Raw genomic sequence first — 72089 nt, forward strand, 5'->3', positions numbered from 1 at the left:
CAAGTACTTGAAAGAGCCTTCTCCACCTCACACTGCCATTAGTCACCAGTAACCTTATTACTTCATTAGTTTGAAGTAAGAGATTGTTGAAAACTGCACTTCCATTACTTACTCTTGTCTTCGTTGTTGTATTACAGTTTGACATTATGATATTAACTCATTGTGTAATCGGCATTTCTATTTTTATATTTATATTATCATGACTACCTTCATCACCTTCGCTATCTTTATCATTTATTCTTTCCTTATCATGAGTAACAAATATGAATTTAAACTATAATATGAATACTTTAACTTTATATGGTGACATAAAAGTGGATCAAGTTTTTGTATGTATCCAAAATGGTCTATATGTATACGGATGAGATTGGGTACCTCATCCTGGTGACATTATTAGATGTGGCCCATTTTGTATGTTGATACAAATGGTGTGATCCACAAATCATTCATGTAGAGACATGTAAGTGGAGGCATCCTATGCAATGAGTTTGCATAAGACAAGGACCTCAAAATAGTCATTTTTCTTTATAATGACTGTTTACTGTTAAAATTGACTATTTCAAACTAAAATGACCTAGGGTAACTCGATCTTAATCCTGATCTAACTACGAACTCCTGTTTATTTGGGATTATTCTTTGATTTGCATAGATGAGAGTAGTCCAACAACACTGCTCAATAAGCCTCCCATTTTGGGGATAAGACCGGATAGATAGCTGGAGACATAGCGATGCAAGATGGAATCCACTCCTACCCGACTTAGGGTTAGCAAATAGGTTATTCTCTTAAGTGTTGATGCTTAATCTTAAACAACGGGGCCCTACCCTCTCTTGGTAGAGAGGGTCATGATTTATAAGTTGTACTATAAATCAATTATTCAATAGGATCAAGATGTATTTACAAGAGTAAAACGGTAATTTGACCCAGCTGTAAATATGAACGACCTGTGAAGGATCGACTTACTGATTATGGTTAAAATGGACAGAAATACATCTGCAGTGAGGAGAGTGCGACTATCGAACTATAGTGGTATGTCTTGATAGTTAACAAATAGTAATTAATTCGGTTTAAAGAGTTTAACCAATTAATTGCAAATCGTTGGAACTCATAATCTGTAGGTCCATAAGGTCCCTTTACTAGCTCATAAATTGGATTAGTAAATTGAGTATTTTAGATGTAATTTGAAATTAGGGGTTCAGAATTTGAAATGTTCAAATTCAATTAGGGTTTCAATTAATTGTATTCGATACAATTGAAATGTTTATTTTTATTGAAATTAAACGAAGTTGGAGAATTAATTAATGTTTAAATCATGATTTAAATATTTATTACATGAAATTGAATTCATTGTAGTGGAATTGGTGTTTTATTAATTTAATATTAAGATATTAAATTAACAAAATAATTAAAAGATTTAATTAAATTAGTTTTATTTAAAATTAATTAATTGAAATAATTTTATAAAACTAATAAAAATAAATTAGTTTATTTGTTAAATTAAATTGATTTTAGAAATCAATTTTTTGTTAAATTAAATAAAGAAAGTTGAAAATGGAATTTTTCAAAATGTTGGAAATACCCACTTTAGGTGTCAACCACCTTATTCACCAAAATTCACTCAATGTTTCATTAATTTCATGAAGTAGGTGCTGGCCTTCATGCAAGCACTCTGATTGCATGGTAAAGGCTCTATAAATTGAAGCTTTAGGCTGAAGGAATGAGAGGCATGCTGAGATACTTCCCAATATTCTGCAGAAATTGAAACTCGTATATAAACCTTCCTGAAATCCATCTAAATTCAGGTTAATTTAGTGTTTCCACCATATAATCTTTATTAGAGTTTAGTGGAGAAGATCTTGTGGTAGTCTACTTGAAGTTTGAAGTACCAATTCGTGATACTCTACTAAATTTGAGGAGGATTCATCAAAGGTAATGTATTACTCAAACCCTCTCATGAAATAGTTTTGGAAAGCATGTTTTAAACTAAAATTAAGTGTAATTAGAGTGCTTATTGATTCTGATTTCTTCTGTTGTACGTTAGCATACATTATCACTTCACTCTTTAATAAATAAAGAAAATGTTGGTGAAAACTCTTAAATAAATGAAAGACCAAGTTGTTTGAGAATCCCACATTGCTAACTTTTTAAAGAGTACCCATGTTTAGTTGTGGCCTTTTATAAACCATTAATTTTTAATATACACTATTAATTTTTTAATTTTTTAATAGTTTTGGCCTTTTATAAATCCCACCTTTAGTTGTGGGTTTGAGCCCCAAGGGGTACCCATGTTTTAGAGGGGTGAGGAGATAGGCAAAGGTGGGTTTGGTGGACATCTCACATATGAACCTACACTATAAATATGATGCATCCTTAAGAAGATCGTCAAGGGTGGAAATATTCTTTTCGACCCTATGCATCAGTCTTTAAAAAATTTCTTCAATCTTTAGTCTGCCCGTGTGCTTCTCTTGCGCACGTTCAGTGGTTGCGCTTTTTATTCTCCCCATCAATTTTGGGCAACTGTTGGCCTCTAATTCTACGTTTTTTTAGCAATTTACATCTTCAATGGTGTAAGTCTTTCGATCAGTTCCAGTGCAGCTCCGATCTAGATAGATTTGATTTTTCTAGGCTGGTTTATCCTAGGGACGGCGTGGCCTTAGTTGAACTGTTTGCACAAGGGGCAAGGCCATGAAACATCTTAAAGAGAGCGAGCTCCGCGACTCAGCTTGTAACTGGTTTTTGTTTTGTAGGTTAATTTCCGATGGCATCATTGTTTGTTCGCAATTGTTTTCTATCTACCGAAGGTAGTTGTTCTAACAGAAAATACTTCAAAGTAGATTATGCATAGCGTAGGACAAGATACATGACATTTAGCAAGATAAGTTACAAAATATTTTGCCAATAATAAATCAGTTAATCATTCTACGATAAAAATTTTTATCTTTGAAAACTAAAAACAAAATATTAAAATTAAAATTGTTACTAAACAGGTCCTAAAGTATTTGTTTTTAAACTTCAGGGATCAAATGGATATTTATTCCAAACGTCGATGTCAAAACGTGCATTCTATTATTCTATTAGAAAAAGAATGATAAAAGGTAAAATTTGACGATGGAATTTGGGAATTTGGATATTGGATAATAAAAAAAAAAAACAAATTACAATAATTACATCCCTTAAAAGTTAAACCCTTTAACTTTTAAAAATGTAAAAAATTAAACCCTTGAATTATGATAATTAAACGTCAGAATCAAACCCTCAAACTGAAAATGGAATCTATTTTACACAATTTCTCCCTCTAACTTCTCTATCATTTCCCTTTCTAACTTACACACCTTCTTCTCCCATGGTACTCTTATAATGTTCTAATGATTTTCTCTGGCGGCGTTGGCTTCACAGGATTTTCAACTTAATGCAACTCGAACTCGGACATTGACACCGTCTCCTCTGCTTTCAAGCCCATTCGATGGTTCCTAGGGAAATGCATTTCTTCATCCACTCGCGAGCTCACTATTAGGTAGAATTAGACGATGAACAAAATTATCATAAATAACCCCTTTTTTAACTTCAATTTTTCAAAACTAATACGCTTTTTAAAAAAATTGTTCAATTAGAATTTTTTATCCATTTTGGTAGACATCGATCATGGAGATTTTAGTTTAAAAAAATTAACTTTTTACAAACTATCAATTCTTTAACCCTTTCTCGGTGAAATCTTAGTCATGATGAGGATCGAGATCCACATAATTTTCCAAATCTTATGTAATCTTTTTTATACCTTTCCAAAAATTAAAATTTACATTATCAAAGATCGAGAAATTTGAAAATATAATTCATAAATCCATTTAGATAATTGGTAAATTGATTTGAAAATTAGTGGAAATATAAATTGGGCCTAAGATTTGCAAGAGAATATAAGATTTGAGAAAGATTACTAAAATAAAATTTTAGAAGAGGTAAGAGTGGGTATGAGATTTGGAAGACGGCATAATATTTAAAAAAAATAATGAAACTCTCGAAATTTATCTCGAAAAAAATAATATCGAGATTTTATATATTTGAATTATTTGGTAAAATCTCGGACATGATTAACATTAAAATTTAAACACTAAAAAAATAAAAATAAATTAATTATTTATTTATGTTTGGAAATAACACCTATCTAACACTAAAAAAATATCTGTTATTTCAATGTTTGGAAAGAGAGGTTGGGAATTGCATGATTATTCCGAACCTATCTTTTTCTTAAAAGTAATTCCCAACCTCTCTTTATTTCTTCTCCTCCTTTATTTATTTATTTATTTATTAATTATTTATGTTTCTTTAGTTGTTTTTTTATGTCCAAACTAAATTTCTGTTAAAATTTTAAATTTGGATTTAGAATTAATGTTTTTTTTTTAAAAAAAAACATTTTGAATTTCAATGGTTTTTTTAATGTAATTGTTTTTAATCTTCTAGTTATGAATAAGAACAAATTAGTTTTAATCTATAATTGTAGAAGTTTGTACTTTACATTTGAATTAAGAGAAAAATACCTTTTTGCTATCTAAGTCTTGGGTCTAGTTTTAATTTGATATATTAATTTCAAAATGTTACACATTTAATCATTAAGTTGAATTTGACTCCAATTTAGTATGAAGATTTCAAAAGGTTACAATTTTACCTCTGACATTTGAGTTTTGTTTCAATTTGGTCCATAGATTTCAAGATTTACACTTTTAAACTCGATTTTTCACTAAATACTCATTTTTTAGTCTGTAGTATTAATGAATGTTAATAAATTTAAAACAATTATAGGGACTAAATCTTTAAAAATTCTTAAGTATACGGACTAAATTGTTACATAATAAAGTTTAAAGACTAAATTGTTATAAAATTAAAGTTCATGGATTAAAGGTTACAAACCAAAATTTGTGGACTAAATTGTTAATTTTTATGAAAGTTTAGGAATTTTTAGTACACAGTATCAAGCATTTTAAATTTTAACTGTATAACCTAAATTAATATAATATTCAAATAAACTAATTAATTACAATTAATATACCATGTTTTATAAATAGAAAGTATGAAATTAAAACCCTTTTAAAAGACTGGTAAAAAATCTAGCAAGGCAGATGTTTATGAATTTTTGAGTGAATATTGAAAATGCAATTCTTTTTAATTATGAATCATAGTCAATTTATCTTAGCAAATTTTTTTAACCACAAATTTGCCTAACAAACTATTTTAATTATTAAAAGTTATATCCTAATTTCTACAGAAAAAAAATGTAATTTTTAAAATTAAATAGCGTCAATCACTCTAACCTATTAGATATAGTTATTCAATATATAAAGATAATTATCGGACATAACAAAAAAATGATGATTAATATCTGAATCTCTTAAGATAAAACATCGTATTAATTAGTTAGCGTTGAGTTAAGATTGACCATTTAAAAAGAAAGGGAAAAAATGCTACCATTATTCGAAGCTAATATACTAATAATTTAAATAAGTTGCAGCATATTTATATATGAAAAAGAAACAAAAGGATTAAGCTCCATTCTATGCAAACTTCCGTTGGTTTTTCTGAGTGGACACAACTTTTAAGGTGAATGCCCCTTTTAAAAAGATGCATTCCATAAAAGACAAAAAAAACTACATCTTTTTCTAATTTATTTCAAAATACCCGATTTTCCTAAATGGTTTTTAAACCTACCCTATTATTCTAATAAACCCCTCTCAATACTATTAAAAAAAGAAGTAAATTAAAAGAAAATTAAAACTGAAAAAACACCAGAATTAACGTAGAAATTCCGAATCAAAGAAAAACTAAATATAAGAAAAAAAATCAACTATGTGAACTAAAATCACGAAAAAATTGCTCACTCATTCCAATTATAAGAAAACTATCTAAGATCATTATGCACTAATATAATTGAATTAGTATACCAAGTAGATTAGAATAATTAGAAATCAAAGAAATAGAATTTTTTTTTATCACTTTTAAAGGTAGGAGAACAATTCTTTTGGCCAAAATTCAACAATATTAAAGATCATCATCTCCTCTGACAATACTTTTAGGATTCTGAGGGGTTAGAAATTTGAAATAATTGGGATTAAATTTGGTCCATTTTCCACTAATTTGCAGATCATGCTCATCGTAATTGAAGAAAGGTGAATGATCAATGGACTGTTGAGAAGGGGAGAGAAATTAATAATGATCAAGACTGATCAAATTATGTGCATCCCCTTTTGTTGTCAAAACAAAAAAAATATATTAAATAAAATATTTTCTTATAAAAAAGATTATTGTCATGTGTCATCATTTTATTGAACAATTTTTTAAAATATCACAAATTTTAATTTTATTTTAAAATTAGATTAAAAATCATTTTTAAACACTAAATTTTTATAAAAAATAATAATTTGATCCCTAAATTTTGGTTTGTAATCGTAACGATTTAGCCCATGAATTTTTAATTTTGTAATAATTTAATTCTTGAATTTTACTATGTAAAATTATTGACTTTGTACTTTAAGATTTGTAGAAATTTAGTACCTATTGTAGAAATTAGTGTTAAGATTTAATAAGACTTCTTATCTAAATAAATGGATAAACTAGTTAAGGACTCAATATTTTTTTATATAAAATACAAAGTCTACATTATAAAAAGAATAAAAATTAACATCTAATTTTGATAAATTTATTTAGACTAAATTGTTATATTGTTATAAATTTAAAAATATAGAGACTTAAAATTATTACAACCACCAATTGTGTAATAAAAAAAACAATAAAGGGTGTAATGGAATAGGATGCAGCCAAGAATTTTAGGATGAAAAAATAAGGTAGTAAATAGGAGAAGAGAGAGAGAGAGGGGGAGAGAGAGAATCGGAGATGGAGTTAATAATAGAATTGCGGCACCTGTTTGCGACGGTGTTTCTGGGCAATTTGGGTTCCAACTTGGTGTTTCCGGCCATTGCCGATATAACGATGGATTCTGTATGTCCTGGCCGCCGAGATCAGTGCTCCCTTGCCTTTTATCTCACCGCCTTCCAACAGGCGGTCAGTTCTTCACTTTTCTTCTTCTTTTATTTATTTATTTATTTATTTTCCTTTTTTCTACATTATAATATTCCTCCTCAAATTATTTCACTTCTACTACACCTATCAAACAACACTAACAATTAATTAATCCCTTGGTTTGGGTTAAAAAAAATCAACTGTAATTGACATCTATTTCTTTTTCAAAGGTGAGAATTTTTTTTTTTTTTTTTTTTTTTTTTTGCATGTTTTGATCTCAGAATAATTGATTTTATCTTTCTCTATGTAAATATTTGAATTTCTAACCAAGTTTAAGTCGGTAAGAAAAAAAAGTTGATATATATATATATATATATATTTCTAAAAAGTTATAACAAAACTAAGAAATCGGTGAAAGAATACTTACGGGCTTAATTTTCACGGTATCAAACGAATAACAAGGTTGTATCTTTTACTAATACTAGTGACAATTTTAGTAGTTCTTTTAACATTTTAAAAAAGAAGTTAAGCAAGTTTTGTTGCTTTGATGGTATATAAATGGGGAAAATATCCTTTCCGTCTTCAAATTTTCAGGAATAGGTGTGATTGGTTCCTAAGGTTTTAAATTACTTATTTTGGTTATTAAGTTTTGAGAAATAGGTTTAAGAGGTCCTTTCTATTATATTTATCATTTTAATTTTTTATTTTAAAATTGTCAAGTCTAAATTAAAATAATAAAAGAAATTATAAAGAATGATAAATATAATATAAGAGACCTTTTAAAACTATTTCTCAAAACGTGGAGACCAAAATAGCTAACTTAAAACTTTAGGGATCAATTGTACCTATTCTTGAGTTCTTGAAAACTCACGTATTAAAAAAGTATTTGTTCCTATATAAATAAAAGATGAAAGATTAGTAAAAAGAAGCAAAAGTAAAAATGTGTAAAATGTGTTGTTTTAGGAATAATATTTTTAAGGGTAAATTAAGCTTCTTTTAACAATTAAAATATTTATTTTTCACTTTCTTTCAAAGGATTACTTTTTTTTTTTTAGAAAACTTCCTAAAAATCAAAGAATTAACCACGAACTAAGTCCTCAAGAAGAACAGAAGACACCCAACTAGGAAAATCAGAGTCCTAATAGGTCTCATACAATTCTTAAACAGAAGAAGGTAGGACACCAAAACAATCATAAAAAACGTGAGCAAAGGAGTGAGTTACAAAAAATTACAAGAACGTTCACAAGTAACAAAAGAAACAACATCCACAAAATGCGTCATACCTATTTTTCTACTTAGTTTTGGTTTTTGAATTTCCATACATATTTTTCTTTGGAGTAATACTAATGGAAGTTAAGTTTATAGATAAGTGGATTGGGAGCCATGATTTTGACACCATGGATTGGCAGCCTATCAGACAAATATGGGAGGAAGAGTATGCTAACTTTTCCCATTGTCCTCTCCATTTTTCCACATGGTATGTAAATTAAACTAAGCCACTCAAAAAACCCTCTTTTGTTTCTTGTTCTTAATCCTTTTTGTTTTTTTTCTTTTTGGAAACTTTTCTTAAAAAGAATAATGCTTTTGCTTTTTTTTTTTTTTTTTTTGGAAGAATAATGCTTTTGCTTTTATGTAGGGGCCATCAATTAACAATCATTTTCCCAAAGGAATAAATTTTCCCCTTGATTACAAAATTTGACTGATGAACACGTTTTAGGGATAATTTAAAAATGGTTAATAATTTAGAATTAATAAATTTAAAAATAGTTAATCTGAGCATGTGATGTCATACCTACTTAGCAATAATTTGTAATAAATCGAATCAACTTTCTATCAAATTTTGAGAACAAAAACTATTTTTTTTTTTTAATTTTCAAAGCTTGACTTTATTTTTTAAAACATTAATAGAAGTGGATAGAAAAACGTAGAAATTTATGAGTAGAAGTTGTGTTTATAAATTTAATTTTTAAAACTAAATTATTATTAAATGAAATATAAAAATTTATTTTTGTTTTTAAAATTTGATTAATAATGCCTCTTTCATAAATGTGATTTTTTTTTATATTAAACCAACATAAATGTCAAAAGTATGAAAATTAAAAAATTTACCGAAATACGTATAATTTTAAAATGCAAATAGTTATCAAAGAACTATATCTTTCCTTTTCATTAATTGTTTTTTATAAAACAATTTGGTTAAATTATAAAAAATACTTCTAATTTTTGTGCTTTGTATTAAAAATATTTTTAAACTTTCAAAAGTCTCAAAATTACTCTTGAACTTTCGAAAAGAGTTAAAAAATATCATTGTCGTTAGTTTTTAGATGGAAACCGTTAAAAGTTTTGTTTAAAAAATATCTCTAAACTTTCAAAACTTAATTTAAAAAAGTTTAACATACCTTCACAGTCAGTATATGAACAAAAACTATTAATACCTTGTTGCAAAAATAACTTTAGAATTAAAAAAAAAAATACTCAGACTGTTAATATGGTGATCAATTTGTTTGAAGTTTTCTTAAGTTTGAAAAATACAAATTTAAATTAAATTATACATATATCCTTTTTTTTTCATATAATACTTTTACTTTTCTCTTAATTTTCCAATTCTAAGCTCCTACCAATTTTTTCAACAACCAAAATTTTAAGTTCAATCATAAAATCACAAAAAAAAATTAAAGTCAAAATCTCTACTTAAAACATACCAAAATGATAAATAGCCAAATAAAAAAAATATATTTAGCTATTAACAAATAGAGATGTCCACGGGTGGAGGGGGGTCGGGGATGCCATTTCCCATCCCTGTCCCCGCTCCCCATTTCATTCGCCTCATGAAATTCCCCACGGGGATTGGGGCGGGGATTCCCCACGGGGAATTTTTTCCTGTTAGTTTTTATAACTAATGTGAACAAATTTTAATTAAATAATTAACTTTATCACTAAATTGTTTATTATGGTTAGTTTTACACAATTTGAATTTAAGGATAAATTACCCAAATTTGGTCTAAAAAAGCTAACTAATTTTTTAGTAGAAATAAATAAATATAAATAAAATTATTTACATATATAATATAAATTTAAATATTAAATTTAAACATATTTATTATCTTTCTCAATAAATAATCAAATTTGAAATTTAAATGTAATATTTATATAATAATAATAATAACATAATATTAGATAACTATACTAAATAAATATGTAGAAGCTAATCGAGGCGGAATTTTCTTCCTTAGCTCACGGGGAATTTTCTTCCCCTACTCTCTCCCCCATTCCCCGCCCCGTTCGGGGCGGGGCACCATGAGGCCCCGTCTCCGTGGGAAAATTGGATATCTCTATTAACAAACATTCAACTACTAACCTACAATTTTGTTAAAAAACTTAAATCTTAAAATCCCTTGGTGCTTTCATTATTCTCTTTCTTTATAAATAAATGTTTACAAAAGGGGAATATAAGGGTATTGTGGAAGGAACAGGAGAAAATAATATGAAAAATAGAAAAGTAAGACGGTATTAACGATTTCTGTTCATATAATAGTAAGAGTATTTTTTTTTTATTTTTTTAAAAAGTTTAAGAGTATTTTTTAGCCTTTTGAAAATTTAAAGGCATTTTTGACACAAAACATTAAACTAACCATAAGAGTATTTTTTTAATTCATTTTGAATGTTTAAGGGTATTTTTGAAACTTTTAAAAGTTTAAAAATATTTTTGACACGAAGTACAAAGTTTACGAGTATTTTATATAATTTAACCAAACAATTCCGTACTGTACTTACCAGTTTTGTCCTTTACCATTTACCTTATATTTGGATTTTTTTTTTGGATATCATATATTTTATGCTAATTTGAACTGTATTTATTTTAAGAAAATACTTTTAAAGTCATAGTAGGGCCAACAATGAATGAAGTTATAATTTTGTCACCACTCCCATCGTCCAAAAAGTTTTGAGAAGTAGAGAATAAATTATTTATTTATATGTAATAGGATAATTATTATAAATATCATAAAAATAGATGTTTAATGTTTAGTGTCCTAAAAATCATGTATCATTTTTCATATTGTCTATGCGCATTGTGATAATTCATGCGTGATGTCCATGTAAGTCCACATCCTACTAACCACTTTGCCTATAAATAGTGACATGGTAGATCTCAATATAATGCACATTGGTGAGAAATACACTTCAAAATTTCATATCCAATTTTATCATTTTAGTTCTTTTATTTTAGATTATATTTTATATATTTAATATTATTATATAAATATATTATTATATTATATTTTCTCTATATCTCGTGTTCCCGTCATACTCCTCAATTTCACAACACGTTATCAGCACGAGCTCCTGTCGTTTTTCCCGCTAAAAGTAGGTCCTAAAGGTATGTCGGTTTTTCTCTATTCGTTATAATTAATAAATTTAATGTTATTGCATATTAGTATCTATTAAATTTCTAACATAAGTACAATATTTTATGATAGTGTTTCCATGAAAATCTCAACAATAGAATTTGCTGCCATTGATATTAAGGACAATAATTATTTGTCATGGGTACTTGATGTCGAAATCCACCTAGATGCTATAATCTAAGGGAGACTATTAAAGAAGGAAATACAACATCCAGTCAGGAAAAAGCAAAAGCTATATTTACCTTCGTTATCATCTCCAATGAGAGATTGAAAATAGTACAATAAAAAGATCCCCGTATCTTGTGAAAAAATTTGAAAGAGAGGTATGATCATAAAAAAAAAAAAACAATTATTCTTCCTAAACCTCGTTATGAGTGGATGCACTTGAGGCTACAAGATTTCAAATCATTAAGTGATTACAACTTCACATTATTTAAAATCAGAGAGAAAATTACTGATGCTGATATGTTTAGAGAAGACATTTTCTACATTTCATGTCTCAAATATGCTCTTGCAGCAGCAATATCGAGAAAAAGGTTTTAAACAATATTCTGAACTAATTCATATCTTCTCGTGGCCAAACAAAATATCGAGTTATTGATGAAGAACCATAAATCTCGACCAACTAGAACAACACTATTCCTCTGAAGTGAAAATATTTGGTTTTGAATGTTAATAGATTGGTTGTTCGAGGTTGTGGTCGTGTCGTGGTCGAAGTCATGACGTGGTAAAGGAAGAAATGATTATTATTTTCGTAGTGGTCGTTCTAATTTTTTAAATTTCAAAAGAATCACACAAAATGATGATCACAAAGGAAAAACTCCACAAAATAAAAGTTCAAAACACTTAGTTGGTCATGTACATATCGTATGTCAAAACACTTAATTGACCTTTATCAAGCCTCCCTGAAGGAAAAAGAGAAAAATGTGGAAGCAAATTTTGCATACCAGGATAATGACATATTTGACCTATCCCGCATGATAAATTTGGATGTGGCGGACTTCTTTGAATCTCTTGAAGAGAAGATTGACATAGTTAGTGGAACATCAAGTCTTTCTTTTGACTTTGAGAATATCTAGACTTAATATTGTTGTTTTCTTTTATCTATCTTCAATTTTTTTAGTAACTTTGGTATATTTTAAGTATTGTTTTTCTTATTGTAATTATTTTCTTTTAATGAAAAAGCATAGATCATGTTCATATGTTGGGTGTGAAGGAACTCTATTTACAGAGAACCTTTGAGCGGAAGCGGATCGTTCAAATTCCATTGTGATTGAACGCAAACATTTACAATCATACAAAACAGATTATGCATCAAAAATTAAATTACAGCATGCTTCTGAATTAAAAACAACTCGAACGAACTTGAGGACATTCCTCAACCATGACAAATTTGAGGTCGTTTACCACGAAATACGTTTTATAAGACTCTTTCCACTATTTGTATTTGGTCAAATAAGAGGCATTAAATGAAATACTAACAAGTTGCTGAAAACAAAAACACATTGACCTACGTTAGGTTTTAAGCAAATACCCGTTGAAAAAACATACAATATCCAATAAGGTTTAGCAAGACTAACATGAACTCTGTATGACATCTAGTTTCGCAATGACGCTTCAAAGGTTTAGGATAGAAGCCATCGAAGGGAGGTCAAATATCCCTCCTTTGAATTGAGAAATTCTCAACTAGTCTTTAATACCAGAATAACTCTTGCTTCTATAACGACTAGCCATCATTGATTTAGTTAAGAGATCATTAAGTTACTTAACAATTTCCCTAAATGTGACCTGCCATTTTAGGCCTTAGAGATCTGCCCCAAGCAGCCAATCCGAAGGGAAAAATCTGATTGGGACAAAACCTAAAGCAATCCTATCCATTTCTGGAGTTTACTTTGATCTTGACCAACTGCATAAAACCCATCTGAAGGGGGACGCTCCCAGGGCGCCACGAGGGAGTATAGAATGATCTCACGATGTGAACCAATGACAGAGACCGTAGGACGTGTTGATGCACACCCTTCACCCACTTACTATAAACACTCTCTCCATCCACTTTGATATTGACTCATGCAAACACCATCTGAAGGGAGATGCTCCCAGGGCACCACGAGGCCAAGCATGAATCTCATGGCGTGAACATTCAAGGAGAGATGTGAGTAGAATCATTGACATATCAAATACATCTTGTCCTCCCATTGAGTATTTTATAACCTAGGTTTTAGTTTACTTAGAAAAAACACGGCTAAGAATTTTAACTAAGTGACTTTTTAGTATTGCCCAAGAGTAACTTTTACTTTGGATAGTTGAAACAACTTTTGATCATCATCTATTAAACTCTTTAACGGAGTCTTTGACCAATTATCGCATGCTTGCAAAAAATCTATCTAATTCACCTTTCCAGGTAGGTTCCCAGGTAGGAGTGTTCTGTTTCTATCAGCTTAAGTACCCCAGCCTAGATAGAACCTGCCTTAGACAAAAGGTCCCTTATAGATAGATTTAATACAATTTTAATCTTTTATGCTAATCAATTTAATCATAATAAACTGATTTAAAAAGATTAAACTAGGTTGCTAATCCCATTAGAACCTTTGAACTTAGGTCTATCTCAATCCAATTTTAAATCCCTTTTAAAACATAAGTTCACCCTAAGTCCGCATGCAACTCTTATAACAGAAACAACCAAAATCATACACAATGCAAAGCTAGCACATACAAGGCATTCATACGCTTATAAACAACTTAAGTGTCATGCTCCATGCATTGTTCATTCATTGCTATCTTTTATATAACTCTTATACAAACAAGCAATGAACCAAGAAAAACATGCTTCCATACACCTTTATACTATAACACTTATAATATAAAGATGATGCATGAATATGCTTACTGCATGCATAAATATAACACTTATATTTTCATGATACATGCGCATGCTCTCATGTAATTTCTTCATGCAATATTATAACACTTATAATACATAATGCATGGATAATTGCACAACCTAAGGTGGGTTTCAAATCTATATGTCAAACACTTTGCCATATAAACCACATACATCTCATGTATAATTAACAAATGTTGATGAACGGGGAAAATTTGCCTCAAAATCCTCAAAAACTAAAGCTAACTATTACAACAACAAGGAGTCTCTGGTTCAAATAGGCGAACCAAGTCTTGAACCGTTCGGTCGATGCAACGCATCTCCACTGATCGTGTACCAAAGCTTCCTCTGCGATCGTCTACACGAAAGAGTAAACACTTTATTCAATCATTTACCTATGCTTCCAGAGCTAAACGATCGTTTAGCACAATCGTGTACCTTTTATTATGCGATGAAGCATGAGGTACATGATCATGTAGCGTGCTCCGCAACGCAAGCCTTATACGATTGTCTAAACGACTATGATGTGGTGAAGCACTATCGTCTAAACGATCGCTGAGCGAGCGCCTTCGTATCGTATACCGTGTGATCCTGTAGTCAGTCAGTGACTATGCGATGAGCATGCTAACTACACAATCGTTTAACGCGTGCCTTTTCCCAAACGATGAGCATCATATGCTCCCACTACGAACATCTACCTCCAGCGTCTCTGCAATCGGGCAGCCATTGCTATGCGGTAGAGTAAACGATTTACCCATCATTTAACATTAGCTAAACGATCATTTAGTAAATACTACACGATCTTATAGAAAAATCTACATGATCGTTCAGCCAAATCCCAACGATTGTTTACCTGAGGCTACACGACACGACCAACTTTTGGTCTTCTTCTTTGCTGAGAACCGCATCTCCATGCTTCGAAACTTCTTCATGAACAACTCGACTAACTCAAACACTTTAAATTACAGACTCGATAACATGTTGATTATGCCAAAAAAACACAGGGGTCCTTACAAATTAACACTTTGTAATTTAAAGAAAGCTTTAAACAGAGGCAATTAAACCCATAAACATTCATCAATTCCATCCACAAATGCATTTAACAATTAAATGCAATGTAGAAAACCCTCCACGACTGTAAAAGAAGTTCAAAATAGAAGTAAAATTTGGAATATCAGAAAAACCTGGCTTTGATACCAATTGAAGGAAATCGGATATGAGGATTTCCATGAGCAGCAGAATGATCATTCCAAATTCTATTCGTATTTGAACAACAACAATTACAATCAAGAAATGGAAACATACAGGTGATGCGTTATTTTATTGAATGGAAATATGATGATATGCGTTGATGGATTGCGTTGTGCACTCAAGTTTCCCTAGCGGAATTCAAGTGTAAATTTCCCTGAGTTTCCTGGTAAGTCCAGGGTCGAACATAGGGACTTGTGAAAATAGTTACGTTAGTAATATTTATGAAAACTTTGTAGTAACCAAGTAAATAAATAATTTTGGGTATGTTGTTGCGTTGATAAAAAAAAAAAAGTAAATACAGGCGACGGATTTGAGAAAGATAGTTGCATTGATAGATGTAATGAGTATGTGATGAACAGGTTGAGAAGGTCTTTTAGCTAGCGTTACTCGGGAATGCGTCAAACTTGTGATCATGTTACAACCATGCACAACAAGTCATTTCCCAATGTAAATACGATGCTCCTAAGTCTAGGACACATGTGTTGAATGCAAAATGACCATAGAGCTTATCCCTAAGTCTTTACTCTTGTCCGATGCGATGATGCAAAATGCATGAAAGCAAGGTGACCGCATACAATCATACCTCATTACTAAGATGTATGCGATGCGTTAATAACAAATAGTGCTCATTCCTAAGCGCCTATCTCCCGTTTATGCATTCTAATCTGGTTCTTCCAAACCTAGATTCTAACCTGACCTTCCCAAGTCTAGATCCTGTCTTTAGACTACCCTATCGAGTATCTCTAATAGACAAATGAAGCATATATAAACAAGATAATAGCAAAGATGAAGATTCCCTCGTTATGCTAGCTAACTACTTCTCAATCCATTCAACTAATTTAGCTACTCATGCATAAATAATAGAGAGTAAACAGATATAGAGAAAGACATTCCATTCTTATAACTAAGTTAAGTACAAAATGACAATGGAAAATAAAGATAGAGAGCCTGGTAGCAATTCCTTGCTGACCGAGGCTTTTTACACTGAATCTCTTATTCTGATCTACAAATGCTCCCGCTTCCACTGGTATCGGCCCTCTCTCTGTCTTGGAGCTTTCAGTGCTTTCTCGAGCTTGTCGGAACGATCTACCGGTACACCTTCTTCCTCGCGTCCGCCTTAAAATGAAAGAACACTATGGACAGAGGCATGAACTTATAAAGTGATGAAGTAATCGACTGCTTAACCCCTTCTCTGAAGAATGCACTTGGTATTTATAGAGTTTCCATGGTGAAAGGCGGCTTCTCTCTCCCGGTTGTACACATGGGACAACTTTAATTCTTGACTGATGCGCTGGATAATTGTCACCGATAAAGCTAAATATATTTTGTGAACGTTATCGGCTGCCAACTTAATTTGGATCCGACTGCCGTCAGCTTTCTGTCCCATCGATCTTAATTATCCTTTCACCCAGATGCGCCTACCATGTTGCACTGACCAAGTTGCGGTGATTCTTCTTGGGCAAATGTTTGCGAGCACGATCAACGCAAAGCCTTGTGGTGAAGTTGCGCTCGATCAATGTATTGCTATGATTGCAATCTCTGCATTATGTTATAAAGATCAACTACTCTAATGCGTTGGACACATGCGACCGCAATATTATATAATTTATGCTTAATGGACGCAATTTAGCATATTTCATCAATGCAATCCAACATTGTTTAAGAACTTAGCACTATGATAACGTGCATTTCTGCCCATTATCAACAGGCTATGCACAATACGAAATACAACATGCTTTACTAAGATCAAGGGATAGAATTACACATACCTTTGAACTCATCTTCAAACACCCTCGATCACGAACGCTCATTCAATCAGCAAGACTGAAAACCCGAACACTCGAACACCACGACCGCAACATAACACGATCACAGTGACCACGAACAGAATAAACTCCAAGACCACGAACACAACGAATCGCCTCCAAATACCTTGAATATGTCGAGTTGAGTACGACACCACCACAATGGCTACCTTGGTATTCTCGGTGTTTGAATCCAGAAGTGTGGGCTCTGTGTGGACATGGTTAGAGGATGAGACCGGAGGAAGAACAATCGTGTGAACGATTGAGCAAGTGAGAGATGACAAGGTCTATCTTATAGATAATGCCTAATCGTTTAACAAAAGCTATGCGACCATTTAGCTAATCGGCTAGTTGAGAAACTATCGTATAAAAACACTCCACATTCAACTAGTCTCTCTTCAATTGTCGTTTAGTAAATCATATTCACTTGACAACCATCGTGAGTAACTTCCGAGAATAGAAACTCTCAAATTCAACAACTAAATTTAGGAAAACATTTTTTCTTTTATCTCACAATTACCATGAAACCACCAATAACCTTCCACTCAATTGGTTATTAGAGAAAAGAGATAATTATCCAATAATTAATATTATTATAAATATATATGATAACCAACTTACCATAGTATATTTATAATATATAGTTTTAATATTTCATCTCATGAAATGTATAAACCATAACTCTTTTTCTATTTCATGGTACTTAATGTAAATCTCATTTACATTAATCCTCCCCTTGATGTATTTCATACACCACACCGATCATATCATATATAATCGAATTACCTCTTGTCAATTTGAATATTTCAAATCAATACCAAGAACTGCTTCTCAACTTGAATCCATTGAGCTACCAAGGGGACCTTATGAACCTGTAACTCGAAGCTCCAATGGTACGTGAATAACTGACTAAACTCTTTACAGATATATTATGTGTCCATATCAACCAATCAACAATGTGATAACCCTTCACAGATCGCTCGTAAGTATAGTTGGGCCAATAACCGTTATGCCCCTATAGTTACATCTAACTTCTTAAGTACCACTGATCCTTCTAATGAACATAAGTCATAGTCCTACTATGACTGAGTCCTCTCTTCCAAAGAGAAGCTGTAGCCACTATGTTCAAGCCCCGAATTAGCCCTTAATGGAGTAATCTATCTACTTATCTTGCTTCAGGGAAGGAGTGAATTTCATTTGTGTAACTGAGTTCCCAGCTCCCAGATTAGACAAATCCCCAAAAAGGTAGGCATTTTGAGTTGGCAATCTGGCCACTCTCACCCATACTAATCAAAGGACCGCCCTCAAAGGTAGGAGTTCCCAAAACATTCACAATTGAGGTCATGTCACCTATGTTCGTTTATGTGAGATGTAAGTCTCCGGTATCAACAATGTTATATACAGAAACTAGTCATCTCGTGGTCCGGTCTTTTACAAACTCTTTGTATAGGACACCCCTGCTCGCACGTCTCCACATGAATGGTCAGGATCTACCATATATAGTAGTTCACAACACTTGCAAACCTCTACAAAGCGGGTCATATACGCAGTGTCACCAGGATCAGGTATCCCACCTTAATCCTTAGACTACAGACCTATTTAGGTTATCACTTAAGGCATGATCCACTTGTATATCTCATATATATGCTTAAGTTTACATACAATAACCATGGAGCTTTGTTTATTGGATATGAGTAAATGTCAGATAAAATAACTCTTATTTTATTCATAACAATGTGTATAAATTACAAATTACGAGACACCGGGAGAATTAGAACACCAATCCCAACAAGGAATATATGGCAGATATGATTCACCATCAATTATTAAATATATTGAACCCCTAATGGGTGATGTATTTACTGCATGATTTACTGATTGTCATTTTAATGAGATAAATTTTCCAACATTAGGGAGAGAAATTAAGAAATTGAAAAAAGAAATTATATGGAATGCATCGTTATTGTCTCATTTAGATCCTAGTACAAATCAATGTGAACTTGAAGTTCAGAAAATAATTCATTTGCAAAATATAGCAAATCAATTACCATATGCATTTATAGATGCAAAGAAAGTAACTAAGTCACATATACCAACTGCAAATGTTCCATAAAAAATTGATATCCCAACACAACAAGTTGTCGCTAATGAGTCTTGAATACACTAGAAATGTGGTAGACCAATGGGTTCCAAAGATAAAATCCTCGAAAGTGAAAAAAAAAAGTCAAAAAGTCTTGGTTGAGGATGTAAATACCCATGAAGAAATTCTTGACATGACTAGTGAGGAAAGCGAAAAACCTAAAGATAATAATGAGATTTCAATAAACTTTGTCAAACGATGAAATCAAACTAATATAGTTATTGACAACATTGTTGTATATAATGTTGTTCTTGATATTATATCTGAAAATGAAGATCCTAAACCAAAATCTGTTGAAGAATGTCAACATAGAAAAGATTGGCTTAAGTGGAAATAAGCAATCGAAGCAGAATTAAACTTACTTTCAAAATGACAGATTTTTGGACCAGTAGTTCGAATACTAGAAGGTGTCAAATCTGTGGGATACAAATGAATATTTGTGAGAAAAATAAATGAAAATAATGAGGTCAAAAGATACAAAGCAAGACTAGTTGCACAAGGTTTTTCACAAAGACTTGGTATTAATTATAAGGAGACATATTCTCCAGTGGTGGATGCAATTACACTAATATATTTAGTTGACTTGACTGTGTATAAAAGTCTGGATATGAATCTTATGGATGTAGTCATAACATACTTATATGGATCTCTTGATAATGATATTTATATGAGAATCCCAGAACAATTTAAGATACCTGAAACATATACATTAAATTCCCGAGAATGGTATTCAATAAAATTATAGAGATCACTATATGGATTGAAAAAATCAGGACGGATGTGGTAAAATTGTCTGAGTGGATATTTATTGAAAGAAGGATATCAAAATAATCCAATATGTATGTGTGTTTTGATAAAGAAATCACAATTAGGATTTGCTATTATAACTGTCTATGTTAATAACTTGGATATAATTGGAACTCTTGAAGAGCTTTTATAGGCAATAGAATATCATAAGAAAGAATTTGAGATGAAAGATCTTAGAAAAACAAAATTTTTCCTTGTTTGCAAATTGAGCATTTAGCATATGAAATATTTATTCATAAGTCAATTTATACAGGAAAAATTTTGAAAAGATTTTATATGGACAAAGCACATCCATTAAATATTCCAATGGAAGTCCATTCATTAGATATAAAGAAAGATATATTTCAACTTCAAGAAGATAATGAAGAACTTCTTGGTCCTGAAGTGCCATATCTTAATGTAATTAGTACACTTATGTATCTTGCTAATAATATAAGACTAGATATTGTATTTTTAGTAAATTTATTAGCTAGATATAGTTATTCTCCTACAAAAAGACATTGGAACGAAATTAAGCATATACTCTGTTATCTTCGAAGAACAATCAATATGAGTTTGTTTTATTCAAATATATCAAATTTTGATCTAGTTAGTTATGCAGATTTTGGTTATTTGTCCGATCCACATAAAGCTAGATCTCAAACAAGTTATCTGTTCACATGTGGAGGAACTGCTATATCATAGCGATCGGTGAAACAAACTATAACAACCACTTCTTCAAATCATGTTGAAATTCTTGCAATTCACGAGGCTAGTAAAAAATGTGTATGGCTAAGGTCAATGACTCGACACATTCGTGAAACATGTGGCTTGTTTTCTAATAAAAATCTTCCAACAATATTATATAAAGACAACACAACTTGCATAACCCAAATCAAAAGATGATATATTAAAGGAGATAGAACAAAACATATTTCACAGAAACTTTTCTACACTCATGATCTTGAAGAAAATGGTGACATCACTGTACAATAAGTTTGTTCGAAGGATAACCGAATAGACTTATTTACAAAGGCATTACCAATCGAAACTTTTGAAAAATCGGTGCACAACATTTGAATGAGGCAACTCAGAGATCTTAAGTGATGTTTTCGTGAGGGGGAGTAAATATATTGTATTCTTTTAGGAGTATATATTATATGAAATATGTACTCTTTTTCTTTTACTAGTTTTTTTTTTTCCATTAGATTTTTTCTAGTAAGATTTTAACGAGACATATTTCATATATATATGGGCATCGAAGGGGGAATATTATAAACATCATGAAAACAGATGCCCAATGCTTAAAGTCCTAAAAGCCATGTGTTATTTTTCATATTGTCTATGTGCATTGTGATAATTCATGGTTGGTGTCTATGTAGATCCACATCCTACTTGCCACTTGCCTATAAATAGGTGGTGGATCTCAATATAATGCACATTGGTGAGAAATCTACTTCAAAATTCCATTAATTTTCATATCCAATTTTATAATTTTAGTTATTTTATAATTTTCGTTATTTTATTTTAGATTATATTTTATATATTTAATATTATTATATAAATATATAAATATATAAATATATTATATTTTCTCTATAACTATCTTTCCGTCGTGCTCCTTAATTTCACAACAATAATTAAATTGTAGAGTGATCATTCCATTTTCAAGTTTTATCTATGTGGTCGTTCTCTTCTCAAATTAAAAAGGGGAAAAAGTTCTATACTACTTATCTATAAACTTTGAAATTTGGCCTTTTTCTTCCTTTTTTTTTTCTTTTTTTTTTTCTTGAAGAGATTGAAAATATAATTTATTTAAGTTCGTAATTTTTTTAAAAAAAATTGATTTAAAATCTAAAAATATCTGATTCATTCTATAAATTTCCGAAAGAGATCTAATATTTTTTACTATATTATTCGTGTACTTAATGTTTCAATCAATTGTTTGATCTTTTATCTTTAAAATTGATGTAAAAAAAGAAAACTACATGACTTTATTGAATATCAGTTGCATATATACTTTATTGAGACATCAAAGATTCAAATACTTACTTGACAAAGCTTCTTTCGTAAAATTATTCTCCATTTTTTAAAAATCTCACTTAGTCATTTAAATTAAATAATTAATTCTCCATAGGCATGTAAAGTCAGTCTTGCTCAAGGGACGAACAATATTTATTATCAACAAAGACACAACACTTTCTATTTGGAATTATGTCCCTTACCAATATTTGGTTATGTTGTAGCAATATTGGCTTATAAAAGAACCACAAGTTTCTTCTACGCTTACTATGTGATGAAGATGCTGATTGCCATGATCTCCCACGGCACTCTAATTTCCCTTGCCCTCGCTTACGCTGTACTAAATAAATCTCTGCTCATACAACCATTGCATTTTAACATAGTTGGAATATGCAATGAAAACTAAAAAACCCATCATTTTTTTTCTGTCTTAGGCGGACAAAGTTTCAGCAGAGCGACGAATATCAGCTTTTGGAATCGTATCGGGAGTTTTTATGACATCTTTCTTGTGCGGAAACTTGGCAGCTCGGTTCCTTTCGATTGCTGCAATCTTTCAGGTTCTTTATTTGATTAGGGTTCGGTTGTGTTTGGATTGAATTTTCAAATGTTTTGTTTTGACAAAAAAATAAAGACTACTACCGTCAACAGCCACCACCCACTTCTAGCACCCATTGATACCCAACGTCGACACCCCACCGTCGCCTGGTACTAGCAACAAATCACCACCACCTCCTGATGTCATTTTACTTACCATCAGACAGTCAAATGAAAATTTGAAACTATTAGTTCATTGTGATAAATAGTCATCTTTTATAATAATTTAGCATTCATAGAAACATTATGAATTAGAAGTAAATCGAACAGACTTGTGTATCAAAACACTTTTTGAAAAAATTTTCTCAACCTATTGAGCTTTTTATTTCTAAATTGACTTGAGAAAAGTATTTAAAGGAAAATGCACTTTTATTAAAACATTTTTTTGTTTTTCACAACAAATCCAAATATTCATATTTTCCATTCTGAATTGAATCTTGATTTTGGCTTTGTGGTAATGAATTTGGGGTTTGTTTGTTGTAATTGTAGGTCGCTATGTGTTTGTCATTGATTGCAATTTTGTACATGAGAATTTTTCTAGAAGAAAGTATTTCCATTCAAAACAATTCGTTATCTCATCCAATTTCTAAGATGGAATATGGAGGAGACGGCGACGACGACGACGACTTTTCTCAATTGGCTTCAACAACATTCGAAACAACTTCCTCCCTAAACCAAATCACTTCCTTGCTTAGGAGAAGGTAATTAATTAATTAATTAAGCTCAACTTTCGTATCTTTTCAATAAAATTTACTTAAACCTCGAATTTCTATTAAATTATACAATTACTTCATGTTCAAAGCTAAGTTAAAAATGACCACGAACCAACCAATTATTAAATTCAAATTAAAGTTGTTTGTTTTGAAATCACCCTAAACCATTGTATCAAAGAAACATACACACTCAAAATCGACTAATTAAAATCACTCCATTTCGAAACCCAAATTAGATTTATTTTCACCCGAAATGTTGTTGAATCGAAAAAAAAATGTAACTAAATTTATTCTTATATATAGAAGTAATAATGCGTTGATGAATTAGACTGTGGTCATTCTTAGTGTCGTTTAGTAACTAATTTATTTTAGATTTTAAATTTTTAGGTCTCGTTTCATAACTATTTTATTTTATTTTTTTTATTTTTAAAAATTAAGTTTATAGACATTACTTTTACATTCAATTTTCTTTCTTTATTATCTACCTTTTATTAATGGTTACCTTTTAAAATGTTGCTTTTGTTTTTGAAATTTGGTTAAAAATTTAACAATTATTATAAGAAATGCGAGATGAAATAGTTTTAATTTTCAAAAATCAAAAGTAAGAAATGAAAGGTTACTAAATGTGTTTGTTTGGTATCTAATTATATATTCTGTTTTTTTTTAAAAAAAAAAAATTTGAAAACGTTTTGACAAATGTTCAGAAATTTTAAAAACCCAAAAATTGTTTTCAAATTCCGTTTTTTCTTTTTGAAAAAAGCATTATATTTAAAATTAGAAGTGTAATAAAAAAAAAAAAAATCGAAAACCAAATTGATTTATTGCTCTGGTTTTGGTCTTTTAGTATAAAATTGGATATCTTTATTTGTATTTGAAGAAAACCAAAATGCAATAAGTTGATTGAAAAAATCAATCAAAACCAAATCGAACGGAAGATATATATCGATCCTTGAAATTAAATAAATTCTAAGATTAGGTATCTTACATTTTTTAATTATAATGGTGCATATATATTTTTTTGTTTAGAAAAAATCAATTATTATGGAATGTGTGTTTTTTATTTAAAAAAGTATCGAAACAAAAAAAGAAATGCCCAATTTCAATCTAACAGAAAATAGACCCAAATTTAATTCAAAATTAGTAAAATGGACCACAAAATAAAAGAGAAAAGAAAAATAAAAATTTGGAAGAAGAAAGAAAATACTAAAATTCAAGAATTAAACTGATGCTAAACTGAACCAAATAAAAATTAATCTATTAGTTTTTTTTATTGACACCAATTTGGATCTCTTCTTTAAAAAATCGATTGATTTTGTTTAGTTCTTGGTTGCCAAAAGCGACTAAACCAAATCAACTATCACGCTATTTTAAAGAGACGGTTGTAAATATAAATATTAGACCAAAAGTATTAGTACATATAACATAATGTAAAAAAAATTGTAAATATGGCCAAATTTAAATAGTTTATCAGTGATAGACCATATTATTGGTAGGAGTCAGTGATAGACCATATTATTGGTAGGAGTCAGTGATAGACCATATCACTTATAAGAGTCTATCAACGATAGAAGTCTATCGCTGATAGACTTGTTTATGTTTGCAATTTTTTAAAATAATATTATATACTTGATTATTATTCCTAAAAATGCAACAATTATGATATTTGTGGCCTGATAAGAAATTCGCTTCAGCTCTAGCGGTCAAGACTTGCGTTGGATATACCTGATGCTTGGGTTTGGATCCTAGGACTTAGCATATTGATTTTACATTTAATTTTTTCCCCCATTTTATCCATAGGGTTTATACTTTTTTTTAAAACTTTTTATATATGATATTGAATGGTAAATGATGTTTAAAATTGATAAAACTGAGAAGTTAATCTAGATCATAGGCATAGAGGATAACAATGTTGTAACACTTTGGACGATAACACAAATAAAGCCAATAAATAAACATACAAAAACGATATAGAAATTGGTAACCCAGTTCGGTCAAATCTACCTACATCTTGAGGGTAGTCTACCCCAAAAAAATAAAACCACTAATGTAAAATTATTATAAAGTTGTACTTATTTGTAAAGCAACATAACAATTACAGTAACACATTTAAAGCTAAACTTCTTAAAATAATAGCCCTATTTTCAGGAAGTGAATAAGATAATAAGAAAGCCAGTCTCTTTCGTTCACTCGATCCATTGCCCGAAGAGGTCCAATCCTCCACTCCACCCCTCTGTCAGTTTCAGCCAGAGCAGAGAATTGATGAGATGAAAACATACAGTCTTCACTGAGAAGGTCACACGGTTGCAACTTTGGACGACTTTCGCAATATAGCAGCAACAAAGATCTTCTATCACCAAATTGTCAACCCTAGCAACCACAACAACCACTCTTAAATATGGAACAAAATGCAAAAGGAAATCCTAAGAAGTATTCTGAACTAGACAGAAAAGGAAACACAATCGTAGAGAACAAACTGTCATAATCTTCTCAATAACGAAACAAAATATCTAAATAAACAACATCTTGACATCAATCAACGACTATTAGAAATAACATGTTAAGACATTCCAGTCGATACCAACAGTAGAAAAACAAGCACATCTTAAACAAATATTACCAATAATACAACTCTAACAAAAAAAAATATATTTTTTCATGTTTTATAATTTAATTTTTATTCATTTTTCATTTTAAAAAGTATACCTTAAAAGTGTTTTTCAAACCATTTCAAAATTCAAAGTTAATTGGTTGAAAACTGTGAATACAATTATTATTTTAAAAATTAGAAAATTATAGTTTTGTGTGCATGTTGAATTCACAAATAATTAATTCGTCCTATTTTAAAGATAACTGTTCATGACACATTATCTTAAGGAATTTAGGTTTAGGTTAATGGTTTTACATGGTTGCAATCCAAATGAAATTATTTTCTAATATTTTAATGATATGTGTACTTTTTTTTTCTTCGTGTGATCTGTGATTAATCCATGCATATAAAATATTGAAAATACTTTTATCAATATGGATTTTTTTTAATAGAAAAAAATGTTAAAGTTAAAGATATAATTTTATAACCATGTATATTTGATAAAAAAATTCTTGGAAAAATAGTTGATTCAATTTTTATATATAAAAACACAATTGCCAATTATAATTTTAACATGTGTTTGTTTTTTGTTTTTAAAAAATAGAAAACCAAAAACATTAACTAAACATTTATGGTTTTTGTTTTTTAAAATCTAGAAATCAAAAACATATATTTTTAAAAATAAAAAACCATAACCAAATGGAGGCCTTAACTATCTAGAGTATTAATTACACTACCATTCAAGAGTTCTTATTCATATTTAACTTGAAAGGTCAAAAGTTAAAATTGGATTAAAATAGGGTTAAATTTTAAATAATTTGAATACTATTTTAGTCTCTAACTTTTAAATTAGGTTTTATACTTAGTCATTGTACTTTTAAATCAATAGAAAATTAGAAAGATTAAATTGAAACATTTGTCTTTTTGTTATTTTCCCCATGTGTTTATGTGGAGTAATGTTGTGTTGTTAGGTCGACATTTTCACGAACGGCAACTGTATATTTCTTCCATAGCATTGCCTTGGGTTGGACATATGGTTCATTGCAGGTACATTTTCTTTCCCCAAATATTTACAACTAGTGTAAACTTTATTATTAAATTTGTGTTACACATTTTATGTTGTTCAACAAGAAATTTGGTTCGTTGAATTTGAACTATATACTTGTATTAATTTCCACATGGTGAATATAATTTATAAGATTTAATATTTTGATGTTTTCTCTCGAAAAGTAAACTTTAATTTTTAAGCTTGTTGATCTCCTTAGATGATCAGCTTTTGAGTTTGATGATCTTTTTGGAGAATTGGTCTTTGGACTTTTTGATCGGGTTGGATCGACCTTTGGTTTTATTGGTCGGCTTGGATCAACCTCTAGTTTTGTTGATCTGCTTGGATCAACATTTAACTTGTTAATCTACTTGCATCGACCTTTAACATGGAGTTATAATGATGTATTTATAGGGAGAATGAGATATAATTTACCTTTTCCTCTTATGATAAGCATGGGACGGATCTTTGCTAATCCTAATACGTTAGGATTGGATATGATAAGATAATTAATTAGTTGACACTCTAGGATTAGATATGATAAGATGACACTTTAACTTATTTAAATTAAGTCAACTTTATCTTGTATTTATCTTCAGTTATCTTTTTCTGATTTTTGGGCCTATTTCATTACGTCCAAATTTACCCACAACATTAGTCTCTACTCCCAAATTGGAATTCATGGTTCAACTTTTAATTGTGATAAGCTAAACATTTGGAACTCAATTTGGGAGTACTATTTTTTTAAAGCATACAATTTCACAAAGATAAAAAAAAAAAAATACTATAAGAAATTAACTATGCATATTTAAATTAGCCATTAATAAAAACAAACACGCTAATAATTATTATTGTAGGATTAGAAAATTTCAAGTTTTGAAATAAAACTTTATCTAGAATCCCATATTCCAACCAAAATCTTCAAGATTGAAAGATGCTTTATTTTTTTTCCATTCTAAGCCCTCGATGTTTTGCATATTTCATGATCTTGTTAGTTCTAGATTTTCCTTTTCATTGGTTTTTTACTACGGGGTTGAAATGTCACACCCTCTCCCGGACTACTCTCTTAGCCTGGCAAGGACATGACGGTAACAATTATCAACCCTTTTGTGATACTTACTGCCTACTAAACCTACTTAAGTAATCCGATAACAATATATAATCTCAAACATAGTTGCATGCCACTATGGCCAAACAAACATCATTAAACATAAAACATTTACACAATTTACAACACAAGTCTCATGAGTCCCAACTTCCAAACTTAGTCCCTATATGCAACGACAACATGTGTACAAGTATTTACAGTAACCACCTAACTGATAGGTCACTAGATTTCCTGACTTGACGTGACATAGCAGAAGCAGAGTTATCTTCGGAGGATTTGACCACTACCTAGGGAAAGAAGACATTTAAAAATGGGGTAAGCTACTAGCTCAGTGAGTGACTTAATAAAGAAAAACATATTTTCATGCTTAAGTCTCAATAAAGAAATCATACTGAAACATAAGTCTTTACAGTAACCTTGTACTTAAATGTAAACTTTCCAAATACTATACATGTAAAGTTGTTATCATCATAAGTCATTAAGCCGAACCTTAGTTGAGAGTACCCTGATATGGTTGAATCCCAATGTCAAACCTTAGTCAAGAGTGAACCCTTTTGCTTGATCTCTTGATGTCAAATTACCTGTGCACGTGGTTATAACTAAGTACCATCATACCTTAGGTACTATAGCTTAGATACCTTCTCCAAGTCCTTCAGTATCAAGCTTGAAGTAACATCAGTCATACTAAGACTTATTCTTTAAAGCATGTATACTTGAATGCATAGTAACATGTCTTTAAAGGTTCTAATACATGTTTTGTGCATATGAACACACATAAATAGTTTTACAAATTTTATAACATTCTTTCATACATGACATGCGTCTGGAAAACATGAACTCATAGTTTGCTTGGAAAACTTCTTTGTAAAATAGCTAGCATAAGAATAATCTGTCTTAAAATCATGGATTCTATAAAATCAATAAAATACTTAGTCACTCACAACTTTAGGGCTACTTCTTAAAGGTTGATATACTTCTAGCAATGGTGTCAATCCTGTGGACATAACAACATACATTTAACTACTAGCAATGGTCTCCTTTTTGAGACTAACTCTTAATTAAGCTTGCGTTTAGCCTTTCCTAGAAGACTTTCAATCAAACGTATATCTAGCTATAGGTCGAGCACTTAGAAATTTCCTTGAGGTTTAGGTTCTTGCTATGCGAACAACATACCTCATCAACATATTCCCACAATGCAACCAATACTTGCTCTAAGTGTTCCTTCAGTCGCACATGGTCATTCACATAAGCATTTATGCGTCCTAGTCTTCAACGTATGGCTTCTCAGCCCAAACATAAGGTTAAATGCATAGGAGTGCTTAGCCTTTCGTTTGCTCGTGTGCTTATTTTGAGCTGCCTGCTTAATCAACCCAAGCAGCTGCCTGCTTGTTCACAGAATTCCATATTCGATTTAATTCATCAGTAACTCAAATTCTAAAGTTTATCTCAAGAAACTTTCTTCTACAAACTTATTTACAATTGTCTTAGAAAGTTTACCTTAATATTTTAGTTTAAAATTCTTCGTGGTTCGTCTTGGAGCCTCAATTCTTCATCGATGGTCCAGATTCACCCGAGAATTGAACCTCTTGTCACTTTCTTCCTTCTCCGACCTTATTCCAGTGAGATTTTCTTTCAATAGCAGGCCTCTGAAACTAGACTCGTAGAGATTTCTAATGACACCAAGAATTTTCAATTTTCACGGAGGAATTGTTCAAACTGACTTCTTAAAGTTCATCTTCTCTTTTATATCACCGTCCACCGTCTTTCATGAATTCTTATCATGATACCTCCACCTCAAGTGGGCCTAACTCATGAGATTAGGATAGCCGGTGCCCTTAATCAGTAGTTTTATGCTGATTACTTCACCTACTATCAATGAATATCTTCAACTAGGTTCAACGCACACCATAGTTCTCACGCAAGCCAACTCCAACGCACATGCCTTGTGCCTTGGCATCCTTTTGGCTTACACACCACTGCAAGCTCTAGCATCTAGCCTTACTAGGCCTGACCAACACAACCATACTCACACTTGCCAAACTTGCACATTGCATACCCAAGCCAAAGCCATTCAATGCCCAAGGTTTGTTTAGCAGCGTGCCCCCTCTCGCACAATAACCTCAAATGCTCTTGTTCGCATGCTACACCTCAATGCACAACCTTGACATCACTTCCCCTTGTGTGCGTGTGCTGGCTGAATGCCTAGTCCTAAGCCAACGCCACAGTACCATCAATCGTGCGTCCTCTCTTTGGCAATGCTCAACACCCCTAATGTCGCATGCATACTAACCTCACAAGACTTGGTTGCCGCATGCCTTGTCTATGCATAAGGTTGCAAGCATTCAATATGACCCCTCTTGGCGTGCACATTCCAACACCTAGCTTCTCTTCACTCGGCCACACTTGGCTTCCTTAAGAGCCCAACTAACATGAAAATGTAAGGCCAATGCCCATGGCTCACCTCCAATACTTACCACAAGACCAACTCATGGGTTACACACTAACAACCCTTATCCAATTTCTAGCTTCATTTGAGAATCAAGCTTCCAAACTTAAACATTTATTCCACTCTTCAACCACTTCCCTACACTTAGATATTAGTTCTCACATTAACCTACTCACCATACTAGTCTCAGTAGTAAACATATATAAGTAAGAAAATTAGGGTTTGAGGTTTACATGAAATTACCCAATGTCTTTTACCATAAGAGACTTTTTTCTCCTTGGGGCTTGTCTTGTCTTTGGTTTATGAGTATATGAATGTAAAATTCCGAATGTCTACCACAAAGATTTTTTTTCCTTAGGCTAGATAGTGAACAAATTCAACTTGGTCTTGATTTTCTTAATTTTGGAATAGAAAGGGAACACGCTCTCGTTCCCACATAGGGCGCCAACTATTGATGCCAAATTTTCACAAGCACACCTGGCCTTCACATGACATCAATGGTAAATTTGTAATTCAAGGAAGAGAGGATTACATAACAAAGAAAAGGAGCTTTGATGCCTAATTCAATAAGAGAATTAGATAATAGAGAAAATCAGAAGTTTAGATTCTAGATTAAGATCTAGATCCCAAGTCATGTTACCTCATATGGAGTTATAATGATGTGTTTATAGAGAGAATGAGTTAGAGTTTACCTTCTCTTCTTATCATAATGATGAGATGTATTTTTCCTAATCCTAATAAGTTAGGATTGGGTATGATAACTGATTAGTTAACACTTTGACTTATTTAAATTAAGTCTACTTTATCTTGCATTTATTCTTCACTTATTTTTCCTGAGTTTTGGGCCTATTTCGTCAGGTCTAAATTCACCGACAACAAATATAAATAAATTTATCTAGCTTAAACATTTAGGCTGATTGATAATTTAATATGGTATTAGAGTAAAAAAAATTAAGGCACCATTTGGTCATCATTTTGTTTTTTATTTTTGTTTCTAAAAATTAAGCATATGAACACTATTCCCACCTCCAAATTTCTTCCTTTGTCATCTACTTTTCACCAATGGTTTAAAAACTCAAGTCAAATTTTAAGAAAAAAAATAGTGTTTGTTTTTAGAATTTGGTTAAGAATTCGACCATTGTACTTAAAAAAGATGCAAATCATGATAAAAAATATAAATAAAATAGATTTAATATTCAAAAATAAAAACAAAAATAAAAAAATCAAATGATTATTAAATGAGGATTACACCACCTACAATTTTTTAATCATTGTGCGGGAAGAGTTGAAGTGTGCAAATATCAATTCAATCCCTAAAATTAGCAAGCTTACGTGTTAAATTTAGACTGTGATTTTGGTTCCAATCTTTCGGTGCAGTTCTACCTGAAGGGTCGTTTTCACTCCAACAAAGACCAATTTGCTAGCTTATCGATAATTATTGGGGGTTTGGGAGCTATTTCCCAGGTACGTAATAAACTAATAAATAAATAAATAAACAAATAAACAAATAAACAAATAAGTTTCTCGGACTCTTAGTTTTCACTTAATATTACACTATTACTATTGATTTTGAGTTTTGTCTTAAATATTAAAATTTTATGTTTTCACCCTCAAATTTTATGGCATTTGATTCATAAATTTCAAATTATTTTTATACTTTCACTTTAGATTTTACTAATATTAACTTTAATTCTTAGTATCATTGTTAAGATTAATTTAAAAGTTCGCATCATACTTATTTTGAATTAACACCAATGATAAAAAACGTTAACTCATCAAGGGAAAATATAAAATATAGAATTATAAAGACTAGATGAAAACCAAACTAAAAATTCTAGAAAAAAAAATGTAACATTATGAAATTTAAAAACCAAATGAAAACTATACACACAAAACTTTGGGAGTAAAAAGGTGCATTTTTTACATAAATAAATCAAAAGTCTTCCATCTATATCATTAATGTAATTTCAAAAGTTTTTTTTCCCTTAACAATATGTGTGAGATAGAAAAATTGAATCTTTGACCTCGATGTGGATAGTATAACCTTACATTTAGTTGAGTCATACATGTGTTGGCATATGATTTGAAAAGTTTCTTACAAAACTATGTAGAATTTATCTTTTAAACATTGTTTAAGAATTTAGTAGAAACTTTCTAATATACCAAATAAATACAACCTCGTAACTTTAGTTATTAATTATTAAACAATAATGTTATATAATAAAAATGTTGCAGACGATTGTGGCTTCTTCCTTATCAGCTGTGATGGGAGATAAAAAGTTGCTTTCAGTAGCTCTCTTTGCAACCTTTATACAAGTAGGCACTTTACTTAATTAATACTTTATATTCTCTTAAACACCCTTTTACACACATCTGACCATTTTGCCCTTTGATGCAGATGCTCATTTTAAGCATATCTTGGTCATTTTGGGTAATTTCTCAACTTCCAAAATGAAAGTATATTTTATTAAGTTTGGTCCTAAACATTCAGAAGGATGTCTATTTATCTTTACTCTAAAATCATTTCTAACATAATCTTACACTTTTAGGCTCTATAAAAATGTCTTTGAGGTATTTGATCATTTTAAAATCAATCTTGAAATATTAATATTTAAGGCTATCAAATGGTTATTAATAGTAGACTTCTATAATTGAATCTTAACTTTGAAAGATTAAACTATATTAATGATGGAAAACTATCAGTTGCTTTCACTGATAGACTTTCATCAGTGATTATCAATTTTGAAAACTTAAAACTCAAATTTATCAGTGCCTATTACTGATAATCTTATATCACGGTTATCACCGATGTTTCTATCCGTGGTTATTAACTTTGAAATATTAACACTTAAAGTTATTAGTGACAATCACTATTAGACTTCTATCAGTGCCAATCAATTTTGAAAACTTAACAACTTAAAAACTATTTTGTTGCTATCATTGATGGAAATATATTTAGTGGATAATAACTTTAATTAGCTGTCAGTGATTATCAACTAAGTTGTTGAGGTTCAAACAATGCTTTCCACTTATGCACTTCATCTCGCGTATGAATCTTTGATTATCAATGGTTATTACTGGCTATCACTATTAGGCATTCTATCAGTGGCTATCACCAATATAGGCTTTCTATCAATCGCTATTAACTTTGAAAGAAAACTATCATCTTTCAAAGATTAAAATATAAAGCTATAACTGATAGACATCTTTCAAATATGAGAAGTCTATAAGTAACTATACTGAGATACCAAGTCATATCACGGTATCACTAATATCCCCAATATCAGTAATATCTACCTAAGTTATAACACTAATATCATTGATATATGAATATTAACTAAGTTCTATCTTCGATGTCACTGATATCACTTATATCGTGGTTATCAGTAATAGCTTCTGAAGATATAATCTCAACGATTATATTTTTCCTCTTCAATCAGACTGTTTAACAAACTTGTAATAGAAATGTAAACCTATATATACGAGTTACGTTCAAATTGCTTACATTTTTTTTTTTCAGTTTGTACAAGATCTGTAAGAAAAGAAAAGAATACTTATCATTCAAGTAGTCTTCAATAAAGATTGAGCTCCCTTCCCGTGGATGTAGGCACTACCTTGCCGAACCACGTATATCATTGTATAGATCTCTTTTTTTCTCTTCATCTTTACTCCATTGCATGCTTGAATCTCTTCTTCACTCTCTGTAAATTTTGTTAAGAACATTGGAGGGCTAGAGAGAGGTGAGAGTGTTTCTGAAATCGAGTGCTTAGAGAGAGAGAAAGAGTTTTATTTACCTGACGTTTTCTCCATCAGCCTTATCAATCAGCCTCAGAACCGAGTAAGTGGATTTCTCCACGTGTGGCAATCAAAACTGGTAAGCGTGGTCAATCCTCAACCTTGCATTTCACCAACCACACAGAATTTGATCAATCTATCCTCTCTACTTGGGCCTGAAAATAATAAGTTCATCCAACAAATTGGTATCAGAGCAAAAGATACTTAAAGATTTCAGTTCTTGGAGAATCAAGATTCAAGATTCATACTCAAATGGTAGTAGCAAGATTTGAGGTGGAGAATTTCGATGGCAAGGGAGACTTTGGCCTTTGGACGGCTAAAATTAGAGCCATTCCTGGTCAACAAAAGGCTCACAAGGCTCTTCTTGATCCACCCACTCTATCAAACAATGTTACTACTCAGGAGAAAAAAGATTGGGAGCTAGCAGCCTATACGTTAGTCCTAAACCTAAGTGATAATGTTTTAAGGCAAGTCCTTGATCAAGTGACAACCTATAGGATTTGGACAAAATTGGAAGACTTATATGCTACTAAAGATCTTCCTAATAAAGTACCTTAGGGAGATATTTTTCCTTTTAAAATGGATTCATCAAAACCAATTTTTGATAATCTAGATGAGTTGAAAAGAATTGTTGCTGAATTTAAGAATCTTGAGAGAAAATAGGAGATGAGAATGAGGCATACATGCTTCTAAATTCCTTACCAGAATCCTATATGGAAATAAAAAAATGCATTGAAGTATGGAAGGGATAGTATATCTACTGATGCAATCATCTCTGCCCTAAGAACAAGAGAAATTGAGTTGCAAACAATTAAAAAGGAACAACCAAGTGGTGAAGGGTTGTTTGTGAAGGGAAACTTCAAACCAAATAAGTCAAAGGACAGAAAACAGCAGCATTCAGAAGAAAACAAGCCAAAACATAAAGTTAAATGCAAATATTGCAAAAAGAAGGGGCATTTGATCAAAGACTGCTTCATTCTCAAGAGAAAGAATTAGGAGAAAGGAAAGGAGTCCAAAAGCAAGCAGCCTGAAGCCTTTATTGTAGAAGGCTCCTACATCTACTCTGATGCACTAGCCTCAACACTTGACAAGGCCAATCATGTTAATCCCCTTAGGAGACATGATTGGGTCTTGGATTCAGGATGCACCTACTACATGACACTTATGAGACCTTGGTTTAACACCTACAAAGAAATTGATGGAGAAATAATTTACATGAGGAACAGCCAAAGCTGTAAAATTGAAGGCATTGGCTCTGATCTATGAAACTCAAGGATGAGACTGTCAAACTATTCAGAAATGTGAGACATATTCCACTACTTAATAAGAACTTAATCTTCTTAGAAATTCTTGATGCAATTAGTGTGAGTACAGGAGTAAGGGTGGAATTCTTGAGGTTCTAAAAGACTCAAAGGTAGTCCTTGTTGTGGAGAAAGTTAATGAATTATTTGTGGTCAGAGGTTTTGAGATGATAACAGGGGCATATGTTGCCACACCAAATGATATGACAGAAGCTGACATATGGCACAAAAGGCTATCTCATATAAGTGCTAAAGGGTTGGAAGTTTTGTCTAAATAGGGAATTCTACCTAAGAGAATTTCAGACAAGCTAACCTTTTGTGAACATTGTGTTTTAGGGAAAGAAACAAGACATATTTTTACCAAAACACAACATTCAACAAAAGCAATTCTTGACTAAATCCACTCAGATCTATAGGGACCAGCTCCAACATCTAGCCTAAGTGGCTCGAGATACATACTTTCCTTTATGGATGAATTCTCAAGGAAAAGTTGAGTTTTCTTTCTTAAATCAAAAGACCAAGTGTTTGAAAAATTTAAAGAATGAAAACCCATGATTGAGAAGAAAACCTTTAAGGAAATTAAATACCTAAGAACAGACAATGGGTTGGAATTTTATAGTGAAGAATTCAATAAATTTTGTAAAGAAGCAGACATAACTAGGCACAGAACAGTTAGATATACACCCCAACAGAATGGGGTAGCAGAGAGGCTTAATAGGACTATTATGGAAAGGGTTAGATGTTTACTCTCAGATGCCATTCTCAATGAAAATTATTAGGCTGAAGCTACAAGCTATACAATGTACACCTTAAATAGGTGCCCACATACATCCCTAAACTTCTTAACTCTTGAAGAAAAATGGTCCAAACATCCTCCTAATCTTAATAACCTAAGGGTATTGGATGTGTTGGATACATACATCAAAATCAGGGAAAACTTAAGTCTAGAGCTTTGAAATGTATGTTTTAGGGTTCACTGAAGGTGTAAAGGGCTTTAAAATATGGAATTTTGTTGAGAAAAGATTTGAGGTAAGTAGGGATGTCACTTTTAGAGAAAAGGAAATGTTTATGCAGAAAGAGAAGACTAAAATTGAGATACCTAAGAGTCCAACCACTAGAATTGAGGTGGAAGCTCCTAAAGATAAAACTACTAGCCATGATCCTCCCAATGATTCAAAAGAGGAAGAGGAAACTACAAGACAACTGATAGAACATACTGAAGCTCAACCTGATTTGAGTAAATACTCATTAGTAAGGGGCAGACTAAGAATGGTGATTGTTCCTCTAGCTAGGTATATCGAAACAAACTATATGAACCTAGTTTTATATGCAACTATAGCTCCAAATGACCAAGAACCAACTAACTTTGAAGAGGCAGTAAGCTGCCCTGATACTAGGAATTGGATTGAAGTTATGTGTCACTAAGTGTGAATAACACTTGGACAAGCCAATAGCATCTAAATGGATCTATAAACTGAAGGAGGGCACTTCTAAAGAAGAAAAACCTAGATATAAGGCAAGATTAGTGGCTAAAGGATTCACACAGAGGGAAGGTATTGACTATTCTGAGATTTTTTTACCTATTATAAAACAAACCTCAATTAGACTCTTGTTATTCTTAGTTGCTCAATACAACCTTGAATTAGACCAACTAGATGTAAAGACAACTTTCCCATATGGCCACCTAGGTGAGATTATTTACATGGTTCAGCCAAAGGGTTTTGAAGAAAAGGGAAAATAGGACTTCTACTGTCTTTTAAATAGGTCCATCTATGCTCTTAAGCAATCTCCTAGATGCTGGTACAGAAGATTCAATGACTACATTGAGAGTATTGGGATTCAGAAAAGCACCTATGACATTTGTACCTATGTGAACTCAACTACATATAGGAACAAGGTGTACTTACTTCTTTATGTGGATGATATATTGCTAGCTGGGAGTTCTAAAGAAGATTTAAGTTATGTCAAAAATCTTCTAAAGAGAGAGTTTGACATGAAGGATATGGGTCAGTCTAAAAAATCATTGGGATTAAAATTAATAGAGACAACGGGTCCTCTACATTTAGCATTAGTCAAACCAATTACTGTGAGAAAATCATCAGAAGATTCAACGTGACTAATGCTAAACCTGTAACTGTACCTATTGCTAATCATTTTAAACTATCCTCAGCTAATTCACCTAAGGAAACTGACTTGGAACACCTAAATCAGATGCAATTGGTTCTCTATAGTCAAGCAGTAGGCAGTTTGATGTATCTCATGATCTCTATAGGCCTGATTTATCCTATTATGCAAGCCTAGCCAGTAGATACATGTCAAATCCTAGAAGAAGACACAGGGAAGCTACCAAATGGAAACTTAGGTATCTAATCTGGTCTAAACAGTATAAGCTAATCTACTAGAGTGTTCAAGAGATAAAACTTGAGCTATATGGGTTTGTTGATTCAGATTTTGCAGGGGATCAAGACAAAAGAAGGTCACTGACTCTTCCTATATGGACCTAATTTACTAAGTTGGAAGGCTAATCTACAATCAATTACAACCTTATCAACTATTGAAGTAGAGTACATGGCACTTTCTGAAGCTATAAAAGAAGCATTATGGTTAAAGGGCTTGATGGAAGACTTTAGCATCAAACAAATAATAGTTAAGATCTACTGTGATAACCAAAGTGCTATCCATCTTTCCAAAAATCCACAATACCATTTAAGAACAAAACATATAGACATAAAATTTTATTTCGTCAGAGATAGGATTGAACAAGGACAAATCGAAGTATTAAAGGTCCATACCTCGGAGAACGCAACTGATATGCTTACTAAACCTGTCTCGAAGCTCAAGCTCATCAAGTGTCTTGAACAGATTGGCTTCATGTTGCCTGAAAATGGGTAGGAATTATTCAGATTTGGAAGGAAGGGGACTATTAAGTTGAGATTAAGGTAGAGATGTGAAGATATAATCTCAACGATTATATTTTTCCTCTTCAATCAGACTGTTTAACAAACTTGTAACAGAAATGTAAACCTATATATATGAGTTACGTTCAAATTGCTTACATTTTTTTCAGTTTGTACAAGATCTGTAAAAAAAGAAAAGAATACTTATCATTCAAGTAGTCTTCAATAAAGATTGAGCTCCCTTCCTGTGGATGTAAACACTACCTTGTCGAACCATGTATATCATTATGTAGATATCTTCTTTCTCTTCATCTTTACTTCATTGCATGCTTGAATTCCTTCTTCACTCTCTGTAAATTTTGTTAAGAACATTGGAGGGCTAGAGAGAGGTGAGAGTGTTTCTGAAATTGAGTGCTTAGAGAGAGAGAGAAAGAGTTTTGTTTACCTGATGTTTTTTCCATCAGCCTCATCAATCAACCTCAGAACCGAGTAAATGGATTTCTTCACGTGTGGCAATCAGAGCTGGTATGCATGGTCATTCCTCAGCCTTGCATTTCATCTACCACACCAAATTGGATCAATCTGTCCTCTCTACTTGGGTCTGAAAATAATAAGTTGGCCCAACAGCTTCTATAATTGATAACATGGTATCGATCGTAACTTCTGCAATTCCTTTTTTTCACTAAATAACATGCTATAAGTGATAGCTTCTATAGTTGATAACATACTATCAGTGATAACTTCTTGGCATCTCACTTATACGCTTTAGTTCGAGATTCAACTTTATTAATTAAATTCACACTAAGTTGTCTATCAATGATAAATTTCTATAAGTGCTTATTAACTTTGAAAGAAAACCATCAACTTTGAAAGATTAAGCTATAAATGGTGGAAAACTAGTCGTGGTTATCACTGACAGACTTTCAGTAGTGACTATCAACTTTGAAAGATTAACACTCAAAACTATTAGTGGCTATTACTGATTAACTTTTATCATGACTATCGATGATAAATTTTTATCATTGATATCACTAATAAATACTTATGTTTGATATCACTAACATCTATCTAAGTTCTATCATTGTATCACTGGTACACAGATATCACTGATTTCTCCCTAAGTCATATCACTAATTCATGTATTCTGTCAGTGGTAGGAACCCTATCACTGATAGACTAAGCCTATTAGTGATAGGACAGGCTATCAGTTATAAAAGTTAATTACTAATAGATTTCATACTTTTAAAGTCCTACAAAAAAGATAATGGGTACGTCTGATGACGTTCCTGATATCTAGAAAAGATCCCAAATTTAAGAAACTTAAAAAAAAAAAAAATAGTATTTTCAGTTGCATTTCAATTTGGTATAATGTTCAATTTTAATAATAAAATCTAACAATTGGTTTGTTGGGATTGAGACAGTTGCTAAAATGATTGAGCACTTTACAAATCCTTGGCTTGAAACAAAGCTTTGTCAAATTTTTTTAATTAATTTTTAATATAAAAAATAAAGTAAAAAATAAAAAAATAAATAATAAAAAAAAGTTGAAGACAGAAAATCAAAATTAACCATGAAAAAAATGGAGGACATGCAGGGAGAGGAGAAGAAATAGATTAAAAAAAAAAATGGAAAGAGGGGAAGAAATAGGGAGAAAAAGGAGAAAAAGGTAAAAGAATACATAATACACGACAGGGAGAGGAGAGGAAATAAGGGTACAAAAGGAATAAGAAAATATTATTTTAATGATTGCTATATTTGTAATCTTTTTAAAAATTGCTATATTGCAAATAGTAATCTCTAGTTTGTCATCTTTACAATTATTCTTTTTTAAATATGAAGACTAAATCGACGCAGTATTTTAAAAATTCATGGACCAAAACATATAATATAACTACATTATTATTCTCTCTCTAATTGTTCATTAATTCAAAATCATGTTAATGAATGTAGGTTGTTTATGCATCATCTTCACTTTTTCTACTTTCTTGGTGTGTACTTCCTGCGGTAAGTTCGATTTAAATTTTTTATTTGTTTCCAATATAATTTTTTTTTTTTTTTTTTAATGTTAAAGTGAGCAAAGTTCGATGGTACATAATTAAAAATGAAAAAAATGAAAAAATCATAATAAAATGATAATGATAATGTATATAATATTTTGGTTGTTGATGTATATAAGTTTTTTAAACTTACACAGGCATGCAGTATTGCATCAAAGCAAGTTGAGTCTCATGAACAGGTAAATAATATTGATTGTTAATGTATAGTTTACTTGAAAATGACTTGTTTTTTATGATCTATTAAAAGTTTTATTTTCTCATTTCACCATTTCTTTACATATCATTAGGGAAAAGCTCAAGGCTGCCTTTCAGGCATTCAAAGCTTTGCTTATGCTATATCTCCATTAGTTTTTAACCCTCTAGCAGGTAACATATATATACATGTATATATGTATGTATAAAACTTTACATATATGTATGTAACAGATGCTTATGCTATATGTACGTAATAGATGTTATGTATATGTTTTTTGTATAGAGGAGTATTAATATATCATACATATATATTCTTAAATCATCGATTGATCAAAAAGTTTAAACTGTTGGTTGAAAACGAATACACCAATTTGGGTACTTGAGCGGCCTGTGTTGATTCATGTTTACGTTGCTTTATATTGGACTTATCTTGTTTCATGTTTTTATTATCATTATTCTAATTTACTATCTATTAATTACGGTGGTTAACTCTTTTTTCATCAATAATCTTACCAGCTCTTTTTTTATCCGAGGATGCACCATTTAACTTCCCTGGTTTTACTATTTTGTGTCTGGCATTTACAACGGTAAGAAAATTGAAAATTCACTTCAAATTCCTATACTTTGTTCATATGGTATTTTACTTAGAATTTGTGTGTATATTGATAATCTTGCAGTTGATGGCCTTTGTATTCAGCCTTACCATCAAAGTAAGTCATCCACCCATTTCAAGTTTAGAAGATCATTAATGGAAGGTTTTTATATTAATCGTGCTACTCCAAACGATTATCTATATATAATTTTACAAGATCCTTGCCTATATATATTATCTTGACGTACATGTAGTACAACAATTTGAAGTGGGAGATTCAAATTTTTGTTTTAATGATCAAGAATGTATATTTTATACGAACTGAACAATGCTCAGGTTAGTGGTGTTACAACTGGACGTTTCACTGCTTCTCTTTGTACTTATTTCACCATGTTGTTATCTTATTTGTTTTGATCTGTTATATCCTTATATTTCTGGTAATATTTTGTTCACCTAACCATCCCTTAAATCTCTCTGATCAGGTAAACCAAGTCTTCCCCTTGCCCCCTATTTAAGGAGCCATTGTATGTCGGTACAACCAAGAAAACATATTGATTAAAGTTGTTCTTCATCCATCTTTGCCTCTCTGCTTTTCTTTCCAAAACCAAATTTGGTATTAGAGCTTTACTATGGCCGATGTCCAAGATAAAAATCAACCAGTAGATTCCATCACCCTCACTCCTTCCACACTACAAGAAATAAGGGATACAATAGCTAACAAAAAAAGCTATGGTAGACTTTTATAGCATTTTTTTAAGGTTCTGATAGCCATCTTATTAAAAATCTAAAACTTTTTATAGCGTTTTTATATAGGTATAACGAATGCTATAATAGAGTAAGAAGATATACCCTTTTGTTCCTTGCTTTTCAGTGACGACTAGAAAGTCTGTAACTCATTGAGCAAAGTGGTAAGGTTGTAGTCAATCTTGTTCATAACAACATTGCTACGGAAATGTAGGAAACTTTCAGGCAAATATTCCAAGATTAAACAAACTTGGTTGGCCTCATTGATGATAGACTCATTCATCTCCATCACGTTGAAGTGGACCATTATGTTGAGAACATGTTATTTAACAGATGCCCCCTCTTGCATACGGGCATTGAAGATGTGTTTCAGAGAGTCATGTCTGAGTTGTGCAGGCAGTTGTCTGAACATTCTGTTGGAGTTGCTGCCCTAAACTCTAGTTGGGTCCTGTAGTTTGTAAACACTGTATTGAACAATTATGATGAAATAATATATGATATTTTCTTCACTGTTGTCTATAAAACATGGGATGTTTTAATTGCTTTACCAGAAACCAATAAACTAAGATCTCTAGTTGTCGTTGTAACTTAAACATGTATGTGGAGACATACAGGTAGATCATGCCTTAAGTGATAATCAAAATGGTCTGTAGTATATGGATATAGGAGGGAAACCTTATCTTGGTGACACTATGGATGTCGTCTACTTTGTAGATTGTTACAAGTGTTGTGACATGCTACAAATGGTCTGATCTCGATCATTCATGTGGAGACATGCGAGCGGGGACATCCTATCAAAGGAGTTTGTATAAGATCAGACCATGAAGTATTATTCATCTCGTTATATAATGTCGTTCATGATAGAGACTTCACTTCACTAGGATGACCATAGATAACATGACCTCAATCCTGAGTGAGTTGAGAACTTCTACCTTTGAAGGCGGTCCTTTGATTTGCATGGGTGCAAGTGGCGAGATTTCTGACTCAAACCTACCACTTTGGGAATTCGTCTGATTTGAGAGCTGAGAACTTAGCTACACAAGATTGAATTCACCCATTCCCGAAGCAAGGGTAAGTAGATAGATTACTCCTTTAAGGGCTAATTTCGGGGCTTGAACGATGTGGCGCCACACACCTTCTTATGACCCAAGAGGTGTCCATACATAGTAGGATGTTGTATTGTTCATTAGAGAGATCAGTGGTACTTAAGGAGTTAAATGTAACTATAGGGGCAAACGGTAAATTGGCCACGCTGTACTTATGAGCATTTGTGAAGGGTTATTGTACTATTGATTGGTTATATTCGATGGACATAGAAATATATCTATGGTGAGAAGAGTGTAGTTATTGATCTTTAGTAGAGTGCCTGGCAGTCAACGGATGGTGGATCTCGTGGCTAAAGAGTTTAGTCAGCTATTCACGTACCGTTGGAGCTTTAAGCCACAGGTCCATAGGTTCCTTTGGTAGCTCAATGAATTCAAGTTGAGAATCAGTTTTTGGGTCAGTTTGAAGTATTCAAATTGACAAGATGGAGTTTGATTATATATGATATGATTAAACTGGTCGATTGTATATTATATAGTTGATATAAATTTGAGAAATAGACTATAGTTTAAATGATATAAATATGATTTATATCTAGTAGAAGAGAAATAGACTATAGTTTAAATATTGCATATGATGTGATATTAAAACTATAGGTTATAAATATGATAAATTTGTTATTATATTTATTTATAATTAAAAAATTATGAGATAATTGTTGGTGGTTTAATCTATAACCATACATAAATGCGGGAGGTTGCATTTAGTTTTCATAACTAAAGAATAAAATGAAAATAGTTTTCATTTTGCAAAGGGATCAGAACATTGCTTCAAAAAGTTATATACTACCCATCGTATAGTTAACGAGATCCTACACGCTAGCTTAAGTTTTCCTAAACGATCGTGTACACGCGCAGTCGACCTAAATGATCATGTAGCTTTTACTAAGCAATCACGCATGAGAATGATATTACCTAAACAATCGTCTAAACGATTAGACCTGATTACCTAAACGATCGTGCACCTTTTTCTAAATGATCAAGCACCCGTCTATACGATAGACACAAACTCTCCCACTTGCTTGGTCGTTAAATACGATTGTGTTTCCTCCTTCCCTCTACCAAATCCAACAGAGCCCATACCTCCTGGATTCTCACTCCAATAATACCAAGGTCACTGAGTGGTGGTGTCCTCCTTGCTGCTTGTTCGTGTAGAAGACCATTCAGTGGTAAGCGACAACGAGATTTGGTAGACCATTGAATTGGCGATCACAATGATAGCGAGAGGTGCTATTCCTAACGAGATCAAGAGAAAGACAGAAGAAGGGTTCTTCAAAGGTGAGTCTTTCGATTCTTTATATTTAAGTTTTCATAGCATGTCATAATTTATTATGATGCATAACTTGTATGTATGTTTGTGAATGCGGTATTTTTGTCACTGAATTTGGAACGATCTTGCTCTGCTCATAGGTACTCTTTGATAAGAGTTTCTTCAATTGGTATTAGAGTCAGGTTATGATATTGCAAATCCATTGTTGTATAGAATAGCATTTACATTCTTGATGGGTAAATAATGTCTACATTCTATTTAATCATTAAATACTTTTGTGGATGTGGATTAATGGAGTTTTTTGGGATGATGCCTCTGGTTATTTAATTCTTTTACATTTAAAGTTAATTGTAAGGGTCCCTGTGTTTTTTGGCGTATTAACTTGCTATCGAGTCAGTAATTCAAAGAGTTTGAGTCACTGTGAGTCACTCGTGATGAGTCTTCAAGGCAAAAAGTTGCGCTGTACATCGAGGATGAAGACGACCAAGCATTGGTCAGATCGTGTAAACGATGGGGTAAGCGATCATTGAGTATGGGATACTTGGCAGCATGTTGATGCGTGCGCACTAGATGATCATATGGCTAAGCAAGCTTCATCCCTTAGTTACAGACTATACGATCATGCTTCACAACAACGTCGTTGTCTAAACGATCGTTTAGACTTGTGCGTTTAATGTTTGGTGTGCTAAACAATTGAGTTCCTCCTACTTCATCGCATTGTAAATGGTACTCGATCGTAGCTAAACAATCGTGGATACTTGGCCTGTTTACTAAACGATCTGGGAGGCATCGCCCAGGCGGTTCAAGACCCGGTTTGCCATGAACCGATTTGCTCGATGGAGTTATGTAAGTATAATTTTATTTCCATTTTTGAGGTCTTTCATCCCGATCTATTAGCCATTAGTGAATGTACATAGGATATATGTTTGGTTATATGTCATGTGGTATGCCATATAGTTGAAAGCCCACCTTGTATCATATCTATATTATAAGTGTTATGATATAGTAGTTTGTATGACTTAAATTACATAAGAGCATGCTCATACATCATATAATTTAAGATTTATATTTATGCATGTATTAAACATAGAGATGCATCATCTTTATATTATAAATGTTATAGTATAAGGGTGTATGGAAGAATGTTTGCTTAGTTCATTACAAGTATATAAAAGTTATATATAGTAATGAATGGACATTGCATGAAGCATGACACATAGGTTAAATTTATAAGTGCTATAAATACCTAGTTGTGCATGGTAATGTGTATAGGTTTTGGTTGTTTCTTTTATAAGAGTTATAAGGGAAATTAGAACTAAAATCAATAAGAAAGACATGCATGCAAACTTAGGCTTGAATCATGATTTTAAAAGAGTTTTAAAACTTGGTGGAGATAGACCTAAGATCACGGTTCTAATGAGATTAGCAATCTAAGGTTTAATCTTTTAATCAATTTAATAGGATTAAATTGACTAATAAAAGATTAAATATGTAGCAAATCTATCTATAAGGGACGTTTTGTCTAAGGCGGATTCTGTCTAGGCTGGGATATTTAAGCTGAGGGAAATGGAACATCCTTACCTAGGAACCTACCTGGAAAGGTGAATTAGATAGATTTGATGCATGCATGCAAATTTAAGGACAGATTGTTAAAGAGTTTAATTGAACTACTTGAACTTGTTTAATTTCAAAGACAAGATTATTTTTGAGCAAATGAAACTGACTTAGATAAAATCAGTAGCCGGATGGTCTAAGTTAATGAACCCCTAGGTAGAACATAAAGTGGGAGGTACTTAGGGTATATGATACTTCATTTAAACCTCTTCGTGTCTCTCCTTTTATGTTCACATCGTGAGATCTATCCTCGGCCTCTGGAATCCGAGGAGTGTCCCCCTTAAGGATGGTGTTTGGGTAGGTCAATATCAAGGTGAATGGAGAAAATGTTCATAGTAAGTGGGAGCGGGACATGTGACAGCATATCCCACGGTCTCTCTCATTGGGTTGGATAACATTTTTGTGCATCGCTTCGAGGCACCCTGAGAATGTCCCCCTATAGGATGGTAGTTTTGCACGATTCTTTATCTGTTTTCTGTATAGGATAAGGTTGCTTTAGTCTCTTTTCCTAATATGTTTTTTCCCTACGATGGGTGCATTCGGGCGAGACTCTAGGGCCGAAATGAGGGGTTACACTTACGCAAAATTGTTAAAGGTTAACAGTTCTTGACCAAAAAATGATGACTATTAGGGTCGGTTACAAGAGTTGTTTCTGCCTAATGGTTGAGATTGTCTCATCTCAGTGAAGGGGCATCTGATCACACTATTTGTGACGTTTGTCCTCCTTCGCTTAGGCATCATTGCGAAATAAAAGTCTTTTCACTTAGGGTACTTAGAAACTATTTTGCTAAAACTAAAAATGGTGTTAAAATGTGGTGTTGCATAGATTATTAAGTTTGTTCATTTTTAGCAACGTAATTATGGCTACAGCCACATTAGCTCTATTAATCGCCGACAAACTGACTGGCAAAAACTACGCTAGTTGGAAGCATACGATCATAATAATTTTAATCATCGATGACCTGAGGTTCATCCTTACGGAGGAGTGACCTCTCATTCCACCTCAGAATGCCATTCGAAATGTTTAGGAGGCTTATGAGCGTTGGACACGGGCAAATGAGAAGGCTCGAGCTTATATCTTGGCTAGTCTTAACGACGTTTTGGCCAAGAAGCATGAGCCTTTGGTCTCAGCGCATGAGATCATGGAATCCCTACGGGGAATGTTTGGACAACCATCTAGACAGCTCAAGCATGAGGCTTTGAAATGCATCTTCAACTCCAAAATGGAGGAAGGCACCTCTGTTCATGAACATGTGCTTAATATGATGGTCCACTTCAACGTGGCAGAGATGAATGGGTCGTGCATCGAAGAGGGCAGCCAGGTTAGCATCATCCTGCATTCTTTGCCGGATAGCTTCTTGCACTTTGTCAGCAATGCGATTCTAAACAAAGTGGACTATATCCTTACAACTCTCCTAAAAAAGTTGCAGACATTCCAATCCTTGCTGAAAAGTAAGGAGAAGAAGGTTGATGAGGAAAATGTTGCTTCATCTTCAAAGAAGTTCCATAAAGGTTCGACCTCAGGAACGAAGTCTGCACCTTCTACTTCTAACACTTCCAAGTGGAAGAAAAAGAAGGATGGTAAGGGGAAGGGGAAGACCCCTGCTAACCCACAGCCTGTCGCTCAGTGGGGAAGGCGACCAGCACTGGGTGACAAAGGAAAGTGTTTCCATTGTAACCAGGATGGGCACTAGAAGCGGAATTGTCCTCGCTAGATCAAGGAGAAGAAGAAGGCTAAGGCCAAGGAAAAACAAGGTAAATATGATTTACTAGTTTTGGAAACTTGTTTAGTGGAGAATGATGATTCTGCCTGGATTATTGACTTTAGGGTCACTAATCATGTTTGTTCTTCTTTTCAGGGGATTAGATCCTGGTGGCAACTAAAGGCTGGAGAGATGACGATGCGAGTAGGCACTGGGCACACCGTCTCAACTGTGGCAGTGGGAGGGCTCCAGTTGACTTTACAGAATGAGTTTATCATTTTGCATGATGTTTATGTAGTTCTCGAGTTAAAGAGGAACTTGATTTCTGTAAAGTGTCTGATACAGTGTAAATATACTCTTAATTTCAAACTGAATAAAGTGTTTATTCATAAAGATGGAGTTAAAATCTGTTCAGCAAATCTGGAAAATAACTTGTATGTGCTAAGGCCATTAGCAACGAGTTCCCTCCATAACATAGAGATGTTCGCGAGCCCTAATAGAACAGAGCAGAGGTAGCTCTTTTCACCTCTATCCATGCACATACATACTATATATATCTTTTTTATTTTTATTTTTTTTTTCACACACTAGTTTTTCCTTTTTCACTATCTAGTTTTACTCTCAGGCACTAAAAGTTATTCCCAAGCCAATAGGGGTCCTTTCGAGGTGACAACAAAAATTCAAGATAGATAATTTGTTTCTAAGTCTTTAAAAGATTTTTTTAAAAAAACCAACTTAGGTTCATTTTACATGGATTTCATGAAAAAAAATGTTTATAAAAAACTCAAAATTGTGAAAATTACCCTTTTTAGAATAGGCAACCCATTGAATGCATCATCAATAAATCATTGAAAGGAAACAACAAATAGAGCGGACAAAAATAGGCACACCATGACACAATTAATTTAATTTTTAATCCTAAACATGCTTCGCCCACCCCCAACTTTAAAAATATACATTGTCCTCAATGCTAAGGACAAAAAGAGAAAGGGAAAAAGGGAACAGAAAAATTCCCCTGGATTTTTGGGCTTTGACATAATCCTCTTATTCCTCAAGAGTCAAAATTGCACATCTCCTATAAAGAAGGGTAAATGTAGTCAGCCGATATTTTAAATCAACAAGAAAATAAAAAGGAAAATTGTAGAAGAAAGGAAAGAAAAGAAAATAAAACTCTTGGTTGCCTCCAGGTAGCGCAACGTTTAATGTCTTTTGTTAGATGCTTGGTGATAGGGGCTCAAGTGATGGTAGGGGGAGCTAACAGGAAGCTTGCACTAACACAATTGACTTCTCCTTCACTGAAAATCATTAAGCGGTGCACATTCACTTTGAATTCCTTCCTACTTTTCAGAATTCTAATTTCCACAGAATCGTAGGGAAATAAATTAATTACCTCAAAGGGACCAAGCCATTTAGATTTCAGTTTATCGGGCATAAGTGATAGATGAGATTTGTGCCTGATCCTTGAGTTTTCTTTGTAGATCCGTGATTTCTCATAGGCCTCCAGCCGCAATTCCTCCAACTCTTATAGCTTTAGCTATCTCTGTTCACCGGCTTGGGCCAAGTTCATATTACACTGTTTGATGGCCCAATATGCTCTATGCTCGATCTTGACCAGTAGGTGGCACGCCTTCCCATAGACAAGCTTAAATGGCGTTGTTCCAATAGGTGTTTTGAATGCAGTCTGTACGCCCAAAGAGCATCATCAAGGCGCATGCTCCAATCTTTCCTAGTTGGGTTCACCGTCTTTTCCAGGATATTTTTTACCTCTCGATTTGATATTTCAGCTTGTTCGTTCATCTGAGCGTGATACAGAGTGGCAACATGATGGCATACTCCATATTTTCTCATGAGTGCCTTGATGGTCCCGTTGCAAAAGTGAATACCCTGGTCACTGATTATAGCACGAGGTATACCAAATCTAGAAAAAATATTAGCTCTTAAGAAACCCGAAACCACAACAGCATTATTAATCCTGGTGGGGATTGCCTTGACCCACTTTGAAACATAGTCAATTGCTAAAAGAATGTATAAATAGCCAAATGAAGAAGGAAAATGGCCCATGAAATCCATACCCATACATAAAAACTCTCACATACAAGAATAGAATTTAATGGCATCTCATTCCTCCTAGAAAGAGATCTTGTCCTCTGGCACCACTCACAAAATTTACAAAATGCAAAGCAGTCGACGAACAAAGAATTCCAAATCAACCCACTAGCTAAGACCTTCCTAGCAGTTCTCCTAGGACTAAAATGCCCTCCACAAGCCATCTCATGACAAAAGGTAAGTACTGATTCAAATTCATCATTTGGGACACACCTCCTAAGATTTGGTCAGAACAAATCTTCCAAAAGTATGGTGGTTTCCAAACAAAGTACTTAGAATCACTTTTCAATTTGGCCCTTCTAGAACTAGGCATATCATAAGGGAACTTACCTGTTACTATGAAATTAACCATGTCTACATACCATGGAGTGGGTGTGAGTTCATCTGGAAAGTCCTCACGTTGGGGTACAGGATCTTCTTCTTGAACTATCTTGCTCAAATGGTCAGCTACCATGTTTTCTGCACCCTTTCTGTCCTTGATGGTCAAATTTAATTCTTGGAGGAGAAGCATCCAACGGACCAATCGGGGTTTTGACTCCTTCTTGGTCATTAGGTACCTAAAAACAGCATGGTCAGTAAAGATAGTGACAGGAAATCCAAGGATGTACGAACGAAATTTATCTAAAGCAAAAACAATGGCCAAAAATTCTTTTTCAGTTGTGGTGTAATTAATTTGATTGGGATTTAGGGTCCTTGATGCAAATCTTATGACGTGGCTCTTCTTGTTGACTCTTTATCCTAGCACCACTCTCACAGCTAGATTGCTAGCATCACACATGATCTTGAACAACACATCCCACCTTAGAGGTTGCAAAATTGGGGTAGGGGTCAACTTCTCCTTTAAGGTGTTGAAAGCCTCTTGACACTTTTTGTCAAACTCAAAGGGAACATCCTTCTGCAATAATGTCAATAGAGGCAATGCCAACTTCGAAAAATCTTTGATGAACCGCCTGTAAAAACCTGTACTTCCAAGGAAAGAACAAATTTTCCTAACACATATTGGATAGGGGAGATTAGCAATAACATCCACCTTAGCTTTATCTATTTCAATTCCTTTTGCAGAAACTAAATGTCCTAGCACAATACCATGGGAAGCCATAAGGTGACATTTTTCATAATTTAAAACAAGATCAGCCTCAATACATTATTTCAAAACTAGACTAAGGTTATGTAAGAAATCCTCAAAAGACTCTCCTTAAATTGTAAAATCATCCATAAACACTTTTATGCACTTTTCTATAAAATATGAAAATATGCTCATCATACACCTTTAGAACGTAACTGGGGAATTGCAAAGCCCAAATGGCATACGTCTGAAGGCATACATACTGTAAGTGCACATGAACGTGGTATTTCTTGGTCTTCTTAGGCAATGGGGATTTGGTAGAATCCAGAAAAGCCATCAAGAAAACAGAAAAATGGTTTTCCGGTGAGTCTTTCCACCATTTGATCCAGAAAAGGGATAGGAAAGTGGTTTTTTTTTTGTTACCTCATTTAATTTTCGAAAATCAATGCAAATCCTCTATTCGTTTTGCACACAAATTGGCACCATCTCTCCTTCATCATTCTTTACAATGGTCATACCGATCTTCTTTGGAACAACATGAATGAGGCTTACCCACTTGCTATCAGGAATGGGGTAAATGATCCGGCCTCTTTAAGCTTGATTATTTCCTTGAGGATAACATCTTTTATGTTGGGATTGAGCCTCCTTAGGGGTTGGACCATGGGCTTAGCTCCTTCCTCTAGAGTGACTCTATACATGCATAGAGCAAGGCTTATTCCCTTGAGATCATCTAAGGTCCATCCAATGGCCTTTTTATAAGTTTTTAGGATGTCAATCAAGGATTCCTCTTGGTCCGGTGTCAATTCTCTGGAAATTATGACTGGAAGGGTATTTCTTTCTCCCAGGTACACATATTTTAAGTGACTAGGGAGAGCTTTCAACTCAGTCCCTTTTACCTGCAAGTCAAGCATATCAAAGTCAGAAGAAGGTTTATCTATTTTGGTAGCATCAACAACAGTAAGAGACAAGTCATGTGGATCTATATCAATACATGGAGTAATTAACGTGTTTGCATCGTCATTTTCATCATGCAATATAACATCTATAAAATCACGTGCCTCAATCAAACATACGGACAAATATTCCTTGGGAAATTTCATGGCATCATACATGTTAAAAGAAACAACCTCCCCATCAAATTCTAAAGACAACAAACCTCTATCTACATCAATTTTTTTTTTAGCTGTTTTCATAAAAGGTCTACCAAGCAGAATTGTAGAAGATGAGGGAGAACAAATTTCATCCATCCTTAATATGTAAAAATCAACTGGAAAAATTAAGTCCTTTACTAGCAAAAGTACATCTTCAACTATACCTAATGGTTGGATATAAGATCTATCAGCCAGTTGGATGCACACAATAATTTTTTATAAATCATTTAATTTTAAATCTTCATAAACATGATAAGGCATAAAATTTATAGAAGCTCCTAGATCTATCATGGCGTGATGGATTACTCTATTACCAATTATACAGGGCAAAGTGAACATAACTGGATCTTGACATTTTTCAGGCATATTATGTTTTAGGAGAGCATATACGTTTTTACTTACCACAACCCTTTCCTTGTCCCTACCTTTTCTCTTATTGGTGCACAGCTCTTTGAGGAATTTAGCATACCTGGGTATTTACTGAATTGCATTCAAGAATGGGTTGTTAATTTGAACCCTTTTGAACATCTCGATCAGCTCTTCATCCCTTTGTTCCTATTTTGGCTTTACTAGCCTGCTAGGAAATGGAGCTTTAGGAATGTAAGATTCAAGAGAAGGTGTAGGAAGGGTACTCACCTTAGGTGGTTGTGTCTCAAAATCACCATCATTCTTTTTAGTTTCTTCATTTGTCTTACCGAGGATCGTCAGAGGAGGTCTTGGGTGATCAAAGCTCCTTACCACTTCTTAGTCTTATAGCACTGACATTAGTGTGGTCTGGTTGGGCAAGAAGTTTTCCAAAAATTTTGTTCTCAATTCGATTTATTGCAGCAGCTAGTTGTATAACTTGAGTCCCTAAATTAGCCATGCATGCTCTGGTTTCTTGTTCATAGGCCTTATTGTCTTGAGACAATTAGAGTGAGTCCTTCTGCAGCTGCTGGAGTTCCTGTTGAAATTTTAAGAGAATTATCAGCTAAAGACTTAACATTGTCTTCTAAAGACATACCTGAGGAAGATGACAACGGTTGATTGGAACGGTTTGAACTGTCATGCCCCTGTTCTTGGGCTCGACCTCCCCACTTAAGGTTAGGGTGATCATGCTAGCCTGGGTTGTAAACTGGGCCATGAGGGTAGTACTTCCTTTGGTATCTCCCAACTGCATTTACTTGAGCTTGAGGACATGCTTCAGATGCATGTCTAGCTACTCCACAGGCTCCACAAGCCTTAACTTGAGCTACTCCTCCCTGGGTCAACTGTGTCACAAGAGAAGTTAAATTAGAAATTTGAGTTTTTAATTATTTAACTTCTAAATTACCAAATACATCAGATTCAGTGGCCCTGGTGCCAAAGTTTTGGTTATTCTCAGCCATGTGAGATATCAATTCTTAGGCCTCCCTAGGGGTTTTGTCAGCAAGAGCACCCCCAACTGCTGAGTCGATTGAGATCCTATCATGGGTAAGCAAGCCACTATAGAAATATTGAATTAGTAATTGGTAAGAAATTTGGTGATGGGGAAAACTAGTACATAAACGTTTATAATGTTCTCAATGTTGAGATAGAGATTCTCCCACAAACTATTTTATACCATAAATGTCTTTCCTTATGGAATGGGCCTTAAAGGCTGGGAAAATTTTTTCAAGAAATTTCTTTTCCAGTTCATTCCAAGTAGTAATTGATCCAAGAGCCAAGTAGTACAACCAATCCTTGGCATCATCCTGTAGTGAAAAAGGAAATGCCCTTAGGATTAGTTGCTCTTCTATGCCTCCATAGGGTCTCATACTTATATAGACCATATGGAAGTCTTTGATGTGTTTGTGGGGGTTCTCCCCTACAAGCCCTCCGGAAGTTGGTAATATATTGATCAATCCTGGTTTTAATTTGAAAGGCACCATGGTTGGTGGAAATACAATGCACAAAGGTTTTTGGTCCATGTCAGGCTTCGCCAGCTCCTTTAAGGTCTTCTCATTATCTTTCTCTCCCATTGTTGTGTTTTCAACATTCTTTGGAAATTTTTCTCTACGTCTCCTTCGGATTCTTCTATCCTTTTGGTCTATATCTGCAAGAAAACAAAATCTGGTCTCCCAGAGGAGTGGGTCATAAACCAAAGGGCAAACTAAATATTTTTTTTATTTATATAAAAGGAGTTCACAAACTTTCCTAGGTCGATTGCCAAGTCTCCTCGGTAATGGTGCCAATTTTGTTTGAACTCGGGAATCGATATCGTTACTCAACCCCAAAATTGAACAAAAAAATCATTTTATTTTCAACGATCTAAAGCTTATACAACAAACTTAGCAAAGCGGTAAGATCAGGGTCAAATTCACAGGGAGACTATTGAATCAATTTAGGACAATTTATGAATTCCAAAAAAAAAAAAAAGAGAAAGAGAAAATTTGATTGTTTTGGTTTTGATGAGGGAAATTAAACAAAAAGAAATAAGAGCAAGTGCAGAAAAAAAAAGGTTTTGAGTCAAATCGAGGGAAAGTCTTGGGATTACTTTGTATGCTTTTTATTTTCTATCCTTAGGTACTAGTTATTTTTTTCCAATCATGTAAACCCCTCGACCTATTAGAAATTCTAATAGCCCAATTAGCCAATTTTTTATGAAAATCTAAATTAGCCCTAATTCAGTTAAAAACTTTTCCTTCTTAGCGACGCCCCAGTTAAAACTGAAAAGCATTAAGAAAGGGTTCAATTGTTGAGACATTCAACAAGTCGAAAAGCCATATCTTGTTGCATGATTTATTTGGGAAAGATTATATTAGGACCCACATGAAAAAATGAACAAAAAACTATACACAAGATTATAGTAAGAATCGAGGCTAATTATACCAATAATTTCTCAACAAATTGACTCAATCACTAAAAAACTGAATAAAACTCTCAAATTTCTCTTTATTCAGGCTTATTCTCGAATGTCTAGTGGTTGCCTTCAAAGTTGACCCTGAGGGTCCTATTTATATGATCCTCGCAACGTCACGACGCTAGGGTCAAGGGTTGCAACGCTTAGTTGCGCCGCACACGCCTTTTGTACCCCGTAAATGTTTGCAGCATCATGACGCTCTAGAGGAGCATTGTGACGTTGTGCTTCTGTCTTCCAGCATCAAGCTTCAGCGTCAGGGGGCGTTGCAATGGTGACGATGACTCAAATTCGAAGCATCGCGACGCTCTGGGCAGCGTTAAGATGCTGCCCTATTCTTAAAGCTACTACCTTTTAGCTTTAAATGAGCGTTGGACTAAGGCTTGAGATGAGCGTTGTGATGCTGGCGTAGGGCAAAATCTTCCTTTTTCAACTCAACTTGATTTAATGCGTTTAGACTCCAATTTTTCTGCTCTTTTGACTCGATTCTTTGTCTTTTCCACGCATCAGCTCCATAGGGTTAATTCTCCTACAAAATTAGCTCCAAGAATTACCCAAATATAGGAAGTTAAGGTTATAAAATTAGCTCTTTTTGAGAGCTAACATACATCTTAGCAAGCATATCTAATGTCTTGACTAAGAAGCATGAGAGCATGGTCACCACAAAGGCAATCATGGACTCACGACAAGCGATGTTCGAACAACCGTCCGCATCTATTGTGTATGATGCTCTCAAATACATTTATAACTCTCGTTGGAAGGAAGGGACCTCTACTAGAGAACATGTTCTGGATATGATGGTCCACTTCAATATCGCGGAGTCAAAACGAGGCTATTATAGATGAGAAAAGTCAGGTCAATTTTATCATGGAATCTCTTCCAAAGAGTTTCCTACAGTTTTGAACGAATGCAATGATGAATAAAATAGAATATAATCTGACTATTCTTCTGAACGAGCTCCAGACTTATCACTTTCTTATGAAGAATAAGAGACAGGAAGGGGAAACAAAGTTGTTACCCCTAACAAATTCCAGAAAGGATCTTCCTTGAGAACAAAGTTTAGACCTTCAACTTTTAAAAATAAGGGTATAAAGATGAAGAAGAAGAAAGAAAAAGGGGAAAAGAAAGCTCCTGCAAAGAAGGGCAAGGGAAAGGTTGTAAAAGGTAAATGTTATCACTGTAACAAGATGGGCACTAATTGTCCCGAGTACCTTGCTGAAAAGGAAGTTAAAAGAATAAAACAAGGTAAATACGATTTACTCGTTGTTTAAACATGTTTAGTGGAGAATTCTCATTTGACATGGATATTAGATTTGGGCATCGCTAACCATATTTGCACTTTTGTTCAGGAAACTAGTCCTTAAAGACAGATTACAGAGGACAAGAGGACTTTCAAGGTGGGAACAAGAGAGGTTGTCTCAGCCAATGCAGTGAGAGATCTAAAGTTGTTTTTTGGAGATAGACACATTTTACTTTAAAATGTATACTATGTACCTAATATGAGAAGGAACTTAATTTCTATCTCTTGTTTGTTAGAACAGTTGTACAGTGTTTCTTTTGAAATCAATGAAGCTTTCATTTGTTCAAGAGGTGTTCAAATAGGTTCTACAAAACTTGAAAACAACTTACATGTGTTAAAACCAACTAAGGCAAAAGCTATTTTGAATATAGAGATGTTTAAAACAACTGAAACTCAAAATAAAAGGTGAAAGGTTTCTCGTAATACCTATATTTGGCATTTAAGACTTGGACACATTAATCTCAATAGGATTGAGAGATTGGTCAAAAGTGGACTCCTAAATCAGTTAGAGGACAACTCTTTACCTCCATGTGAGTCTTTTCTTAAGGGTATAAGATGACCAAAATATCTTTTATGTAAAAGTTCTTAGAGCCAAAGAACCCTTAAGACTCGTACATTTAAATCTCTGTAGTCCAATGAATGTCAAAGCACGAGGAGGGTATGAATATTTTATCAGTTTTATTGATGATTATTGAAGGTATGACTATATTTACCTAATGCATCACAAATCTGAAACCCTTGAAATGTTCAAGGAGTATAAGGTTGAGGTTGAGAACCTGTTAGGTAAAACAATTAAAACATTCCTATCGAATAGAGGTGAACATTTCGATCGAATCGAGGTGGAGAGTATATGGACTTAAGATTCTAGGACCATTTGATAGAATATGGAATCTAGTCTCAACTCAGAGCACAAAATACAACCCAGTAAAATGGTGTGTTGGAAAGGAGAAACTAAATCTTGTTAGACATGGTTTGGTCAATGATGAGCTATGCTCAGTTGCCTAATTCGTTTTTGGGATATGCAGTATAGACTACGGTATATATTTTGAACATGGTTCCTTTAAAAAGTGTTTCAGAAACACCATATTAATAATGGAGAGGGCGTAAAGATATTTTACGTCACTTTAGAATTTGAGGATGTCCGACACACATATTGGTACAAAACCCGAAGAAATTGGAATGTCGTTCAAAATTATGCCTATTCATATGCTACCCCAAGGAAACGAAAGGTGGTATGTTTTATGATCCTCGAGATGATAAATTGTTTATATTGATAAATGCTACATTCTTAGGAGAAGACCATATCAGAAATTATCAACCTTGCAGTAAGCTAGTATTGAATGAAATTTTGAAAGAAGCTACAGATAGATCAACAAGAATTGTTGATCAAACCAGTCCTTTAACAAGGGTTGTTGATGAAGCTGATACACTTGGTCAGCCACATCCTTCTCAAGTATTGAAAGAGCCTCGACGTAGTGGGAAGATTTTTCAATAGCCTAATGGTTACATGGGTTTAATAGAAACTCAGGTCATCATATTTGATGATGGCTTAGAGGATCCATTGACCATTAAATAGTCAATGGAAGATGTGGACCGAGATTATTGGATCAAAGACATGGACCTATAATGGAATCTATGTATTTCAATTCAGTTTGGAAACTTGTAGATCAACCAGATGAGGTAAAACCTATTAGCTGCAAACGGATCTACAAAAGGAAACCAGATCAAGCTGGTAAAATACAGACCTTTAAGGCTCGACTTGTGGCAAAAGGGTTTACCCAAAGAGAGTGGGTAGACTATGAAGAAACTTTTTCTTCTATTGCCATGCTAAAGTCAATAAGGATACTCTTGTCCGTAGTCGCTTTTTATGATTATGAAATCTGGTAAATGGATGTCAAGATAACCTTTCTGAATGGCCATCTTGAGGAGAGTATCTATATAGCTCAACTAGAGGGGTTCATTGAACAGGGTCAAGAGCAAAAAGGTTGTCAAGCTAAAATGATCCATTTCTGGGTTGAAACAAGCGTCTAGATACTAGAATATAATATTTGATACTGCGATCAAATCTTATGGCTTTAAACAGAACGTTGATGAACCTCGTGTTTACAAGAAGATTGTCAACAAAACTGTAGCATTCTTAATATTGTATGTTGATGATATCTTACTCATTGGGAATGTTGTAAGATTTCTGACTAACATTAAGGGATGGCTAGCCACTCAATTCCAAATGAAATATTTGAGAGAAGCTCAGTATATTTTTGGAATCCAAATCGTTTGAAATCGCAAGAACAAAACGTTAGCCTTATCTCAGGCACCTTATATAGACAAGATGTTGTCTAGATAAAAGTTGATGAATTCCAAGAGGGGTTTGCTACCTTTTAGGCATGAAATTCATCTGCCTATGGAATAGCCTTCTAATAGACCTCGAGAAGTTGAGGATGTGAAATGCATTCCCTATGCCTCGGCAATTGGTAGTCTGATGTATGCCATGTTGTGTACACGATCTGACATATGCTATGTAGTAGGAATCATCAGCAGGTTTGAGTCCAATCCGAGATATGATCATTGGGTCGCTGTTAAAAATATCCTCAAGTATCTTTGGAGAATGAGGGAATATATGCTTATGTATGGCAATAAGGATCTGATCCTTATAAGATACACTGACTCTGATTTTCAGACCTATGTAGATTCTAAGAAATCAACTTCGAGATCAATGTCCACTCTAAACGGAGGAGCTATAGTTTGGAGAAGTATAAAGAAAAGTTGTATTTCTTACTCCACCATGGAAGTGGAGTACGTGGTTGCATGTGAAACAATAAAGGAGGCAGTATGACTTAGAAAGTTCTTGACAAATTTGGAAATGATTTCAAATATGCATCTGTTTATCACTCTTTATTATGATAATAGTGGAGTAGTTACAAATTCTAAGGAACCTAGAAGCCATAAGCACAGAAAGAACATTGAGCGCAAATACCATCTCATCAGGGAGGTAGTACATCGAGGAGACGTGATTGTCACGCAGATAGCCTCAAAAGACAATTTAGTTGATTCGTTTACAAAGGCATTCTCGACTAAAGTGTTTAAGAGTCACCTAGTGGGACTAGGAATATAGGTTTTTTTTTTTTTTTTTTATAAATTTAGGGCAAGTGGGAGAAATCATGGGTATGTGATGCCCTAGTTTATTATATTTATTCTCTCACACTAAACATTGTATATACATATATGTAATCCCATTATAGTTTTAGTCCAAGTGGGATTTTGTTAGGTTGTATGTCCTAAAACTCGCAGTTTGTAAACATTAAACATATTCTATTTGCAATAAAGATGTTATTGTGATTTATTCAATAAAGTTGTTATTGAATATATGAATTGCACTTGTAAAAGCCTAAATCCAATAAACTAATGAACCCCTAGCTATAGCATGAATAGTTGAACTATATGTGAAGACATAAAAGTGGATCAAGTTTGAGTATACAACCAAACCGGTCTATATGTATAAGGATAGGGCTAAGTAGCTTATCCTAGAGACACTATGGATGTGGCCTACTATGTATTTGATAAAAACGATGTGATCCTGAATCGTTCATGTAGAGACATGCAAGTGGGGACATCCTATGCAGAAGATTTTTGCATTAGACCAGACCATAAAGTAGTCACTTTTCTTTATAACGCCGTTTACTGTTAAAAGTGACTATTTCAATTTGATGACCTAAGGTAACTCGATCTTAATCCTGAGCTAACTATGAACTCCTGTTTATTCGGGATTACCTTTTAATCCTGAGTTTACTAGTTGGACCACAAACCAATTGTTCATTAGTGGATCAGTGAAGACTTAATGAACAAGATGTATTATAAGGGTAAAATGGTAATTTTGACCCAACTGTAAATATGAACAACCTATGAAAGATCGACTTACTGATCATGGTTAAATCAAGTGGACACAAATATATCTACAGTGAGGAGAGTGCAGCTACTAGGCTTTAGTGGAGTGTCCTAATAGTTAACGAATGTTGGTTAATTTGATTAAAATAGTTTAACCAATCAATCTCGGATCGTTGGAGCTCATGATCTGTAAGTTCATTAGGTCCCCCTGCTAGCTCATAAACGGACTAAACTTTAGAGCAAAGTGATGAGGGAATTTGAAATGTTCAAATTCAGTTTAAGGAATTATTCATTATATATGATATAATTAAATGTTTAATTATTGAATTAAACAAATTGGAGAGTTATGAATATTTAAATATGATTTGAATATTATATACATAAATAAGGATTCACGTTCGAGATTGGTATTGATCATTAATTTAATATTTGATATTAAATTAATTTAATTAGTTAATTAATTATTTAAAATTAATTATTAGAATTAATTTTATTTAAAACTAATGAATTTTATTTAATATTAATTTTTGAATCATTATTATTTAAACGTGAAATTCATTTTTGACAAATTAAATTGAATTTGGTAGAAAATTCAATTAAAAAAAAAAAAAAAGAAAAATACCGAAAGTGGGTTTATCCCACATTTTCCACTCAATTCCACTCACTTAGTACTTGATTTGGTGTCTTCATTTTATGTAATTTAATTGCATGAACTTATTTTATAAAAATGGAAGTGTAATTTGCTGAAACTTCTTCATGCAACTTTGAATTTTGAAGAGAAAAGTTCTCTTCATATTCTTCACACCATAAGCCTTCCAATATGAAAATTCCCTTAAATTTCTTCATCAATTTGGAATCTACAATCCATTCGAAGGCCAAAGAATAGCAAGGGAGAGTCTTGTGGTTTTCCAAGAGCTGTCCGTGATAAGAATCCTTGAAGAAATTGCGTCAATTGGAGGTTTTACAAAGGTTGTTTTCTGAAATCTTATTTTCTAATATAAACATGCATGTTTGTTTCTTAAAATTAATGAAATTAGAGTGCTTAAGATCCTAATTGCTTCCGCATGTTAATTATTAAGAATGAAGTTCTATAGAGGTTCGACCTCTAGAATGAAGTCTACACCTGCTTTTTCTGGCACCAAAAACTAGAAAAAGAATAAGGGAGGACAGGGTAATGCTAACCCCGCTATTGCCCAAAAGGGTATGAAGGCCAAAGTTGCTAAGGGAATTGGTTTCCACTACAATATAGAGGGACATTGGAAACAAAATTGTCCCAAATATTTGGTAGAAAAGAAGAAATTCGAATAAGATAAATATGATTTACACATTTTGGAAACTTGATCATTGGAGAATGATGATTCTACCTGGATAATAGATTAAGGCACCACTAATTATGTTAGTTCTTCTTTTCAGGGAATTAGTTCCTGGTGGCAGCTAGAGGCTGGGGGAGATGAGGATGCAGGTTGGAACTGCGCATGTCGTCTCAGCGGTTACAGTGGGAGGACTCCAATTAATTTTTTGGAAAAATTTTCCTTTAGAAAATTTTTATGTGATTCCAGATATGAGACGAACCTTAATTTCTGTTACAGCTTTGCTTGAACATTCATATTTTGTAAATTTTCTTATGAATAAAACGTTTATTTATAAGAATGGAGTAAATATTTGTTTATCAAACCTAGAAAGTAATCTTTATGTGCTAAGTCTGTTAGCTTCTAAACATCTCCTTAATACTAAGTTATTTAGAACCATATAACTTAAAATAAAAGATAAAAAAGTTTCTCCTAAAAAAATGCCCAACTTTGACACCTAAGATTAGGACACATAAATCTCAATAAGATTGAGAGGTTGGTTATGAGTAGACTTCTAAGAGAGTTAGAAGAAAATTCTTTACCAGTATGTGAGTCATGCCTTGAAGGAAAAATGAATAAAAGACCTTTTACTGAAAAAGGTCATAGAGCTAAAGAGCCCTTAGAACTTATACATTTGGACCACTGTGGTCCTTCGAATGTTAAGGCAAGAGAAAGATTTGAATATTTCATCTATTTTATAGATGATTTTTCATGATATGGGTATGTTTACCTAATGCAACATAAGTTTAAATCTATTGAAAAGTTCAAGGAGTACAAAGCTGAAGTTGAAAATTCATTAGGTAAAATAATTAAAATACTTCGAACTAACCAAAATGAAGAGTATTGGATTTAAAATTCCAAGACTATTTGATAGAACATGGAATTGTATCCTAATTCTCTGCACCTGGTACACCTTAGCAGAATGGTGTATCAGAAAGAAGAAATCGAACCTTGTTGAACATGGTATAGTCTATGATGAGTTACATTCATTTAACTAATCTGTTTTGGGGTTATGCAGTACGTATGTAGTACAAATTGCAACTTATATTTTGAACTTTATTCCATCCAAGAGTGTTTCTGAAACACCTCTGGAATTATGGAATGACCGTAAAGACAGTTTATGTCATTTCAGTATTTGAGGTTGCCCAACATATGTGCTTGAAGCTAAAAATGGAACTTCGTTCAAACTTATGCCTATTTGTAGGCTACCCTAAGGTACGAGAGGTGGTTATTTCTATGATGTTAAAGATAATAAAGTGTTTGTGTCAACAAATGAAACATTTTTAGAAGAGGACCACATCAGGGACACACAATAAGATAGTGTTAAACGAGGTTTCCAACAAAACTACTAAACCTTCAACAAGAATTATTGAAAAGCCTAGTACATCAACAAAAGTTGTTGATGTCTATTCAACTAGTCGGTCACATCCACCTCAATTGTTGAGGGAACCTCAATGAAGTGGGAGGGCTGTGAACCTACCTATTCGTTATATGGGTTTAATAGAAATCCTAACCGTCATATCGGATGGCGACGTTGAGGATCCATTGTCTTATAAAAAGCCAATGGAAGATGAGATGAATGGATCAAAGTTATGGATCTCGTAATGGAGTCTATGTACTACAATTCAGTTTTGTTTTGTAGATCAACCTAATGGGGTAAAACCTATAGGTTGCAAATTGATCTACAAGACAAAAAGGGTTGTTGATGGTAAGATTTAGACCTTTAAGGTTAGACTAGTGACAAAGGGTTATATCTAGATTGAGGAAGTTGACTACGAGGAGACTTTCTCACCTGTTGTCATAAAGTCTATCCAAATACTCCTATTCATTGCCGCATATTATGAGTCTGAGATTTTGCAATGGACGTTAAGACTTCTTTTTTGAATGATTATCTTGAGGAGACCATCTTTATATTAAAGGTATTTTATTTGATATTTAATTGCATTAACCAAAAAAACCAATAAACTAAGATCTAAGATAATCTTTTGTAACTTAAACATGTATGTGGAGACATACATGTGAATCATGTTTAAGTGATAACCTAAATGGTATGTAGTAGATGGATAACGTTGGGGATCTTATTTTGGTGACATTATGAGTATGCCCACTTTGCAGTTGTTACAATTGTTGTAAAGTGCTACAAATGATCTAATCTTGATTATGCATGTGGAGATATGTGAGCAGGAGTGTTTTGTCCAAAGAGTTTGTATAAGACCAGGCCATGAAATGAAAAGTCTCTCTGTATAACACCGTTGATAGAACACAATTACATTTCACCAGGATGACCATAGGTGACTTGACCTGAATCCTAGGTAAGTTGTCAACTCTTGCCTTTAAAGACGGTCCTTTGATCTACATAGGTGAGAATGGCCTATATCGCTGACTCAATATGCCTACCATTTTTGGGATTTGTCTAATTGGGGAGATGGGAATGCAACTACACAAGAAGAAATTCACTCCTTCTTTATAGTTAGAGTAAGTAAAGAAATTGTTCCCTTAAGAGCTAATTCCAGGGCTTGAAAAATGTGGTGTCACACCCTCTCCTGGCTCAAGAGGGGTTCGGTCATAGTTGTGTTGGGGTTGGTGCCCAAAATCTTGTAGGGTCTTATAGTTTGTAATTGTATTATACAAACATCTTATTTATCTAATAAAATATGTGATGTTTTATTTGACATTTAGTGCATTAATCCACAAACCAATAAACTAACATCCTAGGTTATCTTGTAGCTTAAACATGTATGTAGAGACATACAGATGGATTATGTTTAAGTGATAACCTAAATGGTCTATAGTAGATGGATAAGGTTGGATACCTTATCCTGGTGACATTATGATTATGACCCAGTTTGTAGATGTTACAATTGTTGTAAAGTGCCATAAATGATCTGATTCTAATCATTCATGTGGAGAAATGTGAGGGGGGATATTCTATACAAATGAGTTTGTATAAGACCAGACCACGAAATGACTAGTCTTATTATATAATGTCGTTCATAATAGAGACTTAAATATCACCAGGATGACCATAGGTAACATGACTTGAATCCTGAGTGAGTTGTAAACTCCTGCCTATGAAGGCGATCCTTTGATTTGTATTGGTGAGAATGGCCAGATCGCCGACTCAACAAATCTACCATCTTGGGGATTTGTATGATTGGAAAGCTAGGAATACAGCTACACAAGAAGGAATTCACTTCTTCCCCAATGTCAGGGTAAGTAGATAAATTAGTTTCTTAATGGTAGATTCTGGGCTTGAACAATGTGGCGCCACACCCTCTCCTGACCTGAGAGAGTTTTGGTCATAGTTGGACTATGATTTATTGTTCATTAGAGGGATCAGTGGTACTTAAGGAGTTAGATGTAAGTATAGGGGCAAAATGGTAATTTTGGTCCAGCTATACTTATGAGCAATTTGTGAAGGGTCATTGTAATGTTGATTGGTTATATCTAATGGACACAAAAATATATTTGTAGTGCGAAGAGTGCAACAGTTGGTATTTAGTGGACTGCCCGTCAGTTAACGGATGGTGAATAATTTAATTAAAGGTGTTTAGTTAATAATTCAAGTACAGTTGGAGATTCAAGCTACAGGTCCATGAGGTCTCCTCTATAGCTTAAAGGAAATTAATGAGAATAAATTTTTGGATTAATTTGAATAGTTTAAATTAATTGAGGGAATTAATTATATGTGATATAATGAATTTAATCTAATTATATTTGATATAATTACTATAATGTATTTGATACATTACAATATAAAGTTTATTTGAGAAGAAATAAATATTTGAATATGATTCAAATATTGATTATTTGAATTAGATTCATATAATTAAATTTAATATAAATGTGATTTATATTAAAAGTCATTAGTGAGAGAGAATTGAAACTGGGTTATATTAATTTTGTTACAATATAGAAACTATAGGTTATATGTTATATTTGATATAACATATAGTTTAATATAATACTATATTTGATAAGTAGTTATCCTATATTACTTATATAATATATCTATATATTAATATAGTATATATCATTTATTAAACCATAAATTATTATTTAAAAAAAAATTGGGAGGAACTCCCTCCCCCTCTTTTCTCTCCTCTACATGATAATGGGGATTGGTTGCTTCATCTTCCACATTCTGTTTCTTCACAGTGAGACAACATAGAATTGACTCAGAAACGTTATGTGATTTTTTTCCCAATCTTCTCCTCCTCTCAAATTTCTTTTCCCTCATCCAAAATAGCCAAAGGCCACACCTCCTCGATTCTCATCCAAAGAACACAGATTTCCATCGTGGTGGTGTTCCATTAATTCGAGGGATTTTTTAATTGAAGATTGGTCTTCAAGGTAAGGGTTTCTGAAACCCAATTTTTTTCTTCAATTAAATGTATATTTACCTATTTGTTTGCTGTAAAATCGTTGTTCTGTAAATTTGGGATTTTGGGTTCGATCTTGTTTCTACTCAAAGGCCTTTAACGGTTCCTTCAATTTGTATTAGAGTAAGATTTTTTGCCCAATTTTTTTTCCAAAATTTGGAATAATTTTACAGTGTTTTGGTGCGATTTAACATTCTATCATTTTTCATGTGATGAATGTTTAAGAATGGGTTTGATTAAAATTGTTGGATGTTTTTGGGATTGACTCTTTTTTTTTTATTGCCTTCTTTTTCCAATTTGGTTTGTAAGGTCCCATGTTTTGGGGTAATATATTGCTATTTAGTTTGTAACTTTAAGTCCTCGAGTCATTCGTGGATTTTCCAGTGCCAATCTAGTGAAAACGAGACCAAATTTGATGGAGAAAGGATGGAGAACGCGGTAATATGTAGAGACTGTACCGCAGCGTTGCAACGTTATGCCCTAGCTTACAATGTTGTGATGAAGAATAACGTTGTGTTCTTTCCGTAGCGTTGCAACACCCTGAGATGGAAAGAACAAACTGGTTCTTGTCCAGCTCGGTTCATGCCTCGCTTGGTTCGTTTGCGGTTTAGTCAGTTCGAGCGTTTTGGGTCCGGTTCGAAGGTTGGATGGTTCGGTTCGAGTGGTTTAAGGCCCAGTTCACTTGTTTTGAACCGGTTGATGTTTTTTATGTAATAGTTAGATTTTTTTATTAATTAAATTAATATAAGTGTTATATTAATTTAATTAATTTTTTAAGTGTCCAATCTCGGTCCAATAATTTTTTTTATTAATTATGCATTTGATGTATGATTTTTATTTAAATATATATGTCATATTGTATGTCATATAGTATTAAATCCCACCATAGGTTTTGCATTTAATTTTATGCATCATTTATATTATAAGAGTTATAATATATAGTATGAATGTACGTTTAAATGTATGTTATTATTTATTTCATTACTTTAGTATATAAATGATATGTATATTAGTAATGAAATGGAATTGCATAAAGCATGTCACCTCTTTAGGTAATTTATAATTGTTATAATATTACCTAGGTATGCTTAACTTGCAATGTATGGTTTAAATTTATTTCATTTTCTTATAATTCTTATAACAAAATGAAATTAGAAATTAAAATCGATAAATCAGAATTGCATGCAAACCTTAGGTTAATTTTTTTTTTCAAAGTAGTTTTAAAATATGAATCATATAGACCTAAGTTCACATTTCTAATGAGATTAGAAATTTAGTTTAATCTCTTAAGTAGTTTAATAGGATTAAATTGATTTTTAATTAAAAGATTAAAATTGTAACAAATGTATCTATAAGGAACCTTTTGTCTAAGGTTAGTTCTGTCTAGGTTGGGGTGTTTAAGTTGATGGAAACGTAACACCCCTACCTGGAAACTTTCTTGGAAAGGTGAATTAGATAGATTTATTACAAGTATTCAATTGTTGGTTAACATTTTTTAAAGTGTTTAATGAACTTTAATCAAATTTTAATCAAATTTTTTAACTTTCCGAAGAAAATGTTGTTTTTGGGAAAATTAAACAATCACCTAGTTAAGATCAGTAGTCGGATTTTTCTAAGTTAATTAACCCTAGGTAAAATAATAAGTGGGAGAAAAATGGGGTATATGATACTTCAATTTATCCTCTTCACGTTTCTCCCTAAATGTTTACAGAGATTTATACTCAGCCTCGAGGCACCTTGAGTGTCCAGCTATGGATGGTATTTGTATAGATCAATATCAAGGTGAATGGAGGGAGTGCTTGTAGTAAGTGGGAGCGAGACATGGGACAACACATCCATTGGTCTCACTCATTAGTTTGAAGTAAAGTCTCATGTACAGCCTCATGGCACCTTGAGTGTCACCCTACGGATAGCATTTTTGCATGACGCTTTATTCAAACTCCAAAAGTTGTTAAGAGTTACTTTAGTTTTTGCCCTCAGTTTTTTCCAATGGTTAGCTCATTGGGGCGGAACTATAGAATCTAAAAGGAGGGGTTACACTTACAAGAAATGTTAAGCGAGTTTAACAATTTCTGGACCGAACAATGATGACTGATAGTTACAGTAACAAAGGGTTGTTCTGTCTATTGATTGAGATTGTCACATTTCAGTAAAGGGTCACCTAATCACCCTACGGTAGCTTTTTTCCTGTCTCACTGAAGCATTATTACAAAATATATGTTACTTAGGGTGCATTAGATTATTTTTCTAAAATTTATTTGTTTTTCCTAATGGTTTAATGCAAATAGTCTAATATAAATAATTTGTATCGTTTCAACAAATTTATTGATAACGACTTCCACGACTCTTAATTTACTCGCTGCCAACAAATTAATGGGAAATAATTACACAACTTGGAAAATCACAATCAACACTATCTTAATCATCGATGACCTTCGATTTGTCCTAATGGACGATCGTCCTCCCATTCCAGCTCCAATGCTGCTTAAAATGTTTGAGAAGTATACGAGCGATGGACACGGGCAAACGAGAAGGCCCGAGTGTACACCTTGGTAAGCCTTTCTGAAGTCTTGCCCAATAAGCATGAGCCCATGCTCACAACTCGTGAGATCAAGAAGTCCTCAAGATGAATGTTCAGACAGCCATTTGCACAGCTCAGGCACGACGCTCTCAAATACTTCTTCAATGCTTGTTTGCAAGAAGGGGCATCTGCTAAAGAACATGTTCTCAACATGATGGTCCACTTTAATGTAGCGGGGATGAATGAGTACGTCATTGAGGAAGCCAGTCAGGATATCTTCATCTTGGAAACTTTACCTGACAATTTTCTACAGTTCCGTAGCAATGCTGTTATGAACAGAATTGACCACAACCTGACCACGTTGCTCAACGAGCTATAGACCTTTCAATCCTTGATGAAACCAAGAAACGGAAGGGCGAGGCAAATGTTGCTTCATCCTCTAAGAAGTTCTTCAAAGGTTTGACCTTTGGGACAAAGTCTGTGCTTTCTTCTTCCAGTACCAAAAAGCGGAAGAAGAAGAAAGGTGGAAAAGGGAAAGCTAACCCACCAGCTGCTGCCTAGAAGAGCAAAAAGACCAAGGTTGCAAAGGGAATCTGTTTCCATTATAACCAGGAGGCACATTGGAAGAAGAACTATCTTAAATACTTGGCAGAAAAGAAGAAGGCCAAACAAGGTAAATATGATAAGCTTGTTTTCGAAACTTGTTTAGTGGAGAATGATGATTCGGCCTGGATAATTGATTCGGACACCACTAACCATGTTTGTTCTTCATTTTAGGGAATTAGTTCCTAGCGACAACTGAAAGTTGAAGAGATGATGATGCGAGTTGGAACTGGACACGTCGTCTCAACTATGGCAGTGGGAGGACTCTAGCTGACTTTACCGAATAAATATATTTTATTTGAAAATGTATATGTTATTTTTGGTTTGAAGAAGAACTTAATTTCTATAAAGTGTTTATTAGAACAATATTATTGTATTCAATTCCCTAAAAATAAAGTGTATATTTCCAAGAATGGTATTAATATTTGTACTACTAAGTTGGAAAACAATCTTTATGTGCTAAGACTGTTAGCAACTAAAGCCCTCCTTTACACTGAAATGTTTAAGACTATGGTCACTCAAAATAAAAGACTTAGAATTTCTCCTAAACAAAATACCCAACTGTGGCATCTGAGGCTAGGACATATCAATCTCAATAGGATTGAGAGATTGGTAAAGAATGAACTTCTAAGTGAGTTAGAAGAAAATTTTTACCTATGTGTGAGTCATGCCTTGAAGAAAAAATGACTAAAAGATCTTTTACTGGAAAATGTCACAGGGCCAAAGAACCCTTAGAGCTAGTACATTCAGACCTCTGTGGTCCGATGAATGTAAAAGCAAGAGAAGGGTTTGAATATTTCATCACCTTTATTGATGATTATTCAAGGTAGGGGTATGTTTATTTAATGCAACATAAGTCTGAATCTTTTAAAAAGTTCAAAGATTTTAAGGCTGAAGTTGAAAATGCATTAAATAGAATAATTAAGACATTTCGATCTTACATTCCAGAAATATTTGATAGAACATGGAATAGTATCCAACTCTCAGCACCTGATATACCTCAGTAAAATGGTGTATCAGAAAGAAGAAATCGAACCCTATTAGACATGGTTCAGTCTATGATGAGTTATGCTTCCTTACCTGATTCGTTTTGGGGTTTTGCAGTATAGACTACAGCGTATATTTTGAACTGTGTTCCACCCAAAAGTGTTAGTAGAACACCTTTGGAGTAATGGAATGGTCGTAAAGCTTGTTTACATCATTTCAGAATTTGGGGTTGCCCAGCACATGTGTTTGAGGCAAATCCTAAGAAACTGGAACCTCGTTGAAAACTGTACCTATTTGTAGGCTACCCCAAAGGAACAAGAGGTGGATACTTCTTCAACTTTAAGGAAAATAAAGTGTTTGTGTCGAAAAATGCTACTTTTCTAGAAGAAGACCACATAAGGGAGCATAAGCCCCACAGTAAAATAGTGTTAAAGAACCCAACACCTCAACAAGAGTTGTTGAAGTTGGATCATCTAGTAGGTAAAATTCACCTCAAGTGTTGAGGAAGCCTCGATGTAGTGGGAGAGTTGTGCACCCGCCTATCTGTTATATGGGTTTAACAAAAATTCTAGCTATGGTAGCTGACGGAGGTGTTGAGGTTCCATTGTCTTATAAGAAGGCAATGGAGGATGTTGACAAAGATGAATGGATCAAAGCTATGGATCTCGAAATGGCGTCAATGTACTTCAATTTAGTTTGGGATCTTGTAGATCAACTTGATAGGATTAAACCTATAAGTTACAAATGGATCTATAAAAGAAAACGAGATGCTGATGGGAAGGTGCAAACCTTCAAGGCTGGACTAGTGGCAAAGGGTTATACCCATGTTGAAGGAGTACGACTATGAGGAGACTTTCTCACCTATTGCCATGTTAAAGTCTATCCAAATTATCTTATCCATTGTCTCATATTATGTTGGATAGCTACCAGCACGCAGCAAAAGCGACGAGGAGCGTTAATCACTCTAATTCATTAATTTTGGCAGAAAAGAGAACATGCTCAAACAGAATTTAATACGTTTCAAAACATACCTTTGAAGAACCGTTGAAATCTTGATTTACAGCTGCTAAATCCTCCAAATATTTGTGCAGACCACCACAAGATCTTCCCTACTATTCTATTGGTGCTCTAGATTGAGTTGTGGGACTCAAAATAAGCTGGAATCAAAGGGAACTTAGAGAATGCTCACTGCAACAACCGAAAGAAAAACACCTTATTCTACCCGAATTTTTCAGAAAAATTCAATCAGTTGCAATCACTTCAACTTCACTCCAATATCTTCAATATGTTGTAGACTATCATGCGAAGAGATTTGCTACATGGGATGCAACTCATACTTGGAGTAATTGAAGGTTGAAGATAATGGGTTCTTTGTGAGCTAGTTGAAGATGAAGTTGAAAATTCCAATTTTTTTCATTTTTGTGTTTTTATATTTCCAAAATCCAATTTTGATTTTAAAAATCATATTTTATTTCTAAAATAAAAATTTATTAATTTCATAAATTAATTTTCTAATAAAATTAATAAATAATTATTTAAACAATTTAAATAATTCTAATTAATTTAATATCTAATATTAAATTAATTTTTACACAAATTCATCTTCATATATTTAAATAATATTTAAATATATATTCTCCAATTTCGTTTGATTCTAATTTGAACATTTTAAATTAACTTATCACGCTACTCTAGAGCTAATCCATTTCCGAGCTAGTAAGGGGACCTCGTGGACCTACAAATCATGGGCTTCAACGATCCGAGATTAATCAGCTAAACTCATTAGTCCGATCTAACCCCCATTCGTTAACTAATGGGTCACTCCAC

General features: G+C 33.2%; 1 protein-coding gene across 6 annotated transcripts; it reads left to right on the top strand.

Annotated features, from left to right (window-relative positions):
- The first annotated feature begins 6761 nt into the window (after positions 1 to 6761).
- On the top strand, positions 6762 to 42858 carry LOC120088371 (hippocampus abundant transcript-like protein 1). 6 transcript variants are annotated; one of them, XM_039045605.1, is made up of 16 exons: positions 6766 to 7045; positions 8369 to 8480; positions 11373 to 11381; positions 22519 to 22631; positions 22729 to 22851; positions 23378 to 23589; positions 27160 to 27235; positions 32165 to 32251; positions 33023 to 33103; positions 33186 to 33218; positions 40731 to 40784; positions 40975 to 41016; positions 41125 to 41203; positions 41549 to 41619; positions 41710 to 41742; positions 42583 to 42858. In XM_039045605.1, exons 1-16 carry the CDS (start codon positions 6878 to 6880, stop codon positions 42610 to 42612), a joined length of 1323 nt encoding a protein of 440 aa, XP_038901533.1. In that variant the 5' UTR covers positions 6766 to 6877; the 3' UTR covers positions 42613 to 42858. The 6 variants fall into 6 exon arrangements, with proteins under 6 accessions (XP_038901534.1, XP_038901533.1, XP_038901531.1 ...); XM_039045603.1 differs by lacking the exon at positions 42583 to 42858 and adding an exon at positions 42107 to 42543; XM_039045602.1 differs by lacking the exon at positions 42583 to 42858 and having other exon boundaries at positions 41710 to 41941.
- Positions 42859 to 72089: the final 29231 nt, after the last annotated feature.

This window comes from Benincasa hispida, chromosome 10 (genome assembly GCF_009727055.1).
Source record: "Benincasa hispida cultivar B227 chromosome 10, ASM972705v1, whole genome shotgun sequence".
Lineage (NCBI taxonomy): Eukaryota > Viridiplantae > Streptophyta > Magnoliopsida > Cucurbitales > Cucurbitaceae > Benincasa > Benincasa hispida.

Coding starts and splice junctions, on each gene's coding strand:
- LOC120088371 (XM_039045602.1), top strand. CDS start 6,878: ATGGAGTTAATAATAGAATTGCGGCACCTGTTTGCGACGGTGTTTCTG. Junction 22,632..22,728: donor CCCTTGCCCTCGCTTACGCT/GTACTAAATAAA, acceptor TTTCTGTCTTAG/GCGGACAAAGTTTCAGCAGA. Junction 33,219..40,730: donor GCATATCTTGGTCATTTTGG/GTAATTTCTCAA, acceptor TAATGAATGTAG/GTTGTTTATGCATCATCTTC.